Here is a 72,089-nt window from a genome sequence, read left to right as displayed (position 1 = left end):
AAAAAACTAACATTAAAAATCAGAACTGAACAAATGGAAATGAATGATTTCTTGAGACATTAAGAATCAGTCAAGCACAAACCCAAAGATACCAACATTAGGGATAAAAAGTCATTATTTGGAAAAAAACTGTTGGGAAAACTGGAAATTAGTATGGCAGAAATTAGATATGAATCCACACTTAACACCATATACCAAGATAAGATCAAAATGGGTCCATGATTTAGGCATAAAGAATGAGATAATAAATAGATTAGAGAAACAGAAAATAGTCTACCTCTCAGACCTGTGGAGGAGGAAGGAATTTATGACCAGAGGAGAACTAGAGATCATTATTGATCACAAAATAGAAGATTTTGATTATATCAAACTAAAAAGTTTCTGTATAAACAATACTAATGCAAACAAGATTAGAATGGAAGTAACAAATTGGGAAAATATTTTTAAAGTTAAAGGTTCTGACAAAGGTCTCATTTCCAAAATATATAGAGAACTGACCCTAATTTATAAGAAATCAAACCATTCTCCAATTGATAAATGGTCAAAGGATATGAACAGACAATTCTCAGATGATGAAATTGAAACTATATCCACTCATATGAAAAAGTGTTCCAAATCACTACTGATCAGAGAAATGCAAATTAAGACAACTCTGAGATACCAACACATGCCTGTCAGATTGGCTAAGATGACAGGAACAAATAATGATGAATGTTGGAGGGGATGCAGGAAAACTGGGTCACTGATGCATTGTTGGTGGAGTTGTGAGTGAATCCAATCATTCTGGAGAGCAATCTGGAATTATGCCCCAAAAGTTATCAAAATGTGCATACCCTTTGATCCAGCAATATTACTACTGGGCTTATATCCCAAAGAGATATTAAAGAAGGGAAAGGGACCTGTATGTGCCAAAATATTTGTGGCAGCCCTTTTTGTGGTGGCTAGAAACTGGAAAATGAATGGATACCCATCAATTGGAGAATGGTTGGGTAAATTGTGGTATATGAATATTATGGAATATTATTGTTCTGTAAAAAATGACCAGCAGGATGATTTCAGAAAGGCCTGGAGAGACTTACATAAACTGATGCTGAGTGAAATGAGCAGAACCAGGAGATCATTATACACTTCAACAATGATACTGTATAAAGATATATTCTGATGGATGTGGCTCTCTTCAACAATGAGAACTAAATAAGTTCTATTTGTTCAATAATGAAAAGAACCAGCTACACCCAGCAAAAGTACTGTGGGAAATGAGTATGAACCACAACATAGCATTTGCACTCCTTCTGTTTTTGTTCACTTGCATTTTTTGATTTCCTTCTCAGGTTATTTTTACCTTATTCCTAAGTCTGGTTTTTCTTGTGCAGCAAAATAACTGTATGGATACATATATATATCTATATCTATATCTATATCTATATCTATATCAATATATATATATATATATATCTATATCTATATCTATATCTATATCAATATATATATATATATATATATATATATATATATATATATATATATACTTTAACTTATTTAACATATATTTGTTTACCTGCCATCTAGGGGATGGAGTGGGGGAAGGAGGGAAAAAGTTGGAACAGAAGGTTTTGCAAGAGTCAGTTCTGAAAAATTGCCCATGCATATATCAGAATCTGTTCTGGTGGTATAGAGGGTAAGACAAAATTATGTTATCAGAAGTCCTTGGTCCCAGATTGACCATGGACAGGTCAGAGCTCTCTATCTCTGAGTCTAAAAGATGCAGATAAGGACAATGTAGATCTTGAGAAGACAAGAAAAAAGAGACTATTTGAGGACAGGCTGATGGAACTCAGAATGTTTACACAAGAAAAGTAGTTCAGATTCAATAGTTATGGAGTATCTGAAGAGCTCTCATTATTATAAAAGGGGCTATATTTATTCTGTCTGATCCTAGAAACCATACTTGGGAGCAGCTGAGGGCATAACTTTTGCTCAGAAACAACTCCCAACCATTAGAGTTGTCCAAAAGTGGACAAGATGCTGAGGAAAAATATTATATTATTTAGAAATTTTTATTAATTATCATATTATTTTAATTTAGCTTTATGTTAGTAGATTTTGTTTAAACTCAGGACCCCATGATCTCAGTGACCTCTGGGGAAGCAAAGATGGCAACAAGGAATGTTTTGGGTATACTTTCTCACATATATCTTGTTTAGGCTTCAGCAAAAATCTGTGTTTTGGGTTCCCCAATATTTTACCCAGATTTTAATGAATATTTATTCTCAAGCAATCTTACCTGGAAACTGCACTTTTCTGGAAAACACCATTTACTTGCTGGCCAAACAGCTACCTGTCCTTACACCCTTGTTTAAACTCTAATGCAAACATCACAGAGACATGGAAGGAGATCCAGCCTTTTTTTGAGTTGTCTTTCTGTTTTCCAATCACTTAAATTTTTTTTTTCTCAAACTGTTTTTCAGGTTTTGATGTTTGCTCTCAACCAGCAGTGACTTAGAAAGGAGTTTGTTCCTTATCACTGAAATGATGATTTAGATGAACACTTGTTGAGTGCTATAGACTCATAGAGTTTGAGCTGAAAAAGATCTTAGAGACCATTTCCCCTCTTTTTTATAGATAAGGAAATGAGGCAAAATGTAGCTAAATGATTTGCCCAGAATCACTAATGTGAAAATATTTGAAGCCAGGTTTTCCAAAGTCAGTGTCCTTTCCACTATACTATGTTACTGTACTGTGGGTTGATCATGTATTTTCCCATTCATATGTGTTCTTTCTCACCAGTGATAAGGGAATCTGTAGTAGTATAAAACCCCTTTAAGCATAGGAAAGAATTTTCCTTGTCATTTACTTTGCTATAATATGAAATGTCTTTTTCTATGAATTAATACATTTTCTGGTTAGCTTGGTAAAAGAAAAATCAGCAATGTTCATGAGCTTTGGATATAGAACCAAAGCAAAAGAGACCCATGATTGAACAATGGTGTATTAATAGTAGAAGGTATCTTATTGATTAGGTAATAACCGTAATTTTTCAAAACGGAGAAATCTGTTGTGTCAGAGAAAACATTAATTTATAAGAACCCTGCAAAGTATAGAGCTGGTAACATGAGTCTCCTTCAATTCAGATGCCTATGCTTAACGTGATATTGCCTAACACATTGTAAATGATTAATAACTGCTTTCTCATTACATTTCATTTTGTTGGATGGTAAAAATAGAGGATTAAGGATAACTATAGAACCCATGGTACTTTGCAAAGTCTCAAGAGATTTCCACATGGTAAATGCTGGTAAATGTTTAACAATCAGCCCCTACCCTCCTCCAAAAAAGGTATTCTTAACCCAATTTTAAGTTTAATCTTCATTATTAACATTTCCCATCATTTTCTTAAATATAAACAATCACCAAAAACTCAAGCACTGATCTGCAGCATTTTCTACTTTTCAAGGCATAAATGCTCCTGATGAAAATTTAACAGTTAGCTCTTACAGTATCTAGTTGGAGCTGTCTCCAGTACAATTCAGGCTTCTCCCATTTTGGGGGATTCCTCATTAATGCTGTCAGAGAGCTCCAAGGAAATTAATGATAACTTTTTTTGAAAATAACTAATTTTTTTTAACTTTTGCAACTTTAAGCATTCACATGATTGTAACAACATTCTCATTTTTGCATTGGCAACCAGGAAGATTTACAGCTATGAGCAATTTGCCTAACAAATAACAAATATTGTATGTTACAATAGATGTGTGATATATATCCACACTGTATACAACTGCTGCATTAGTTTTCTTATGAATTTACTCCACACAATTTACTCCACTACTCAATAATGCTCAATGGCTTAACTACTTTATATTTTGGACAAAAACAAAAGGGTTTGGCAGAGGGGTAGGAGTATAATACTAAAACTTTTTCATTTGAAATAACATAATAAACATGTAAGATGTGAAACAAACATAGATATGACAATAAATACTTAGATATGACAAATTAAATATTTATGACAGTTAAATTAATTCATTCTGAATATGTAAAGCAACACAGTTCCCCAAACCTCTGAGTCCCACTTTCTACTTGGAGAGAAAAAGTCTGTTGCTCACCTCATCAAGATTGGGGATTGATTGGGGCCCCCAACTTCCTGCCAGTCTCTCCACACTGAGTTTTGCAGTCCTGTCCTTCCTCTGATAGAAGGATAGCCTGATCCCCAATTAATAATTATTTATCCTTTCCACATCATCAGTTAGAGGAGAAGTTTCCCACAATCTGGAAAATTTATGTAACATTTTGACTCCCCCTTCATATCAGAGAAATCTGAATTATTGTGGTATTAAAAGATAAACTATATTGATATTATATAATACTGTATATATACTTTAACCATTTTTGAGTTCCTAAATTTTTTTTCTCTATTGTCTGTTAGCATTCACATGTTATCTGCAGCTTTCACAAAGCTCCCCAAAATTCCCATTTAATATTTTATGCTGATCCTCAATATAATGAAGCCACAATGGGGAAAGTCACAATGTGGAAAGGAGATATGTTTGTGTGTGTGTGTGTGTTATAAATTCCAGGTCAAAGACAAAAATATTTAGAAAAAGACCATGGAAATTCCCTATAACTGAAAAAGATTATTTCAATTTCCCCAGAGAAGGTCTTTAAATTGAGGGGTAGTTGTCAGAGAAAGAGAAAACTTCTAGGAATTTCTTATAATGCTGTATATAATCACAAAAACCAAAGACTGTGAATATTTTCTAATGAAAATCCCAAGCCAGGATATAGTTTTCTAAAGACTTTTAAAATATTGAACCTTTCTGAAAGTCCAATGTAACAGGAATGTATCTTCTGTGTACAGACACATATATATGTCCTCACATTGATGCTGGTAAATACATAAATAGGTGCTTATGGGTATATACATGGGTATATCCCACAATATTAATATGTATATGTGTGCATATATATTCATATATATAAAACCAGTGGCCATATGTATAAATGTGTATGTACCTATGTGTATATACATATAAAATGACACATATATAAATATTTACATGTAGGGTATGCCAAAAATGTTAATGATGTTTTGTTATTAAAACTTATATATGTATGTATACATATATATATGTAGATATATACATATGTATATGTGTATTTATATGGGTATACATATACATTTTGATCACATTGGTACTGGTATATGTGTTTATGGGTATATTTGTGTCTGAATCAAGATGTTTATGTATACATGGGTGTGGTATGCATATATACACACATACATATTAGTGTGTGTATATACATATATATTAATACATATTCATACATGTTTTACTTATACATCTGTGCATGAACATGCATTTATCTCTATATTATGTGTGTGCACTGCTAAGCATACATGTATTTCTGTGTATACACATATATACAGGATGTTTCAAAAATCTTAGTGAAGTTTTAAGCTAATTAAAGTATACATATATATGTATGTGTATATAGTTATACATATATAGACTGGCTTTATGCATGAGGCAGAGTAGGCAGATTTTAATAGGAGAAAAAAGTTAGAGAGTTAAGCTATATGTACTGTCTGAGAACCACACAGTTAGGAGAAGGGAACCTGGAAGTGAGCATCAAGGTATTGATCATACATGGGATTAATAAGGAAATAACTAATTAATAATGGAGTAGGATTAATAAGGAAAATAGAGAGGAGGTCAAGATCTTGGAACTTTTTCAAAAGGCAACCCTGTATTTCATCATTTGTCTCTTTGGTTGTTCATGTCTTGGCACTAGGACAGGTCCATTTTAAATGGACTAATCTTTTCTTTCATTTTATTCAAGTTTTTTCTCCAGATGTGGCTTCTGTGGTCTCTGAATATTTTCCCTTGTTAAAAGGCATGTAAAAGAGAGCATTGCTGTATCTTAATCATTTCAAGCACTTATAAGGCCTCTTCAGTTTTCAACCTTGAATAAATATTTGATATTCTTTACATACATAACCTGTTAAGTTCAATATGTTTTTTTTAAAAAAAAAAAACAACCTATTATTCTGTATTATCAGATCAATTGATCCATCCATTTTTCTTGCTCTGTTGTATGTCTAATCCAATAAGGTTTTGCTTATTTTAATCTCACCACCCTAAAATTATCACATTCAGAGTTGAGTCTTTCTGTAATGATTATACAACAAATTATTCATCAATTCAACAAATCTTTATTGGGGACCAATTTTGTGTATAAGGAACAGAGCTAATGGTTTTAAGGGATACACAGATTTATTTTTCATTCTACGTCCTTACAAAGCTATCTTCAAATTCCCAGAAACTATCAACTCTTCTCTAGGAACAGAGGATAAACATAAGTGGGGCTTCTGATATGATTCCAAATTTATATCAAAAGTGTTGGAAGTCTATACATTATGCCAAAGACAGTTCCTTCTCCCTGAAAGAATGTATATTAAGTTGAGCCAGATTTTCACATTGGACTTTTTTTTTTTTCTGGGAAGAGATTTCAAGATCCTAAACCAAAGGATCAGTTGAAAGAGAAATAAGGCTATCTTGGCATAAGATAAAGTCAATGGAGAGCCCTGTAAGTCAAGTTAGTATATATAATGTCTTTAAAGCACTGTGAAAGAAAAAAGAGGCCAAACACAACTTCAAAATAGAATTCTAGCTTTGTTCTTTTAATCTGGCTGTGTGGTCACCATCCAAAAACAATGCTCATTTAGAAACTTATATTATGACACATGGAAAAGTTCAAATACATGAAGCACATGGTGGAATGTCAAAGGAATTCTCCTCTTTCAGTCACTTGAAATTCCCATCTTAGATTGTCTCCTGTTAACAGGCTAGTTTAAAAAAATTTGGGGTGAGGGGAGAGGGAAGGGAAACACTTTACAAATATTATCTCATTTAATCCTTACAATGTTGAGAAGTAGGTGCTATTATTATCCCCATTTCACACTTCAGAGAACTGAATCAGGCAGTGGTTAAGTGATTTGCCCCAGGTGGCAGAGCTATAAAGTATTTTAGGCCGTATTTGAACTCAGGTCTTCCTCACTACAAGTTGTATGTTTTTTGTTGTTATTTTCAGCAAACTTTTTATTTTATTTTATTTCAGAAAAGTTTTTAATAAAATATCATGGCATTCTTTTTATCCTGTCCTAGCCCCATCTCACTTTCTTATTTATTTATTTTAATTAAATCTTTTTAATTTTCAAAACATGTGCATGGATAATTTTTCAACATTAACTCTTGTAAAACCTTGTGTTCCAATTTCTCCCCCTTGCCCCCACCTCATCCTCTAGGTGAGGTAATACAATATAGGTTAAACATGGTAAAATATATATGTTAAATCTAATATATGCATACATATTTATACAATTATTTTGCTATACAAGAAAAATCAAATCAAAAAGGAAAAAAAATGAGAAATAAAATAAAATGCAAGCAAACAACAACAAAAAAAGTGAAATGCTATGTTGAGATCCATACTCAGTTCCCACAGTCCTCTCTCTGGGTGTAGATGGCTCTCTTCACCACAAGATCATTGGAACTGTCATACTGTTGGGGGGCAGTAGCCCCTTGATATTCCTTGTTTGATCTCCAACTTCCTTTGGGACTTGGACCTTTGATACAAGATCTGGTCAAACTAGTTTGGGCTATCTGAGCTGGCTGGGGTTTTACAGCCCCCATTCTAATCTGCTCAAACAGACCAAATGGCATCAGGAAATTCCTTTTTGGGAAGAGACTTCTGTCTTTCTCCAAAAGATAACAAGAGAATCTTTATCTTATTTACAATCACTCTCCGGAATCTCCTTACATCACTGCATCTGAATGATTGTGCTCTTGTATAAAACAGAGTCCTCAAAAATCTATTCTTTGCAAAATTGGCCTTGTACCTTGCAGCCATTTTGCCCACCAGCTCTCCCGGTGTTTCCATTCTAATTAATAAAGACAATGTTTCCATGCAGCATTAAGTAGCAAATTCATTTGCTGCCAAACCTGCCCTTGGTTACTTTGGGGAAGGAAAGAGAGAGAGAAAAGGAACAGATCCATCTCGCTTTAGAACCTCAGTTTACTCCTCTTCAATATAATTTTGTTGTTGCCGTGTAAAATGATCTCCTGGTTCTGCTTATTTCACTTAGCATCAATCAGTTCATGTAAGTCTCTTCAGGCCTCTCTGAAATTATCCTGCTGATTGTTTCTTATAGAACAATAATATTCCATAGCATTTATATGCCATAACTTATTCAACCATTCTCCAATTGATGGGCATCCACTCAATTTCCAGTTTCAAGTTGTACACTCTATTGATTGTACCACCTAGATATACCCCTAAATTAAAGTAGATAAGTAACATTTAACATTAAGGAAAAACCACTGGTAGAATTTAAAATACTGTAAAATTTTTGAAAAGTGGTTTTACCACTGTCTCTTATCTTACTGCTTTCTATTTCTCAGTAGCTAGCAAAAAAAAAATTGTACACAATAAACAATGTGTTTGCTGAATAAATTAATTTATAAAATTGCAGCCTATAAATTATCAAAAATATGATTTTTTTTTCTGGAAAATGTGATACAATGAAAGTTTTAAATTTTCTTTTATGTCATGAACTCCTTTGGCCATCTGGTGAAGCTGATGAACCTCTTTTCAGAATAAAATTTTAAATTGCATATAATAAATATATATGTAATTGCAAAGGAAAACAATTATATTGAAAAATGGTTATGAAAAAATTTCTCTGAAAAACAAACTCATAGGACCCCAATTAACAACACCTGTTATATAAGAGGAAATCTTGATTATCTTTATAATCATCATGAGTTTGGTTTGGATAATAAGGACATTCTTCACCAAACTATTCAGAATATTTTGGAATAAAAAAGGTATTATAACTATTGTCCTGAATATTTAGCATGGAAGAACTGGATTCAAATCCTGACACTGGGAAGTACAAGCCATGTGACCTAGAGTGAATCACCTAAAAACTTTAAGTCCAAGTCTCCTTATTTATAAGATGGTAAGAATTATATGTTTATTATCCATCTTTCAGGGTTGTTGTCAGGCTCAAATTAAGGAATTTGAGCAATCCTCAAAACAATCTCTGTCAGTTACTGTTATACTTGTGAATAGAAAATCTAACACTTGACAGAATAAAAATTATTCAAAATATTCCATAGCACTTGAAACCTAAGAAGGTATTTCATAATGAAATCTACACAGCTCAATGTGAACTCAAATGCTCTAGAACATTTTCTGAATAGCTAAAGGATCCAGGCTAAGTTACTTGGTTATGAGAATATGTTGAAACCAATTCCCATCAGCTCATTTGTAATTTTCACTTCTTTCGTCAGCAGTTCGTTCCTCTTGGCAACCATTGGTGGTCAAACTGAGCAAATGGAGAAGAGACAACTCATCCACTGGAATGAATTTGGGGTTGCTATTTACATAGAAAAATGAATTGAACATCTAATACAAATGTCACATTGTTCCAAGTATGTTCCAAACCTGATGCCAAGATCTGGGCACCATTATAATTTCATGCATCATATTAATTTACATTTTATTAATTTTCTTAAGTAAAAATTTGAAAAAGTTATCCCAAAAGTATTGAAATCCCACATATTAGCTTAAAAGTGCTCCATAATTAGAGTAGCAACCACAATGATTTCATTTCTCCTTCAATTTGCTTTTGAGGTTAGGTCTCTATTCAAAGTTTTAATATTTTCTATTGTCCAGGGAAAAAATACCACTTTGTCATCTAATTAATTTGAATAAAAACAACTCTTATGACCTTGAAATGACAATTCTGTGACTTCTCTGTGAAATCTTGTTTTTTGTTTTTTTTAATATATTCTCCTGTAGCCACTATAAATCATTTATATGAAGACAGTTGTCAATACAGGTTCCTTTTAAACCTGAGTTATGGCCCAAAATAAGGACTCAAAACTAGCAGGCCATTTGTTCTTGCCAGACAGTTTCATTGTCTAGTCCATTTCCCATCCAATATGCCTTATTAGATATTAAGGAGAAAGTTGTCTAAAACTTTAAGTTTCATAACAGATGCCAATAAGCATTAATTTTTTTCATTCAGAGAGACTTCTTCATAATAATGAATTCATAATTCCAGTGTTTTTTAACACCTTCTATAAATATGAATAAAGTATTCTTGCATATACAAAAACACTCAGTATGATCCTTTATGATATATCTTCAGAGTATAAAAATCATTTCAAGTCTTCAGACTTTTCATTTTTACTACTGTGTACAAACTCATCTATTTCAAAGTCTGATTGTAATAGAGTTTTACACTATTTATTGAAATCTGTGCAAATAAGCACATAATCCCCAAGAGAAACATACAAGTGAAAAATAAAAACACACAACATTATAGAATAATAAAGAATTTTGAAGCCAACTTGTTTAATGTCTTTATTTCACAGCTTTTATTTTAGGAAGCTGAGATCCAAACAAGTGAAGTGACTAGTCCAAGCCAAGATCATATAATTAGGAAGTAATAGAGGTTGAACCTTTGTTATTTTATAACATATCATTCCCTTCCATGTGTTCCAAAGTAAAATAAGTCAAATAAGAGTTTGGGTTTTTTGTGCAAATTAAGACAACTCTGAGAAACCACTATACTCCTCTCAAATTGGCTAAGATGACAAGAAAAGATAATGAAGGTTGGAGGGGATGTGGGAAAACTGGGACACTGATGCATTGTTGGTGGAGTTATGAACTGATCCAATCATTCTGGAGAACAATTTGGAACTATGCCCAAAGGATTACGAAATTGGGCATACCTTTGATCCAGCAGTGCCTCTCTCCTGGGCCTGTATCCCAAAGAGATCACAAAAATGGGAAAAGGACCCACATGTGCAAAGATATTTATAGCAGGTTTTTGTTGTTGTTGTTGTTTTTTTTGGTTTTGTTTTGTTTGTTTGTTTTTTTTTTTTTTGTGGTGGCAAGAAACTGGAAACTGAGTGGATGCCCATTATTTGGAGAATGGCTGAATAAATTATGGTATATAAATGTTATGGAATATTATTGCTCTATAAGAAATGATTAGCAGGATGACTTCAGAGAGGACTGGAAAAACATATAAACTGATGCTAAGTGAAGTGAGTAGAATCATTAGATCATTGTACACAGCAACAACAAGATTATACAATGATCAATTCTTATGTTTCTGGCTCTTTTCAACAGTGAAGTGATTCAGGCCATTTCCAATGGTCTTGTGATGGAGACAGCCATCTGCAACCAGAGAAAGGACTGTGGGGACTTAGTGTGTATTACAACATAGTATTTTCACCATTTTTATTGTTGTTTGTTTGCATGTTGTTTATCTTTTTTTCCCTTTCTGATCTGATTTTTCTTGTGCAGCATAGCATGATAATTGTGGAAACATGTATAGAAGAATTGCACATGTTTAACATATTGAATTTCTTGCCATATAGGGGAGAGGGTGGGGGGAAGAGGAGGAAAAAAAAATTGGAACACCAGGTTTTGTAAGGGTGAATGCTGAAAATTACCTATGCAAAGGTTTTGAAAATAAAAAGCTTAAAAGAAAAAAAGATTTTGTTTCTTATGCATGAAACTCCTTTTTTTTTTTTTTTTAATCTCCATTCTTTGCATTGACAGTTACCCATGCATGGAATATATTGTCTTCCTCTCAGAATATCTAGTTTCCTTTAAGACTCAGCTCAAGGACTTCCTTATATAAGCCTTTCTGCCTCTGTTAATACTTCTTTCTTCCTTCCCCCTTCAATTTATATTGACTTTCTCTCTCTCTCTTTGTCTTTCTCTGTCTCTCTCTCTCTATCTATCTCTATGTATATGTATATATTTATTATCCTCCCCTGATGAAGCAAGCTCTTTGAAGGAAGCAATTGTTTAATCTTTTTATTCATAGTATGTGACATAGTATTTATTCAGCTGTTCAGTCATTTTCAGTCATGTCTGATTATTTGTGATCACATTTGGTGTTTTCTTGGCAAAAAGACTGGCGTGGTTTGCCATTTCCTTCTCCTGTTAATTTTACAGATAAGAAAACTGAGGTAAATAGGGTTAAGTTACTTGCCAAGTGTCACCTAGGTAGTAAGAGTATGAGTCCAATTTTGAACTCAAGATGTTTTACTTACTTTAGGCCCATTATTGTGCCACCTAGCTATCCCAACTTGGCACATAGTAGGTATTTAATAAATACTTATTGATCAATTATCTCAAATCTACCTCTTCTGACTCACACACCAGAACTGTTTCCACTATAGCCTGTTAATTCTCATCTTAAAAGCTTATTTCTGTCTCTTTTGAACCCATGACAGAGATTTCAATACTTGTCTTTTAATATTACTTTAAAAAAAGAGAGACAGTGTTGGGACAAGTGGATGTTGGGGAATAACCTCTGGATGCTTTGTTAGGCTAATGTTTATTTGGTTAAGTTTTTGACATCAACAGTCTGGGTTCCTGAGAAGATTCATTATAAACAATAAGAGGACTTGGCTTTCACTCCAAGATGTCCAGAGAATCACAGAGTTATAAGACTTTTTTTTTTTTTTAAGTTAGAAGACCTTAAAGACTGAGGGCAGGCAAATACAGGCTATTTCAAGGAATGCTGTCTGGGCAAGGCCTTCCAAAATGTTAAATGGTGGTATTGTCTTCAGAATGACACTATTGGGAGCTATATAATTAAAATTTTATATGTGGCATGTCTTTTTTATTGATGTCTCCTGAGAGTTTTGAAGGGCTTAGTAACTCATTGGTTCTTCTTCTAGATAATGACAGGAGGTTTGGAATCTCTGACATGTGTGACTGAACTGGTTGTAGTCATTGTGCCAAGTTTCAAAGTAGCATGTCCTAGAAATTGGATAGACAATCTTCCAAATATGGAAGAATTATTTGACTTAGGGGTGAGGGAGAAGGAATCCATATCCATCAATATGATGAAATTTTCACTAGTGAAATTATGCATTTATCTCTCATTTGATTTCAGGTTATTATTTTTTCTAGTACTATTGAATATATCAGAATGGCTATCTAAGTGATTTTTCTCTACTGGTAGGCATTCAGTGAAAGGAAACATTTTAATAAGTTCAGTAAAAGTTAATTAAAGGCTTTTGATGTGAAAACCTTTGGAAGAAAACACAACAGAATAATTCCCAACCTCAATAAGCTGTCTCTAGCTTAGACAAGTATACATGTGTATAAGAATTGGAATGATGGGCCCATAAGATAAGTTCTTTAGGAACTTTAGAAAGAGGTAACAATAATTTTAACTTAAAGAGATCAGAGAAGGATATGAAGAGATGATAATAATGGTCCACAGCTGGCTCATAATAAATGCTTAATAAATGTTTATTGAATTAAATTAATTCATTGGTGCAGATTATTATAACAATAATCACTAACATTTTATATATAGCCTTTTAGGGTTTTCAAGGAAAACTGTCTTGTTTGATTTTCACAATAACTTTATAAAGTTATTACTACTAATACCCCATTTGACAGATGAAGAAACAAAACAATTTTAAAATGTTAAATGATTTGCCTAGAATTGCACAGCTATTTAATATGTGAGGTAATATTAGAAAACAAGTAATTCTGACTCTAAACCCATTTTTCTATCTATGACATCATGCTGAGCTAAACCTTAAAAGAAAGTAAATATTTTGAAAGGATGAAATGAAAAGAAAGCAAATTACAGGAATGGGGGATGGCCTGTGCAATTGTACACAGATGCTATAATAATGGTAATTTATATTTATATAGTGCTATGAGTTTTGCAAAGTTCTCTGTAGATATTATCTTATTCAATGTTCCCAGCAATGGCATGTTAAGTTTAAGGAACTAGTAATCCAGTTTGCCTGGAACAAACCATGCATATTTGATTTAATGTGGCTACTTCTTCCTCCAGTGATATGTACAAACTTTCTAAACTTTCTCAGTCTGTGCTATTTATCTCCATATTTTTCTATAAATCTGATAAATGCATGGAAGCCCTTCCTCTGGTTGTTTCTATGTTTTGTGAGTACAATAGCTACACCTGACCTGTCCAGCTGTTAATCTTCCACTCTTGCCATATGACCTCCCTTATTTTCAAGGTAAACATGGGCTTTTGAACTTGACATTTACATGTTTTTTCACAGAAACTATTATTAGTAACATGTTCCTTATACCCACCATTCATTTTTCCATCACTTTTTGGGTTAGCTACAATTTTGGTTGTTTGAGATATCACAGTTGTATGCCATCACGGGAAGAAGATTGTTGAAATGATGAGTTTTTTTGCTGAAGCAGAAGAATTGGGATCATTGAAAGTAATACACAATTCCCAAGTGCAATTCAGTCTGATTATCTTCTCATTTACAGTTGAGCCCACATCACTGTCCAACTGCAAGGTCTGTCTGTAAGATGTATACATTCACAGATAGATTACACTTAATGGGCAGTTCATTAAACCACATGGTGTAATTTGAATAATTTTAATTTTCTATATAAAAAGAGACAAATTTAAGAATAATAATTCAATAAGACAAGTAAAGAAAGATAGAAAAGAGAAGAAAAGGGGGAAAGTTATGCAAAACATTTCCATAAGTCATGTTGTAAAAGAAAACATAGACAAAAAAAGCAACAAAAAACAACTCAAGAAAAATAAAGCAAGTGAAAAAGGATGCTTCATGCTGTATTCAGACATCATCAATCCTTTCTCTGAGGATGGATAGCATTTTTCATTACAAGTCCTTCAGAGTTTTCTTGGATCATTGTATTGCTGACAATAGGTAAATTTTGCTATTGACAATAGTAAAAAAAATGTTGTTGACAACAGTTGATCATCTTACAATATTGTTGCTACTATGTCCATAATATACATTTCACTTTGCGTCAACTCAAGGAAGTCCTTGAACATTTCCCTTCCCCTGCACTCCCCCAAGCACCCTGCTCATCATTTCTTAAAGAACAATAGTATTCTATCATAATCACACATCACAATTTATTCAGATAATTAATATGCATCCCCTCAATTTCCAATTCTTTGTCCCCAGGGAAGAACTGCTATAAATATTTTCTACATATAAGTCCTTTTACTTTTTTTGTTAAATTTCTTTTTGTGATATAGACCCAGTATTGCTAGGTCAAAGGATGTATGTAGTTTTATAGCCTTTCCACAGAATAGTTGAATTAGTTCACAATTCCAACCAACAGTGAATTAATGAGACATTAATTCCCCACATGCCTTCGATCATTTGTCATTTTCCTTTTCTGTCCTATGAGCCAATCTAATAGGTATAAAATAGTACCTCAGAATTATTTTAATTTGCATTTCTCTAATAAGTAATGAGTTAGATAAAAAATTTTATGACTTGGGCTAACTGATTACTTTATCTGAAAATTCTTCATATCTTTTGATCATTTATCAAATAGAGAAGGTTGATTCAATTATATATTTGAGAAATTTAACTTTTTCAAATAAATTTGTTTCAATTTTTTTTTTTGACAGTTACTATGGCTAAATAGATTTCCCTATATCTTATTCCTCCCACTGTTTGTTCTGTTCTCTCATTTCTTTCACCCTATTCCTCAAAAGTGTTTTGCTTATGATTACCCCCCACAATCAACTCTTTCTTCTATCAGTCCTCCCTTTCTCTTTTCCTCTTCCCCTCTTACTTTCTTATAAGGTATGTCTGATATTTTATTTTTTATCTACTTGATGTGTATGTTATTTCCTATTTGAGTCAATTATGACAAGAATAAGGTTTCACTCATTCCATTTTTCTTCCTTCCTCTTTCCTTCCACCGTAAATTTTTAAAAATCTTTTTGTGAGATAATTTACCCCATTTTGCCTCTCCCTATCCATTTCTTTCAAGCTATTCCTCTATCACCCCTTAATTTTATTTTTTAGATATCCTTTCAAATTCAACAAACACCTGTTCCCTGTCTATATATACATGGAATGTCTATTTTTCCCTTGAAAAATTATTCTGTTATGTATATGTCATTCTTGGTTATAATCCTAGCTCTGGAAATCCTAGCCCTTTGGAAAAACATATTCCAAGCTCTTTGATTCTTTTGTGCAGAAGCTGCTAAATCTTTTTATCCTGACTGTGATTCTACAATACTTGAATTGTTTCTTTCTATCTGCTTGCAATGTTTTCCTCTTGACCTGGGAGTTCTGGAATTAGGATATAATATTCTTGGGAGTTTTCATTTGGGAATCTCTTTCAGGACATGATCAGTGGATTTTTTTCAATTTCTATTTTGCCATCTGGTTGCAGATTATCAGAGGATTTTTCCTTGATAATTTCTTGAAAGATGTTGTATAGACTCTTCCTTTTTTTTTAATGTGATGTATGTATTTCTTCCCTCTTTATCCCATTCTCATTAATCTATAGACTATATCTCACTCCTGTTAATCTAAATACCCACCTTATCCTTTGCTACTCTTCCCCTCCTCATCCCAGGTATTCTTATGTTTTCTTTTATTTATATTTTCTTCCTGGCTGCTTGCAATATTTTTTCCTTGGAATGATAATTCTGAAATTTAGCCACAACATTCTTTGGAGTTTTAATTTTGGGGTCTCTTTCAGGAAGTGATCAGTGAATTCTTCCAATGGCTATTTTACCTTCTGATTCATTAGGGCAGTTTTCTTTTAGGATTTCCTGTAAGATCAATGTCTAAGTTCTTTTTCTTTTATCATGGCTTTCAGGAAATCTAATAATACTTAGATTGTCTCTCTTTTTTTTTATTAATTTTATAATTATAACATTTTTTTTACAACATTATCCCTTGTATTCCCTTCTGTTTTAAAGTTTCCGCCACTTCCCTCCACCCCCTTCCCTAGATGGCAGGCATTCCCATACATATTAAATATGTTATAGTATATCCTAGGTACAATATATATGTGCAGAACCTATTTTTTTGTTGTTGTTGTTGCAAAGGAAGAATTGGATTCGGAAGGTAAAAATAACCTGGGGAGAAAAACAAATAGTGCTAACAGTTTACACTCATTTCCCAGTGTTTCTTTTCTGGGTACAGCTGATTCTGTCCATCATTGACCAATTGGAATTGGATTAGATCTTCTTTATGTTGAAGATATCCACTTCCATCAGAATACATCCTCACACAGTATTGTTGTTGAAGTGTATAATGATCTCCTGATTCTGCTCATTTCACTCAGCATCAGTTGATGTAAGTCTCTCCAAGCCTCTCTGTATTCATCCTGCTGGTCATTTCTTACAGAACAATAATATTCCATAACATTCATATACCATAATTTAACCAACCATTCATTTTCCAGTTTCTAGCCACTACAAAAAGGGCTGCCACAAATATTTTGGCACATACAAGTCCCTTTCCCTTCTTTAGTATTTCTTTGGGATATAAGCCCAATAACAGCAATGCTGGGTCAAAGGGTAGGCACATTTTGATAACTTTTGGGGCATAATTCCAGATTGCTCTCCAGAATGGTTGGATTCTTTCACAACTCCACCAACAATGCATCAGTGTCCCAGTTTTCCCCCAGCCCCTCCAACATTCATCATTATTTGTTCCTGTCATCTTAGCCAATCTGACAGGTGTGTAGTGGTATCTCAGAGTTGTCTTAGTTTGCATTTCTCTGATCAATAGTGATTTGGAACACTCATATGAGTGGAAATAGTTTCAATTTCATCATCTGAAAATTGTCTGTTCATATCCTTTGACCATTTATCAATTGGAGAATGGCTTGATTTCTTGTAAATTAAAGTCAATTCTCTGTATATTTTGGAGATGAGGCCTTTATCAGAACCTTTAACTGTAAAAATGTTTTCCCAATTTGTTACTTCCCTTCTAATCTTGTTTGCATTAGTTTTGTTTGTGCAAATCCTTTTTAATTTGATGTAATCAAAATTTTCTATTTTGTGATCAATAATGATCTCTAGTTCTCCTTTGGACACAAATTCCTTCCTCCTCCACAAGTCTGAGAGGCAAACTATCCTATGTTCCTCTAATTTATTTATGATCTCGTTCTTTATGCCTAAATCTTGGACCCATTTTGATCTTATCTTAGTGTACAGTGTTAAGTGTGGGTCCATGCCTAATTTCCAGTTTTCCCAGCAGTTTTTGTCAAATAATGAATTCTTATCCCAAAAGTTGGGATCTTTGGGTTTGTCAAACACTGGATTGCTATAGTTATTGACTATTTTGTCCTGTGAACCTAACCTATTCCACTGAACAACTAGTCTATTTCTTAGCCAATACCAAATGGTTTTGGTGACTGTTGCTTTATGATATAGTTCTAGATCAGGTACAGCTAGACCACCTTCATTTAATTTTTTTTTTCATTACTTCCCTTGAAATTCTCGACCTTTTGTTGTTCCATATGAATTCTGTTGTTATTTTTTCTAGGTCATTAAAATAGTTTCTTGGGAGTCTGATTGGTATAGCACTAAATAAATAGATTAGTTTAGGGAGTATTGTCATCTTAATTATATTCGCTCGGCCTATCCAAGAGCACTGAATGTCTTTCCAATTATTTAAATCTGACTTTATTTTTGTGGCAAGTGTTTTGTAATTTTGCTCATATAATTCCTGACTTTCCTTTGGTAGATTTATTCCCAAATATTTTATACTATCGACAGTTATTTTGAATGGAATTTCTCTTTGTATCTCTTGCTCTTGGATTTTGTTGGTAATGTATAAAAATGCTGAGGATTTATGTGGATTTATTTTGTATCCTGCAACTTTCCTAAAGTTCTGAATTATTTCTAATAGCTTTTTAGCAGAGTTTTTGGGGTTTTCTAAGTATACCATCATATCATCTGCAAAGAGTGATAATGTGAGTTCCTCATTTCCTACTCTAATTCCTTGAATCTCTTTCTCGGCTTTTATTGCCAAGGCTAGCATTTCTAGTACTATATTGAATAGTAATGGTGATAGTGGACAACCTTGTTTCACTCCTGATCTTACAGGAAAAGGTTCCAGTTTATCGCCATTACATATGTTTACTGATGGTTTTAAATATATGTTCCTTATTATTTTAAGGAATAGTCCATTTATTCCTATACTCTCAAGCGTTGTTAGTAGGAATGGATGTTGGATTTTATCAAATGCTTTTTCTGCGTCTATTGGATGATCATATGGTTTTTATTAATTTGATTATTAATATGGTCAATTATACTAATAGTTTTTCTAATATTAAATCAGCCCTGCACTCTTGGTATAAATTCTACTTGATCATAGTGTATTATCCTGGGGATGATTTCCTGAAGTCTTTTTGCTAATATCTTATTTAAGATTTTAGCATCATTATTCATTAAAGTAACTCCATCCAGCCCCAGCCCCCCCCCCAAAAAAAACATTCCAATTGTTTCTCTTGTCAATTTGTTTTCTTTGAGTCCTGCTCTGCCAAAATGAACAAAAAATTCAAAAGGGCTCTACCCATCTACAGCTTCTGTATGGAGAGAGAGCAGACTTCAAATACTAAGGGCACTAAAAGCAGATTGTCTCCAGAGGAATCCCCTAAGGGGGATATGAGCTGCTCCTCAATACAAAAGAATCTCATAGAGGAAATCAAAAAAGGTTCTCACAAGAGAGCTAGAAGAGAAATGGGAAAAGGAAAGGGAAGCTTGGCAAAAGAGTCTGGAGAAGTCATTCCACACATTTAAAGACAGAGTGGATAAAGAAAACAAATCATTGAGAAATAAAATTAGTGAATTAGAAAAGGTAAACAACTCCAAGGAAAACAGGATTAGTGAGCTGGAAAAAGAAAACAGCTCTCTAAAAAATAAAATGGATGAAATGGAAAAAAATTCCATAGAAGAAAAATATTCACTTAAAAACTCAATTGGACAATTACAAAAAGATATAAAAAAAGTGAGTGAAGAAAATACATCATTGAAAATTAGACTTGAACAAGTAGAAATGAATGACTCAAGGAGAAACCAAGAAGTAGTCAAGCAAAACCAGAAAAATGAAACAATTGAAAAGAATGTCAAATACCTTATTGGAAAGACAACAGACCTGGAAAACAGATCCAGGAGAGACAATTTGAGAATAATCGGACTCCCTGAAAAATGTGAGGAAAAAAAGAGCCTGGACACTATTTTTCAGGAAATTATCAAAGAGAACTGCCCAGGAATTGTTTTGTTCATTGCATTGTTTCCCCTATTTCACAAATTTAGTTTTTCAGCAAATTGGTATATTTTTCATATCTATTTTGTAAGGAGCCTTTTCCATTTCATCAAATCTATTTGGTAGGGAATTTGCTTTTCCCATCCCTTTTTCTTCTAACTTTCTTTAAAGATTCTTTATGCAATCTTCCAAAAGAATCTTGTGAAATGGAGACCAGCTCATATATCCCTTTGAGGCTTCATCTGGAATTGATTTGCTTTTAGGAATCTCAGGATTTGAGGTCCGTTCTCTCCATAAAAGCTGTCTATGGTGAGAGTTCTTTTGGGGTTTTTGCTCATTTCTTTAAGGTTTGAAGTCTGTTCTTAACTAAAAGGAGCAACAGCTGCTTTAGTTTGCCCTGGGGCAGTTCTGCTGATTGACTTCTGGTGCTGGGTAATGGGAGGTGTTCTTCCAGGCCTCAGTGGTGTACAATTTGTCTTTTGTAGTAAATCTGCCAATCCAACTGCTTGCAACTAGGATAGAGTAGTGTAAAAGGCTCACAGAAGATTCCAGGTACTTGGAAGTTGCAATCTTCTGAGTCTCCCACCCCAGCTTCTTGCCCCAGTCTCCCTATGCTGTGAGGTCTGGGCTCAGCAGATTGTTCCCCTGCCCATTTGAAACAGACCTGTTCTGAAGATCTTCCAAGATCTTCTTCTGGAAATGTGTTGTCCTCCAAATATTTATGGGCTCTTTGACTCAAAACCAGTTTAGAGACTAAATCTACTATCGGTTTGTGAGAATGTCAGAGGATGCCACAGAAAGTCATGTCTGCTCTCTGCCATCTTAGCTCTTTCCTTGTTGATCTTTTCTTCAAATTTGTTTTTTTTCTTCTAAGATATTTCACATTTTGTTCTATTTTTCATTCTATTTTTTTTTTTTTTATTTCTTGGTATCTTATAGCTTTACTGGCTTTCCTTTGCCAAGTCTAATTTTCTAGGAATTATTTTCTTCAAGATATCTCTTTTTCTAGTTAGTTAACTTTTTTTTTTCATAATCTTGTTTTTCATTGGTTTTTAATTTTTAGGGATTTTTTTTTTTAGTTTTTCTTCAATCTCTCTTATTTTTGAAGGTTTGTTTGTTTTTTATTCTTCTGTAAACTCTTTCTGGGCAGGAAGCTATTTAATGTTACTCTTTGAGACAGAAAAAAAAAAAAAAACAACTTTTTTTTAAAATTTCACTTTCCTTCTCTGAAGATAAACCCTGATCATCTCTATTCCTATAGTAAGTTTCAATGGTTGAGTTCTTTCTTCTTTGCCTGTTCATTTTTAAAGGAGAATTATTATTTTAAGTCCCTCTAATCCTGTGGTGAGTGAAGGGATGATACCTTTAGTTTCATCCCTTTGACCTGGAAATCCAAACTCTAAGCTTCATCCTCCTACAAATGTCTGCAGCCAGCAGCCTGCCCCACTGCTTCTGCCTCACCTGTGTACTGGTTCCTTCTCACCAAGGACAGCACCCACTATGAGCTGGATCTGTTGTTCCTAATCAGCAGAGATTCAGACCTCCCTCATGTTGTCTGAGAGGTGAAAGTTCCTATGGTTTGGGCTGAGGCACCCACAAATCCAGGTAGTCCCAAGGCTCCCTGCTTGCTGTTTCTGTGAAGGTAGCCTGGAGATGTTTACACTTCACATCTGTTAAACCCCCATACTGGGGTCTTTCTTTGGGTCTTTGATTGTTTCAAGAGGATCCCTGTTCTGTCCCAAGCCTTCTTTGTTTTCCACTGGTCTATGTTTGCCCTGAGGCACAAATTTGTTCTGTTTGTAGGGAAAATCTGGAGAGCTTAAAATTTTCATCTTCCCAGAATCCTCCCCCTAGAAGTTTCAAAGAGGTAAATTTGAACTTGATGTGAAGAAAATTTTCCTAACATTAGAGATATTCAAAAGTTAAATGGACTGACTCAGGAAGAAGTAGGTTCCTGCCCTATTACTCTGAAGAGCTCATCTTATCAATAGTAGACTTAAAGCAGAAACCTAATCAGCTTTAACCCCACTTCAGGTTCAAACTCCTGAGCTCAAGCAATTCACCAGCTTCATGTTTCCCCAGTAACAAGGATTATAGGCATATGCCATCATTACCAGTCAGGTAATATAACACTCATTAAGGAGATTAGAAAACTACTGACATTCCGGAAAAAAAAAAGGGGGAGGGGGAAGATGGAATAGAGGAAATGTAAAGATAATTCTCTCGCTATGGAAGGATCATCAAAGACAATCAATTCTTCAAATGTTTGTTGACAAATCAATTCAATTAAAAAGCAAGAATTTATCAAGTATCTAGTAATCACAAGGCATCATAGATACAAAAAATTAAAAGCAATCTTTTCTCTGAGAGATTTTATATTCTAATGGACATTTATTGAATACCTACTGAATATTATGTTCTTCCAAGGCAAGGAAAATTTTTTTACAAAGATAGAAGCACACAATTATTCCCTGCTTTTCCTGTATATTTCTTTCAGCCTTATGATAAATTTGTCCTAATTCATAATTGAACAAGAATTCCTCTATAATTTACATAAAAAACCTTCACTTGAAGACCTCTAATGATAAGACCCACCTTCTTCCAAGGCCACCCTTTCTATTTTTGGATAGCTCTAATTATTAGAACCTTTTTCCTTTCACAAAATTTGAATTTATCTCTTTATAACTTCTAGTCATTATTTTTGTTCTACTTATTGAGTCAAAGCAAAACAAGTCCAAACCCTCTTTTATACAACAGCCCTTCAATTTAATTATTGTCCTTCATCTTCCCTAACTCTTGATTTCTCTAGGCCATACACCACAATTCCTGCAAATGTTAGATGACTTGTCATCTTATCCTCTCACCACCCTTGTCAACCTCTCCTGAACAAACTTTAATGTGCCAAAAATGTGTTACCCAGGACTAATGATGTCTGACCATGTGTTGTCACTTCTATAACCTGAATATCTGCCTATTTTAATCCATCCTAAGATACATTAGTTTTATAGGCTTCTTTGTTGATTGTTTATCAAATGAAATCATTGTATTAGAGTCAAGTTACAGTGTGTCCAACTGTGGCTGATCAGACCAATATGAGCTCAGAATGCTTTGTCATGAAATGCTCAGGCACAAATAGTCTATATAAATGTTTGGAATGGATTCTCTAATTTTGTGCACCTCACATTACTTTTAAGCTACTTAAAGTCCATTCTGCTTTGCTCATAAAGCACAGCACTTTTCAAATAAGAGCACACCATGAAAGTGTTTCCCATGTCATTCAATCAATTCTAAAGTTCTTCAGAGACCTTAAAAATGTACTTGTATCACTTTTTGTGACCACCACATGAGTGCTTGCTGGTGTGAATTCTCCATTAAATAGTCTTTTTGGCAAGCATACATTTGGCATTCAAACAATGTGGCCTTGCCCAACAGAGTCACTATTTTGAGGAGATTTTCTGAGAAAAAAGGAGGGGGAAAAAGATTCTATTTGTAGAAAAATATTTGAAGTAGCTTTTTTTTTTTTTTTTTTTTTGTAATGGCAAAGAATTGGAAATTGAGGGGATGACCATCAATTGGGGAATGGCTGAACAAATTGTGCTATATGATTATAATGGAATACTATAAAAAAAAGTAGAAACAGGCTAATTTCATAAAAATCTGCAAAGACACAATTTGATGCAAAGTGAAGTGAGTAGAAGCAGAAAATCATTGTAACCAGTAATAGTAATATCATAAGATAATTAACTATAAATGGCTGCTATTCTCAGCAATACAATGATCCAAGACAAATCCAAAACACTCATGATGACAAATACTATTCACCTCCAGAGAAATAACTGATGAAATCTGAACATTATTTAATAATACTATGTTAGCATACTGTTTTTACTTTTTCTTTATGTTTTCCATGGCTTTTTTTTTTCCTGTTTGTGTCTTCTTTCACAACATGACCAATGTGGACATTTTAAGTTTGAAAATATGTACAATATTCCACTTCTATTAACTTCTCACCTTTATAGAGAAGTGGGAGGAGAATTTTTTTAATAGCTCTTTTTTTAAACCAGGCATGTTTTTTGGTAATTTCACAACATTAATTTTCTTTTTAAAAACAAAGTTCTTGAAGTTTTTTGTTTTTACATTGTCTACATTTCCCCTTCTCCCTATTTCTCTCTCCTTCCAAAGAGCTACCCCATATTATCAAAAATATTTTTAAAGAAAAAAGAGAAAGAAAATAAATCATTAAAATTAATCAAAACCTAAAAATATATGTAATGTTCTACATCTATAGACCTCTCATTTCCATAAAGAAGTGGAGGAGGAAGTAGGTATTTTCTTATACAATATTTTTGTGCCATGTTTTTTTTTTAATTATACAAATTCAATTTTAATTTTTATGGTTATTTTTCTCTTTTTTATTTATAGTTTTTGTAGTCAGAGTATGTTGTTTTCTTGGCACTATTAATTTCATTCTGTATTAATTTGTTTAAGCTTTTTTTATGCTACTCAATATTCATTATCAAATCTTTCATTTCTTATATCATTGTAATACTCCATTATTTTCATGTGCCATAATTTTTTAAGCCATTTCTCTATCAATAGGCTTCCACTTTCTTTCCCCAATTCCTTGCTACCATAAAAAAGGCTATTATAAATATTTCAGTTTACATGGGGATTGTGCAAAAATTTTTTGCATTAGAAGCAATCCTCTTATTAATGACCTCTTTATGACAAAGCCTATTGAAGGGGAATTTTTTTTTTTAAATATATGGCACTTAATTACTTTATTAGCATTATTCCTCATAAAGGTTTTTAAACCAGATGACAACTCCAACCACACATTAATTCATCTATCATCTTATAACTTCTCTAAAATTTACTATTTACATCTTTTATCTTCTTTAACAATTTTGTGGGGAGTAAAATGAAAGTGCAGGTGTTTGATTTTTTTTCATTTCTTTTATAAGCAACTTAGTGCATTTGTCCCTATGATTATTAATAGTTTGTAACTACTGTGAGAATTTTTCTATTTATATCTTTTGATCACTTATCTCTTGGTACAGATTTGTTAGTTGCCTTTATAAATGATATACAAAGGCTAATCTAAGAATTTCATTTTTAAAATTCCCATTCTACTACTTTACTTCTTATGTAGAAGTTTTTCAATTTCATATAATCAAAATTAGCTATTTTGTCTGCTGTAATTGCCTGCATCCATGGATAGATTAAAAGTGCATTTCCTACCTATAGTCATGAAAAATATATGACCTGTTTTTCTTCTACTTTTTTTCTTTTTATAATATAATTATAACTAGGCCATGCATCCATTTTGAACTGATTGTAAAATGCAGCAAAAGATATTGATATAAGCCTATTTTCTCTTAAGATGGTTTTCAGTTCTCAAAAAAAAAAAAATAATCAAATTAAGAATTATTTCCTTAATGTTTTTAGGCTTCTAAAATTCTGGGTTATTAAGTTCTATTATCTCTGATTTTTGCTTTATCTTATCCATTTCATTGATTTAGCCCCAAATATTTCATGAATATTTAAGTTATCCCGTTTTATTGCATCTCTTGATTTTTTTCTATTATTATACAGAAAGGTTGCTTTCTCTGTGTTAATTTTGTAAGCTGCAACATTGACAAAGCAATTAATTTTCTCATTCAATAACTGTTGATTCTTTGGGATTTTCTAAATCACAATTAATTAAGTTTTATCTCCCCTTGTTGAGTAATGTCTTTTTGTGACTAGTATGGCTTTCCACTTTCTTTTCAGATGAAGAAACTGAGTCAAATATGGTTAAGTGACTCATTCAGGGTCACACAGCTATTGAGGATCTGAGTCCAGATTTGAACTCTGGAAAATGTGTCTTCCTGACTCCAGACTTGGAACTCTATCCACTGTGTCCCCTGACTACCCTATCTCCATGCCTATTTTTAAATCTTTAATTTCTATTTCTTGTCTCAGTTATATTTTAGCATTTCTAAAAGTGTTTCAAATAAAATCCAGGAACCTGAGTCTACTCACTTTATTCATTCATTTATTGGAAATGATTCTGGTGTATCTGCATTGCATATGATGCTATAATCCTCATTTCTTATGGTTTTAGATAATCTTTAAGATATTTTTTAAAAGTCCCTCTATGGACATACTTCTCAAAAGTTGTTTTTTTTTAAAGCATAAATAAATGCACTTTTCAAAACTTTTTCAAGACTTTTTAAAAGTGTCAATTGAAATAATGTGTGTGATTTGAAATGCTTTATTATTTTTAATGTGATTAATTATGTTCTTTCTAGTCTTTATGTTGATCCTCACTTGTTTTCCTAGCATACATCTGACATGGTAATGATGAATGATTTGTTAAATAAATTGCTACAATCTATTTGATAATATTTTACTTCTTATTTTTGAATTAATATTTATGATGTTAGGCTTTAGTCTTCCTTTGTTTTATTCTTCCCTGGTTTTATTTTTAAGACTATCTCAAAATGCAAGTAAGGAAACTTTCTCTGTTTTTCATGGGGAGAAAATATGCAGGATTTATGTAAATTGTTCTTTAAACATTGATAAAATTATCCTCTAAATCTATTGGAATCAAGGGTTATTTTTTCTCTTTTAGTAGTTTCTTTAAGGCTGATCCTAATTCCATTTGTAGGATTGCATTACTTGAGATCTCTGTTTATCCTTCTGTTAGTTTGGATATTTAATTTCTTTTTAAAGGCAATCATCTATTTCTATTTTGTTCTCACTTTTGTTAACATATAAATTGTGGATTATAGACTTTAAAATTTCTTTTTTTTTCTCCTGGTTTTGTCATGATTTTACTTTGCTAGCTTATTGATTTGATTTCCTACCCTCTTATTTTAAATCAAATTGGCTAAAGGTTTACCAATTTTCTTAGTCTTTAAAGAATTTATTTTAGTTTAGTTACTTATCATTTCTATTGACATTTGATTTCCAATTTCTCTAATTTTATTACCTACCTTTTTGTTCTCATTATTGTCTTTATGTATTTGTCAGTATTTCATATATGTGTGTGTGTGTGTGTGTGTGTGTGTGTGTGTGTATAAAATACTTTCTATTTTATTCATGAGTGTTTTTAGGACTATACTTTTCCCTTCAGGATAACTTTATCTTGCCTACTAGAAATGTTAGTATGTTGTCCCATTGTCATTATCTTTTATATGTGTTAATTATTTCTATAATTTTTTTTTACCTGCTCAATATGCATATTATCATTATATGTTTAGAACTGTCTTTTGTTTTTGTTCTTGGAATGATTTTTTATTTTTATCTTTATTGCAATATAGGTCTGTGAAGAATATATTTAATTTCTACCTTTTATATTTATTTGCAATATACATGTGCTCAAATGATCAGTTTTAAATAAAAGTTTCATGTTGAGCTGCAAAATATGTATATTCATTGATAGTCTTATTAAGAAAACACTATAAATCTTTTGTATCTAATTTCTGCAACAATCTTTTCTATGCTATATTTTCTTTTTTGTTTTTCTTTCTGTTATATTTCTCCAAATATGAGAAATGAACATTAAAGGCTTCTTCTACTATTGGGTCACCTTCTATGTTTTCTTGTAGTATAATTTTCTTTTATGAACTTTAGTATTATTACATTTGGAACATATAATATTAATATTAGATTTTTGTTGTTTATGGTTCCTTTGTTATAATTTGAAAAATCTAAAATTTTGCTATTATTCATATAATGCAAGAAACTCATTCCAAAGATTTTTGCATAGTTTACCCTTCTAATCTCAGCAACACTGATTTTGTTGAAACAAAACTACTTCAATTTTTACACATAATTGCCCATTTAATTTCTTACCTTCTATATATCTTTTTAATCAATAACTCCTCTCTCCATCATTATGGGAGTTATCCCTTTTCCTCTAATTTGTTTAGAATGAGATCTTTCACATCATGAATATGTATATAATTGAAGTTTATTATGGTATATGGTGTAAAATGTTGCTCTGAACATAACTTATGTAGGACAGTTCTTCTTTTTTTACTTCTATTTTCCCAGATGTTTTTGTGAGTTCTTTACCACAGTATTTGGAATCTTTGGTTCATCAAACATTATTACCAAATTTCCCACTAAATCTTGTGTTCCTACCCTATTCCATTGATATTCTCTCCCTACCCATTTTTAACAGGTATTAAATAGTTTTGATGATTACTCTTTTATGGAGCATTTTGAAACCTGGTACTATTAGACCAACTTATATCCCAATCTTTTATTATTTCCTCCAAGATTCTTTATTTTTTGCTATTTCACACAAATTTTAAATTTGTTTTTTTTTTTTTCCTACCTCTACAAAATAATCCTTTCAATCTTTGATTGGTATGGCAATGGGAAAGCAAATCAAATAATATAGTAATGTCATTTTATTGTATTGGAACAGCCTAACTATTAAGAATTAATATCTCTACAATTGAGATCCATCCTCATTAGTGAAGAGTATTTCACATTGTATTCGTACAATTCATGAACTCCCAAATGCTTTATACATTATGCAGTTATTTGGAATGGAATTTATCATTCTATTTTTCCCGAGTGGTTTTGTTGATAATTTTTGAAAAATTGATGACTTATCATTTGGAAAAATTGATAGGCTTATTTTATATTATATTACTTTCCTAAAGTTATTTCAATTGATTTTTTAGTTGACTAAGAATTTTTTAACTAGACTGCCTTATCAAATGTGAAAATTAAAATGTGTTTCTCCTTTGCCAATGCATATTCCATCAATTTTTTTTCTATATAAAATAAGGGTTATAATAAATAACTCTTATTTTATCCTCTTGTTATTGGAAAAGACTAGCATTTTTTCATTACAGATGCTCTTAATTTTAAATAGATACCATATTCCATATTTGGGAAGGATATATTTGTATCTATGTTTTTAAATATTTTAAAATGATTTTTTGCATTTTATTAAAAAGCTTCCCCCCTGAATCCATTGAACTTTGCTATTTTTTTCTCTGACTTTTCCTATCTTGACTTAGCTATAGAGAATATGCTTTAAATTATGAAAATAAGTTGATAGGATTCTTTTTTCTATTTTTGTAAACTATTTACATAGTATTGGAAACCATTGGCTTTAATGAAATGAAATTCATTTTAAAAATTATCTGGTCGTTGGTTTTTTCCCCTTACAGAATTAATTTATGGCTACTTGAATTTTTTTCAATTGAGATTGAATTATATAAGTTCTCTTTTTTAATTCCTGAATTTATCTGAGGAATTTATATATATTTAATTATTTCCATTTTGCATCCTCATCCTTTAGTATAATGTTGTTGTTGAACAAATGATTCAGATCCTGCTTCTCCTTTGTGCTATTTCTTGTGACATTGGGAAAATCATTACTTTCCCGAGTTTCGGGTTCGTTATTGATCTACAAAGTGAAATCTGGGCTCTTTTTGGTTCAAAGTCTGTGATTTTATTATCCTATGTTTGGCAAGTCTCCCCATATTTCTTTGTCTTAGGTAAGCCTTTCTAAAGGTGGCTTATAATATCTAATACTAAGAACTGGAAACAGGAATGGTAAACATAACCTTACATATGAGATTCTCTTATTTTCTATTCCTGACACCATACTATAGTAGTGTATAGCTAGTTTGATTACTATCAACACTGTGCCTTTCCCTCTCAACAATAGAAATTGTATGATAACAGTAATACAAGCTCACTTCTTAGAGCTGCTTTCAAGACTTTCCTGATGGTCAAGGTTAAAAGGATTGTATATAAGCTAAAGTTTTCCTTATGTATCTGAAGGAAGGATTTCTTTTTCTCCATCCTAAGGAAAACACCCTAGACTAAATGAACTATAATCATGTGGCCTTGAAAATAGAAGAAAAAAAAATTTCTTTGTCGATTCATTTCCATTGGTTTGGCTCCAGTTGAGTTTAGGAAGTGATTCGCTAACAGAAAACTTTGGAAGCCAGCCTGCTGAATATTGCTTATCTGACTGGAGCCTTTGACACACTTCATTAAATGGTTACCTGGTGTCCAATCCCTTGGAGGAATTTTCTGGGGCAAATAACTTGAAAACCAATTTTTAAAGCTGTCTTCTGAGTGAACAGCATGACTTTGAATAACATGAAATTAAAACCTCTGTTTTCTACATTTGCAGTTCCTTTCACAAATCTCTATTATTTTCTCCTTGCAAAACCAGCTAGAAATAGGACATTCTTTAGTACCTACGGTGATAACGAAGAACTGTGCCTCTATTTTATTCCCTTTAGAAAGAAGTCCTTTCTAATATATGCTGGAACTTTGTACAGAAATATATAGAATCATATGACTCAGGAGATAATGCAGCATATAGATTTATGGATAGAATTGTCTTTAGATTCAGTAGTCCTTAATTCATATTAGGTGTGGGACCCTGGGCAAGTCAATTAACTTCTCAGATCCCTACTTCTCCCCCACCATTTAACTCCAGACATTTCTAAGAATATAATTTGCAGAACATTTGTATATATTTTTTTGCATAATAAGTTTCTTATGCTAAATGAAATCCTAGGTCTGGTGGAAAAAATCACAGAACAATTGCTGATTACTTTGAATAAATATAGTACTCTATAGAAATTAAATCATAAGGCTGAGATAAAAACCCGGAGATCATTTGTTTCAATCTCCTTCCCCCCAGGCAGATTCTGCAAACTCTGAACTCTCCCATATAAATGCACATCTGTCTTATTCTAAGCAGTCCAAAAACTACCTACCAAGAGAACCTCAGGTTAAGATCAGAAGAAATAACACATATGAGAGTGTTTCATAACTGGATAGCATCATGTAAATTAATTATTAAAATATTTACTTTCAAATACCATTTGCAGATTGGTTCTTCCATAACAATAATCGCCTTCTAATGTCAAGGATCACAGAATGAGATCTGAAAAGAATCTCAAAAATCCATCTCTTCCAACCTTTTTGTTTTAAATATAAAGAGATGAAAAGCCTAAAATGGTTTAATGACTTATTTGTCCACTATCAGATCACATGGACACTAAATGTCAGAGATGGGATGTATAAACAGACCTTCTGATTCCAGAGCCAATGTTCTTTCCGGCAAAACATGTTTCTTCCTTAGGAATTGATCAATTGCCAGCTCACAGAAGAAATGTAGAGCAAAGCTAAAGAGAGTCCTAGGTTTATAACCAGAGGACCAAGGTTCAAAAATTTTTTTTTACCATTTACTACCTGTGTGACTGTGGATGCTCACCTGCTTTCCTTCTTTCTTTGTAAAATGAGAATTCTATTCTAAATCTATGATTTGAAGATCATGTGAATGTCCACAAGTACAAATCTATTATGAGAAAACTTAGATGGCAAGTCCAGTTTGCCAAACTGAAACATGATTCAATTTTTCAGTTCAATCTTAATACATTAACATTATGTCATTTCAGCTAAAGTTACCTTTATAAATAGTTTTTCATGATTATTAGAGGGTTCTAAGGTTTACAAAGTTTTTTAATTCATAAAGTTGGGACTCAGAGAAATTGTTACTTGTCTTTTGTTACACTTCTAGTATAAGAACTGGGATTCTGTCCTAGATCTCTTGATCTTGGTCCAAAGCTCTTTTCATTATATCATACTACCTTTAAAACAATCAAGTCCCCCACTTCCTTTACGTTCTTTTCTTCTTGGTTTTTATTTCTTTAGAGGATATCTCAAAAAAAAAAAAAAAAAAAGCATCTTGTCTTGAGAGGGAATCCCTTAAGGGTTTGATTCCATCTTAATGCAGAATATCCTCAGACAGGAAGGATTTGTTTGCCTTTGGAACATTTCAGAGACAGAAAAGAAGGAGGCTTGGCAAAAGTGAATAACAAAAGGTATGTGATCAATGATTTCCTCTGAGAATTGCAAAGTTTCTTAAGGACTGGGAAAAACTCTACAATGATAGATTGTAATGTTGCTCTTATCCACCAACCTCTAAAGACAAGTTGGACTCCCATGTCAGGAAATTGATAAGTAGATTACATAAGCAATAAGTATTAAAAATATGAAACTTCATTTAGACAATGATTTCATGAGGCTAGTATTTCAACTATTGTGCCATCTCACAAACATTATCAGTCCCAAATTTCTATCACATATTCCTGGCTGAGTTTAGAATCTAATTTCTCATGATCTGCCCCTCTGAAACATACAATCCTAAAATTTAATTTAAGACAGTATTACTTTATTATTATTATTACTTAATACAATAATATATAATATACTATGTTGTAGAATGCATGCACTTTCCCCTTTACTCCTTTAAGATCTCTTTGGGATATAAGCCTATTAGAAACACTGCTGAATCAAAGGATATGCCCAGTTTGATAACTTTTTGAGCACAGTTCCAAATTGTTCTCCAGAATGATGGATTCGTTCACAACTCCACCAACAATGCATCAGTGTCCCAGTTTTCTCACAGCCCCTCCAACATTCATCATTATCTTTTCCTGTCATCTTAGCCAATATATGAAGTATATAGTGGTATCTCAGAGTTGTCTTAATTTGCATTTCTCTGATCAATAGTGATTTGGAACACTTTTTCATATTACTAGAAATGGTTTCAATTTCTTCACCTGAAAATTGTTTATATTCTTTATATGGTCCACTTTCTTGCTGAAGAAGCTTCACTGGCTTCCTATTGCCTCTAGAATAACATAAATTATTCTAATATTTCAAGCCCTTCACAATTAGGCTACAACACATCTGGTTTATTACTTAGTAATCTAAATTAAGGTGAAACTGGACTATTTGCTGTTCTGCAAACTTACTGTTGCACTTTAAATTTCTATGACATTGAAGAATCTTCTTTCTGCCTATGCTATATCTATAAAACTTGGCCTTCTAGAAGCATTCTTCAAGGCTTCCTCCAAGTAACACCTTCTTTAACAGACCTATCCAGATGATTTTTAATGATTTCTCCCAAAATCTTTTGTATTTATGTAAATTGGTTTTTGCTTCTCTATATATGTGCTTCTTCCTACCTTCTTCCATACATACTCTTGATAAAAAATAAACTCTTTGAGGGTCACAATTGTTTCTTTTTGTCCATGTATTCCCAGAGCTTTCCACAGTATCTGGCACATAATAGGTACTTAGTAAATGACTGTTGGATTGAATATTATAAAACCTTATCCCCATCACTCACATTTTAATATAATTTATGGTGCAGAGTACTTTAAATATAATCTTCACAATAATCTTGTGAGGTATGTTTTGCAAATATTACTATTCCTGTTATGTAGATGAGTCAATTAAGGTAAATTGGGTTGCCCTCAAGTTACATGGCTAAATCTTCCACAGCTAACATTTATATAGTGTTTTAAGATTTGAAAAAGCTTCATATGCATTTAGGTATATTTATATTATATTTAGGTAGTTAAATAGCAGAGCTGGCCCTAAAAGGTTCCAAATGGTTTATTCTTTGCTCCATATAATACTGTTCTAAAATATTGCATTTACCACCTTTTCATTTCCTTCTTTAGTTGTGATTCTTTATTTTAATCCCTTCACTTTAGGAGCAAATAAGACTATTTGGTAAAAGAATAGCAAGTGGGAATGAATATATATTCTGTGCAGGACAGAACATCATCACTACTTCTGATTTACAAATAAATGACCTCAGCCAACACAGATGTTTCTTCATGCTGGCATTTTTGGAAGCCCAAATCAATTCAGATGGCCAGGAAAGCTTGCAGTACAACACATTTTTCCTTAAAAAGCAATTCAGTTACTTGGTACTGCAGACAAGTGCCAACTGAATAGGACTGAGAGCTGAAATCACCTAGTTATTCATGGAACAGTGGCACACATGTCTCTCCCTGCCTGCTTGCTTTGCTGATGTGTTTCTGTCCTCAGTGAATGAGTCAGGAATTTCTGAAACCATTTAATCTGGAATCCCTTAGGGGAGACAGCCATTAGTCCTTTTATGCATAAAAATGTTTTGATACTACTACCTTGTTTTCTTTCTTAATTTTTAAAAAAATTTTCTCTAGTTAAATGTAAAAGCATTTCTTTTGGGGGGTTATACATGTACATTTATTTGTTTTACATTTTTTTCTTATGAATCTATTGGAAGAGAAAAATTAGGACAAAAGGGAAAAACCACAAGAGAAAATAAACAAAAGAAAAAGAAAAAAAAAGTGAACATATCATGTATTGGTTTATCTTCAGTCTCCATAATGCAGATGGTATTTTCCATCCAAATTTTACTGGCATCACTTTGGATTACTGAATAGCTAAGAAGAACCAAGTCTGTCATAGTTGATCATCACACAATTTTGCTGTTGCTGTGTACAATGTTTTCTTGATTTTGCTTGGTGCACTCAGCATCAGTTCATGTAAATCTTTCCAGACCTTTCTAAAATCAGACTGGATTCAAAAGATATGCACAGTTTAAAACTCTTTAGGCTTAATTCCAAATTGCTCTTCCAAACTCCATCAACAATGCAGGTATTTTCAGATAGAGAGGGTTTGTCTTTTGAACATTTCAGAGACAGAAATATAGCAGGCATGGCAAAAGTGAAAAAACAAATGTGATCAATTGTTTCCGTTAATAATTGCAAAGTTTCTTAAAGCCTGGGAAAAGACTCCACAGTGGTAGGTTGTGATATTGCTCTCTTTCCTCCTACCTCTAAAGATAACTTGGACTCCTGTTAGGATTACTAAGTGAGAACTGAGGTTGTCTGGATAGTTACAAGGTGAGAACTCAGGTTGACTTGATAGAAGGAGCAAGCCCATTGGCTGAAGTGGTTCTTCCCAGAAGCCCTTGCATTATCCCACGCCCATTCTCTGGGAGGATAAAGAGGACAGCACTCCAGGAAGAGAAGACTCTCTGCATTACATCAGGCTGGACGGGGCTCTCTGCAGGAAGGGAAGTCACTTCTTTGGACAAGAGTTAATAGCAACTGCCTGGAGACAACGGTTCACTACAGGAAGAAGAATCTGTCTTAAAGATTTGAGTAGACACAGCAGATCTCTTCCCAGAGAGCGATCCAGCAGCTTCTGGAGACAACAGCTCACTACAATTGGCGCCCAACGTGGGGCAAGGACTTTTGCTTATCCTGACAAGAGGAGCTAGACCAGACCTTTGCAATTTGGCGCCCGAACAGGGACAGACACGGTCCTGATTCCAGTGGAAAAGCCTCCCATCCAGATCTCAGTCTCTCTGACCCAGAACCGTGAGTAAAGAGGAAACTTTGTTAAAGATTAAGTGAGTGTGCTAATAGATAAATAAGGAACTTGTTAAGGACTAAACCAGGAATCTCTTATAGTGAAATGGGGCAAACACCTTCTGTTCAAGGAAAATGTTTAGAGAGCATCATCAAGGTTATGAAAAGCCAAGGCTTGATTATAATTTTAGAGGAGATTACTGAACTTTTAAGAACTGTGAAGGTCATATGTCCTTCTTTTTCTCTGGAAGAAGAATTGGATCCAGATGAATGGGAATTAGTAGGAAAGCAATTAGGTGAACACTACAATTCCAGGCCAAACTCAATTTCCAAAGATACAATTCATACCTACAATTTAATCCAAATGGCTTTAAAAAATGTTATTCTAAAGGAAGAGATGAAGGAGCAAAATGGGGAGGTGTCAACTAAACTAGGTGAAAAGGATGAATCAGATAACAATGAAGTTAAGTACAATTCTGAGCAACAGCAACAGGAGCACCTTCCATCTCCTCCCTCAATTAACCCTTCATGGGTGGAGCAAGAAGGAGGAGAGGAAGAGGCAGAAACACAAACAGAATTGCCTGTGAAGAAGCCTAAGCCTATGACAAGATTAGAAAAAGCATTGGTTAAAGCTAAGAGAGAAGGACAGGATATAAGTGATTTTATACATGCATATCCTGTGATTGAAAATACTGACTCTGTAGGTAAAAAAAGGAGAAGATATGCACCTTTAGATTTGAATAAAATTAAGGATTTGAAAAAAGGTTGTACCCTTTATGGGGCTACATCAGCTTATGTCAAAATGTTACTAGATGGTTTGTCTTATGAAGTCCTAACCCCGAATGATTGGAAATCCATAGCAAGGACATGTCTGGAACCTGGAGAAAATTTATTATGGCTTGCGGAATTTCATGAATTATGTAAAATTCAAGTCAGATGCAATTTGGAAATAGGAGTTAACACACAATTCACTTTTGAGCACTTAGCTGGTGAAGGTCAGTATGGAGAGAATTCGGAACAGATTAATTATACCATGACAATATATGAACAAATTGCTAAGGCTGCAATAAAAGCTTGGGGTGTCCTTCCTGGACAGAAAGATCGTGGAGAGGCTTTCACTAAAATACAGCAAGGTCCCAATGAACCTTTTGCAGATTTTGTGGGACGTTTGCAAACTGCTGTCAAAAGAACTATTGGAGAAAATTCAGCTACAGAAATAATGACCAGACATCTGGCTAAGGAAAATGCCAATGAGATTTGCAAAAGAATTATATGGGGATTAGACAAAGATGCTCCTTTAGAGGAGATCATAAGACGCTGTGCTACAGTGGGAACAAATGCTTTTTACACCCGGACAATGATGAATGTGGAAAGACAGGGTCCCTCATGGCAAGGGCCTTCTAGAGAAACTCGGCGATGTTTTCAATGTGGAAAAATTGGACATCTAAGAGCTCAGTGTAGGTATGGAGATACAGTGAGAAGACAGGGTGAGAGAAGACCTAAAACCCCATGTCCAAAATGCAACAGAGGACTCCATTGGGCATCAGAGTGTAAACTAATTCAGGGAAATGGGATGAGGAGCCCAGGTCCAGGGCCCCAGGCAAAAAAGACTTGGGGCATGATGGCAGCTGATGTTACATTCAAAGAACCTTTAGAAGGCCAGGACTCTGATTTAATCAACCAGCAGAAAAGCAATCACATGGCAGAAAGGGATTACCTGATAAGTCAGCCAAAAGGCAATCAGATTGCAAAAATGGATTACACTTGGGGAGAATACAGGCCTTTTAAACCAACAGGGCTGTGTCCAGTGCAAACAATTCCAATGTAATTGCCAGATGATGAGAAGAGATTTAGAAAGTGGTAAATAGAAGGTAATTAGATAGGTTAACTGCCTGGGAGAGAGGGTTTGCTTGTATTTCTTCAGCAGGAGAAGGAATCAGATGGGTGCCAACGAGTCATATTCGCCTTGTCCACCAGAGAGAGACAGAAAAAGAGAAAGACCTCAAAATAAAGGAGAAGATCTAAGAAACATCTGACACTGAAAGATCATGGATAATAAGAAGACTGTTAAAGAACTTTAAAAACCAGCAGGAATCATTGGACTTCCTCACACAAGATGAGACTAATGGACAATGGACTTATGGACATTTATAAATTTTCAATTTATGATTATTTGATTATGATTATGTTATATACTTCTAGCATGTGTTATGTTACTATGTTACTATGTGCTTATGTAATTTATGTAATTATCTGTAATACTTCCCATATTGATGGATTTATGTTTCAAGGTCATGACTGTCCTATGTTCTAAATCAAAAGAAAGGGGGAGATGTTAGGATTACTAAGTGAGAACTGAGGTTGTCTGGATAGTTACAAGGTGAGAACTCAGGTTGACTTGATAGAAGGAGCAAGCCCATTGGCTGAAGTGGTTCTTCCCAGAAGCCCTTGCATTATCCCACGCCCATTCTCTGGGAGGATAAAGAGGACAGCACTCCAGGAAGAGAAGACTCTCTGCATTACATCAGGCTGGACGGGGCTCTCTGCAGGAAGGGAAGTCACTTCTTTGGACAAGAGTTAATAGCAACTGCCTGGAGACAACGGTTCACTACAGGAAGAAGAATCTGTCTTAAAGATTTGAGTAGACACAGCAGATCTCTTCCCAGAGAGCGATCCAGCAGCTTCTGGAGACAACAGCTCACTACAGACTCCCATGTCAGGAAATTGATAAGTACATTTCATAAACAATATGTATTAAAATATAAAATTCTTTGAGACTTTATTGAGATTATGATTTTATGAGACTAGTTATTCTCTTAACTGTTGTTCCATCTCACAAACATCAATCCCAAATTTCTGCCAAATATCTCTAGATAAGATTAGGATCCAGTTTCTCATGATCTGTCCCACTGAAACATACAATCCTAAAATGTAATTTAAGAAAATATTAATTACTACTTAATACAATAATATATAATATACTATTTTGTAGAATGCATGCATTCCTAAATCATAGGCCTGAGCAGAATCACTCAGAATGATACTGAGAGGAAGCATGCTATAATAGAGTACAGAACTAGAGACAGGAAGGCCCAGTTTTTCCACATTTATTATTTTCTTTTCCTGTCATCTTAGCCAATCTATTAGGTGTGGGGTGGTGTTGGGGCCAAATGTTGGGACCTGGGATCTTTTAGAATCAACAGGAGTCAGGATAAGCAAAAGTCTTTATTCTTGGTCTTTTGCAGCATTATCAAGGGATTAGATCTAGCAATCTCCACACCTCCTTCCTCTCTCTCCACCGCCAAGAGAATGAATCAAACTCCTCCTCCTACTCCACCTACTCATGTCACTTCCCCTTCTTTGTCCACACACACTGATCAAGCCAGTACAGAATAGTTGGGGAGGGTCATCCTCCAAACATGTGGTAATAGAGAATTGCCCAATTGGTAATTAGCCTCATGTGCCAGGTTACCTTGCATCTGCTCATTTGTAGCCCTTGACATAGTGGCCCCTCAGATTTATTTTAATTTGCATTTCTCTAATTAATAACAGTTTAGAGCATTTTTTCATATGACTAAAAATGATTTAATTTCTTCATCTGAAAATTGCCTGTGTCTTTTTGCCATTTATTAGTTGGGGGATGACTAATATTCTTATAAATTTGACTCCATTCTTTATATATTTTAGAAATGAACTAGCTGTAAATTATTTTTCCCCAGCTTTCAGCTTCCCTCCTAAGTTTGGCTGTGTTGGTTTTGTTTATGCAAAACCTCTTTAATTTAATGTAATTAAAGTTATCCATTTTGCATTTCATAATATTCTCTAGTTCTTCTTTGGCCATAAATTCCTCCCTTCTCCAAAGATCTGATAGTTAAACTACTCCTTGCTTTCCTAATTTGCTGATAGAATCATCCTTTACCCTAAATTATGTATCCTTTTTGACTTTATTTTGGTATGGGATGAGGTCTATGCCAAGTTTCTGACATTATTTTCCAGTTTCCCCAGCAATTTTTGTGCAATAGGGAATTCTTATCCCAGAAGCTGGAGTTTGGGGGTTAATCAAACAGTAGTCATTGATTATTGGTCATGTGTCTAACCTATTCCTCTGATCCACCATTCTGTTTGTTAGCCAGTACCAGATAGTTTTGATGATGTGCTTTATAACAGAGTTTTGTATCTGGTACTTCTAGGCTACCATCCTTTGTATTTTTTCCCATTAATTCCCTTAATATTCTTGACTTTTTTTTTGTTCTTCCAGATGAATTTTATTATTTTTTCTAGCTCTATAAAATATTTTTTGGCAATTTGATTGGTATGACACCGGACAAGTAGACTAATTTAGGTAGAATTGTCATTTTTATTATATTAGCTCAGCCTACCCATGAGCAATTGATATTTTTACAATTGTTTAGATCTGACTTTATTTGTATGAAAAATGCTTTGCAATTGTATTCATATTGTTTCTGGGTTTGTCTTGGCAGGTAGACATCCAGAAATTTTATTTTGCTACAGTTATTTTAAATAGAATTTTTGTATCTTGCTGCAATATATAAAACTACTGATGATTTATGTGGATTTATTTTATATTCTCCAACTTTGCTAAAGCTGTTAATTGTTTCAAGTAGATTTTTGAATGAGTCTCTAGGATTCTCTATATATGCCATCATGCCATATGCAAAGAATAATAATTTTATCTATTCATTGCCTACTCTGATTTCTTTAATTTCTTCTTTTCTTATTCTAAAACTGAAATTTCTAGTACAATATTAAATAATAGTGGTGATAATAGGCATCCCTGTTTCACCCCCTTTTTTATTTTTTTAAGGACATAGAAACCCTAGGGTCTTTTACCCTGGTTTGCTTTGACTGACTGATGTGGATAGTGATGGAGAGTAGGCAGGAGGATGGAGAGTGCAATATTTATATTCATCTTATAAATAATAACATAAGTAATAAAAATAATTTTATAAGTAATCATCTCATAAGTAATAATATCTGTGGAAGCCCACAGTATCACCCAATAATTCAACATCAACTTATGAAGCACCTTTTATATGCAGAAAACTGAGGTGTTAGAAAAGATAAAGTTTAGTTGATAATGTGCTTATTTTCAGGGAAATTGCAGCACAAGAGAGGGGAATGAAAACACTATGTATAATGATGTTATGAAATATTGTTATATATAATACATACGTGTATTATCACACATATATGATAAATGCATCAGAAAAAGACAAAATAAAAAAAGTTTTGCGAGTTTAAAAAGAAGCTTAGTTCCTATTGAAAGCACCAAGGTGAGCCTTCTTGTATATGAAAGTTCTTTAAATATTTAAAGGTATCCCCACTAGTTTTTTTTCTCTTTCACAATGAATATTCCAATTTCCTTTAATCAATCTAATTATTGCATGATTTTGAGGCCCTTTACCTCTAGCGTCTCGCTAGCTTATCAAGGTGTCCATATAGAACATACTACTAGAAATGCTGTCTTCCCAGAGTAATGAACACCTCACCTATACTTTCACTGACCCTATATACTAGCTCTCTCTCTCTCAATATCTCTCTCTCTCTCTCTCTATCTATCTATCTATCTATCTATCTATCTCTCTCTCTTTTTGACAATCATGGTCAATATTATTCTATTGGCTCAGCTTGCATCTTGAAGCTACTAAAATTGTTACATCATTTTTTTTTCTTTTGATCTAGCTATACTTCCCCATCTTATACTAATAAAGCTGTTTTTTTTTTTTACTGCAAAGACAAGATTTTATATTTGTTCATATGAATTCCATTTTACTAGACTTAGTCCATTATTTTATCCTTTCAAGATCTCTTTGCATCCTTACTCTATTATCCAATAAACTAGCCTTGTGTCATCTGTAAATTCAAAAGGAAAAAAAAAGTGGGTTTTTTTTCAAGGCATGATAAAAATATTAAACCACCCAGGATCAAGAACCAACTGGTGCTTTCCTTTCAAGATGACAACAAACCATTAATGACAGCTCTCTGTCTTTAAACCATACTACTAGTTCAAAAGATACCTAACTGCCATATTTTCTACTTCAAATCTATTCATGTTATCCATAACAATAGTGTATTTGACATTGTCAAACAGAACAATTCCAATTTAGTCTGCTGTGGATAAATAATTAATTGTAGACCTTTTTTTAAGAACTCATTGAGTAGTGTGTTAGATTATGTACATATAGCCTTTATCCTGGTCAAACTGGTAGAATAAAAAAAGAATTTCTCTTTATGCTTAAGTAAACTAAACATATCATGAGAAATTAATCATATATGACCAACAAAATATATTAGAATTCTGTAAGAGGGAAAATATCAGTGTTGATAAATAAAAAAAATAGATGTAAAAGGTTTGAAAGTTTCCAAATCCTTTATTAAAAATATGTTTCAAAAATTACATTATTTTAAATTGTGTTGGGATAGAGAGTTGGTCAAGAAGAGGGAACTGATAAATAAGGATAAATAAGCACTTCTATAGATGAAGAAATAAAATCAAGGGAGTTCCCTGAAAACTGGTATTCCACTTGGAATTGATACCTTCATATATGGCCTAATTCATAGACTTATTCTAACCTGAATGTGACCCTGGGTATTTAAAAGCTATGTAATCAGAGCGACAGATCTGTTTATTTCTCCTCAGGTTGAAAAGCTTCAAGTTCAAGCTATGATGAAATAAATAACTGAGATCTATAAATCAGCCTCTACAGAGTTGAAGAAAATCATTACAATGTTGGCTATCAGATGATTTTTATTGTTTGGCCTCAGCAACTCATCTGTTATGTTGCAAAGAAATGTGATTTGTGTCCATGAACAGTCTGAGTCAGAGGACAATAAAATTTAAGTTTTGTGAGAGTAGAAATTGTTTTAAACCCAACACCTAGAACAGAATCTGATAGTAGTAGGTATATAATAAATGTTTGTTGGATGATTGATTGATTAAAGGGAATATCCACACTGATGAAATTATGATTCTTTAAAGTACTGAAGCATACAAAATCTAGAGAGACTGAAATATGAAATCTGCATATTTTCCATTGTAATTAAAATCTACAAAGTAGTGAAAGATAATTGAAATAAAAATACTATATAAGGCCATACAAGTGAAAAAAATATTATGGGATTCAAGGAGAAGAGTAATACTCTAAAGGAATCCACCTATACAAAGAATATAAAAGAAAATCTAAAGCTCAATTTCAATCTGCAAAAAAAACACAGGGGATTGGTCCTGGAAAACATTATCGATAACACATTAAGGATAATATGCAAATGTTCTACTGAAATTAAAAAGGCTGAAAGAATGTTGATTATTAAAACAGAAAATATTGTCTTAGTCTTGCACAAAAAAAATTGATGCATTTTCTCATGTTAGTCTTGTTATCCCTCAAGAAAACGTGAATGAATCTGAAGATATGGAATGATAGATAAGGAACTCCCAGGGTTACTGTGAGGATCAAATTAAATAATACTTGTAAAGCATTTAACTTAGTGACTGGAATATAATAGTAGCTTAATAAGGGATTCTTTCATTTGTTCATTTGTTCCTCCCTCTTTCCTTCCCTCCCTCCTTCTTTCCTCCTTCCCTTTTTCCATCTTTTCTCTCTTCCCCCTTCCTTCTCTCTTTCCTTCCCTCCCTCCCTCCTTCCCTCCAAAGCTTATAATGTCTTTTTCCGATCCAAGGATCTAAGGTCTAAGGCTAAGCCCTTTCCCCTTCTCTAACTGCCTCCAAGTTTCCTCAACCAATCCAAATATACGTCCTATGCAGCATCACTCTGGCTCACCCAATAGCTTTCAAAATCATCTAAAATGATAAGGAACATTTTCCTCATTTAGTCTAAGACATATAATTGTTTGATTCAGTAGATAAGTGTGCCCATCATATTAAAATATCAAGGCATTAACATCTTGATGCTTTAAGAAGAATAGAGTAACTGATTAACATAATCTTGCCCTTATAATTGTTTCATCTACAACTGTGTTTTTTCAGCAATCCTGATGTTCTACTAATAGTAACCATACAGTATCTTGGGATAAATTTGCATGTGTGTGTGTGTGTGTGTGTGTGTGTGTGTGTGTGTGTGTGTCCTGATTTCATTACTGTAGAAAAACTTCATCATAAACTAATAATTCATCTGTAATTCCTATTCTTGTTCATCTGAATTTATATGTTTAAATTACCTGGGTCCCCTGAGAGATTTAGCAATTTACCCATGACCATTCATATAGTTTGTTTAAAAAATAAATTTTGATTCCAAGTTTTCCTGACTATATATAATCAGTATTTTATCCAAACAAGAACTTTGGAAAAATAAGGTGAACTTTTGCAAAAGCAATTGATTGGGATTGTTGAAAGTGCTTCATAACTTCCTCAAATCAATGCAGCTTAACTCCGTCCTATTGAATTCTGATTCTAGTTCTTATCTATAGGGCAGAACTTTGGAAAAGCATACTTGAAACAAGTATATTTGAAACAAGGTGTTAACTCAGTGTAATTGATGAGATGATTGTTCTCTTCACATATATACTTAGTACTTAGTAAGGTAATGTAATGGTTCTTTAAGTTCATACATAATCAGTATGCTATAATGATGTAATTACAATAAGGTATAAAAGGGCTAAGAAGGACTGGAAGATAGAATGTCTATCTTTGACCATCCTTGTGGTGGCTCTCCTGCCTCCTGCACTGAAACGAGACTAGCAGACTGGCAGACTGCTGGAAGAGGCTGGGTCTGACTATGACAAAGTTAGCCCAAATATTACACTCATATCTATCTATATCTATCCAAGGTACAATTTGCACAAATTAAGTTACACAACTTTTGAAACAGAAATACAGCCACATCTATCTCTAATCAGGCAGGCTGAAAGGAGACCAGTCTGATTTGAGAAAGGACAAGAGTTGGAGGAGATTCAGAGCTCCCAAGAAACCTGCGCACAGAAGGATTATAATTGAGCAGACTACCAGACCCTCACAATTCAAGAACATTACACACTAGCACCTTTATAATGTTGTCTGTATAGCAGCAACAATGATCTTAATAAGTCTATGGCTACTTAGGGAAAGACTGGCCTGGTTTCTAAATCTCTTAAAAATCCCTGATTGGCCATGATTTCCTTCATCCAGTTTGATGGTTCCAAAAAAGGTGACATCATGAAAAATACAGTGACTTTTCAGTCAGAACCTTTGATTTCAAGTCTTAGCTCTGATACTTCCCAGCTTTATAACTGTGAACAATGTAATTTAGGTGACATAGTGGATAAAGTGCTGGGCCTGAGTCAGGAATTCTTGAGTCCAGATCCATTCTAAGACATTCACCAGCTGTGGAATGCTGCATAAGATAATCAAGCTCTATCTGATTTAATAATAAAAAATTAGGAATAATAGTACCTACTTCTCAGAGTTGTGAGGATCAAAGAAGATAATATTCGAAAAGTGCTTAGTACAGTGCCTGGTAGTAGGATCTTAATGAATCATTGTTCCATTCCACATCTCTTTCTACGCCTTAATTTTCTCATCTGTAAAAGTAGAATATTAATAACTGTACTATTTAAAGTTTTAGATTATTGTGAGGAAAACATTTTGAAAACTCTATAGAAAATTCAATTTGATAAGCATTTTATTAATCACTCATTATGTGCCAAATGTTGACTATAGGAAGACCAAAAAACCTTAGTCTCTGCCTTCAATGATCTTACATTCTACCAGGGGAACAAAATAGACACATTTAAATGCATAGGTATATACATACATATGCAAATTCACACATACATAATAGATTAAAGATAGACAAAAAAGAGATGATGGATAACAAATAGCTAAATGTTATTGCTATTTTGTTGTTTTCCTTCCTTCTTGAAGAGGATCAAAATGACATTATTATGTTGGAGTCAAGGTACATTGTGTCTTACTGCGACTGATCATAAGCCTCTATCACAGGTCAGGCACAAATAATCCATATGAACATTTGGAGTGGTGATATCTTACATTTGGACATCTCATATTTCTTTTGAGCTACTGCAATTCTGCTTCACTTATAGGGCAAAGTCCCTTCTTTGATGCAGACATACCATGTTAGCTAGTCCTTTGACAGCATCTCTCATGTCAAGTAATCATTTCCAAAGTTCTTCAGAGAGACCTTAAAAATGTCCTTGTATCACTTTTTCTGACCACAATGGGAGTAGTTGCATTACATGAGTTCTTCATAAAAGTCTTTTGGGCAAATTTGCATTTGCCTTTTGAATAATGTGGCTAATCAATCTTAGCTATGTTTTCTGAAGTAGAGTTGAATGCTTGGCAATTTAATTCAAGAAAAGAACTCAATTTGTAGTACTTCATCTTGGCAGGTAATCTTTAGAATCTTCCTAAGACAATTCAAATGTAAATAATTCAGTTCCTTGGCATTGCACTGGTGTCCTGTTCAGGTGCCATAATGAAACAACAATGAGGTAAAAAAAAAAAAAAAACAAACAAACAATGGTTTTGTAGACTTTCAGTTTGATAGGATACATATCTTCCTTCAGAACCTCCTAACCACTGAATTAGCTCTGGCAATGCATGTGTGTGTGTCAACCTCATCATTTATGTTGACACCATTGGAAAGCATATTGGCAAGATACATTATCTTATTCACAGTATTCAGAACTTCTCCATTTGTTGTTTATATAAACATACATAATAAATAAATAGACAGAAAATAGAAAGGATAAATGGTTGATAAGTGGTTGATTAAATGAATGACTATATACAAATCCAATACCAAATAATTTCAGAAAGTGGAAGAATATTAAGGACATCATCAAAAAAAGTATTGAGTAAGAGGTAGCATTTGAACTGAGTCATAACAAATCTAAGGATTCCAAAAGGCTGACATGATGGAGAGTATTCCAGGAGTAAATGGCAGCCTGTGCAAAGTCACAGAGACAGGAGAAATGCAATGTCATATATAGGAAACACTCTCTGATAGAGACAGAAGGTGCATGAATAGTGTGAAATCAGACTGCAAAGATATTCTGGAGACAGATTATTAAAGATGTTTAATGTCTAACAAAGTGGTTTTTATTTGATCCTAGAGCATGGGATGATGGAGTTGGATCTATGAATTAAGAATATTTTAGCTGCTTTGTGCAAAAATCTTTGTTTATAGAGAGAAGGAAATTGAATCATGTAGCTGTTTTGTACCCTGGGTCTTAGTAAAATATCCTGTTAACTGTAGGTGTTCAATATTTGTTTTGTTAATGATGATGAGTATGGTAATGAGTAATTGGCAAGGCAATTGTTTTCATTATTAAGAGGGACAGAATGAACAGTGATAGCTGAGTGAAAGGAACAGTTGTCTATTTCTTCCATCATTATGTCTGTTCAGGAATGGCATTTAGAAGAAAGTTGGATTTTTATTTTTCTTTTTTAAGAAGAGGATCTTTTTAAGAATTAACCACATGAAAAAACTGGGACACTGATACATTGTTGGTGGAGTTGTGAAAGAATCCAGCCATTCTGGAGAGCAATTTGGAACTATGCCCAAAAAGTTGTCAAACTGTGCATACCCTTTGACCCAGCATTGCTGTTATTGGGATTATATCCCAAAGAAATACTAAAGAGTGGAAAGGGACCTGTATGTGCCAAAATGTTTGTGGCAGCTCTTTTTGTTGTAGCTAGAAACTGGAAGTTGAATGGATGTCCATCAATTGGAGAATGGTTGGGTAAATTGTGGTATATGAAGGTTATGGAATATTATTGCTCTGTAAGAAATGACCAGCAGGAGGAATACAGAGAGGCTTGGAGAGACTTAAATCAACTGTTGCTGAGTGAAATGAGCAGAACCAGAAGATCACTATACACTTCAACAACAACACTGTATGAGGACGTATTCTGATGGAAGTGGAAATCTTCAACATAAAGAAGATCCAACTCACTTCCAGTTGATCAATGATGGACAGAAATAACTATACCCAGAGAAGGAACACTGGGAAGCGAATGTAAATTGTTAGCACTACTGTCTATCTACCCAGGTTACTTATACCTTCGGAATCTAATACTTAATGTGCAACAAGAAAATGGTATTTACACACATATATTGTAACACATGTAAAATGTATGGGATTACCTGCCATCGGGGAGAGGGAGTGGAGGGAGGGAGGGGATAATTTGGAAAAATGAATAAAAAAAAAAAAAAAAAAAAGAATTAACCACATGAGTTCACCTATATCTATGAATAACTAGGAACACCAAAACCAGGAAAAAGTATTTGTGAACCCAAGACAGGGTGCTCTAAGCTGTCGGTGATATCTTGTGTACCTCTAGTTCCAGGCTTGACTGAGACATACCCTTTTTTGATTCCAATGGATAATTAACAATTTATTTCAGTGAAAAGAGCTCCAAGCAATGATTTATGGGAAAAATGATTCAGCTTTCTCACAGTTAACTCACGAGATATCCTCTTCATCAAGGTATTTATGATGATATTTCTTTCTGTCCTCTAGAAATAAGAGAACATGTTTTCTGGGTACTTTCCTGCCCTTAGCTAGTGCTGTCCTTTCTTGGGTCCTGGAAACCAAGCCAGCAGCAGAGACTAACAGGTTGAAGACCTTTGCTGCTTTTCTTGCAAGTTCTCAAAAAGTCACTAAATCAAACGACTGGAAAATATAGGGCCTCTGGGCAGCCCTGTACTTTAATCATCCCAGGAAACTGGTTTTCTATCCTTTTCTCAAGAACAGCCCGATAAGGAGACTTCACTGGCTCTGCTGGAAATGCATTCCAGGTTCCCTTAACCCCAACAGTCAGGAATGTGTTTTGATTTTCTTTTTCGTTTCACCAAATGGTATTGCTAAAATTAGAAAGGATCATTAACATTAACATAGGAATTCAAGATAGCAATCTGGACTTTCTTCTCAAATTAAAAGGAAATGACAGAGACACATGGTTTAAGAGCTCACAGATAGAAGCAGGGCCCCCTTTGGGGAAGCTGGAAGTTGGCATTTCAATGACAGGAGAAATGAAGCTGGATGTGGTGAAATATATATGTCTCCACAGGTGGAAGTCTCATTGAGGCTGGATTACACAGTTAAAGGAGGTTTGAGAATTTCAGAATGACCTCTTAAAACTATTTGTGGGAGCCCTTATGTTAAATTCATCTCATGTAATGAGAATAAGGCAATATAAATGATTCCCAAAGTTTGTTGGATGTATCAGGATGGACACCATTTAAAAGCATAAGCCAAATTTTACACTTTTTTATTAAAATGCTTTTTTAAAGTGTTAACTTTTGTCACACATCCATAATGGCTAAAACTCATATGTTGTGAATTTGAGAATCTTTATCCTATTTTGGCTGCTTAGAAAATTTTAAGAGGGTCCATTCAAGAAAAATACATTGAATATTCATTTATGCCTAACTTGGCTTATAATTCCTTTTTCCAAGTAAATTGGAAGGCACCTAATAGAGTCAACACTAGGCCAGAGTCAGGAGACCCAGGCATTTATCCCAGCTCTGACACTGTGTACAATTTGGAGAAGTTACATTTCATGTCTGCACTTTAATTTCTTCAGCTATAAAATGAGAGAGTAAGACCAAATAGTCTTAAAATCCTTCTTTAATGGTTGAAATTGTATAGTTATTGAGCTGACCTTAATTGAATGTTGAATACTTCTCTGTTGATATCCTCTTCTACTCTTAATCCCCATCCAATTATCAGATAAGTTTAATTAACCCTACCACATTGATAATTCTCATATCTGTCATTCATACCTGATTCCACAACCCTTAAAAAACTCCACATGTTTCTGCCTTTTGCAATTAGGAGAGGAGTGTCAACACCAAAATCCTAGGGTGAAGAAAGTACAAAGGAGTGCTCTATAGTGTCAAAGGTTGCAAAGACGAAGAGGACTGATAAAAAAAAGTAATAAAGTAATTAGATTTGACATTTAAGAGATCATTGGTAAATACAGAGAAAAATAGCTTCAGCTGAATGATGAGGCAGAAAGTAAAGTAGCAAAAGGAATGGAAGTAAAGGTACTATTTTAGTCAGTCATTTAGTGAAAAGACAATTATTAAGTACCTACTGTGTCCCAAGTCCTGTGGTAAGCACTAGGGATTCAAAGAAAGACAAAAAATAATCCTTGACATCAGGGAGCTTATTGTCACAACTATAGACAACCTTTTCAAAGAGTGTAACCACATAGGACAATGGAAAAGCATAATTTATTCTTCTGAATTTTAAGAAAGAGAAGATAGTTACATGTAAAAAGTGTAAGCTTTGACTTATAACAATTAGTTTGACTTCATATAATACTAAAATTCAGTGGTCAGGTGGGAAAGAAAATACCACGAGTAAAGGGAAACTTTATAAGAATATTCTATAAAGGAGCAATGAACAGTAAGCCAATATGACTATTTCAAGAATAGACCTTGTCAGACTAAATTTAATTAAATTTTCAAAAAAACTAGATAAGTCCTGTGAATGGTGTAAACACACTTAGATTTCAACAAAACATTTGACATTTCTCATATCATCCACCTGGTGAAAATAAAAAGATCTATTCTAAGTCATATACAGAGAGATGAGCTGGTTGTAACCAGTTGAATGACTGACCTTAAAGCTTAGTCACTAATGAGTTGATATAAACTAGTCTTGAGATCACTTACTAGAGTGGTCTAGAGATCTTTCTTTAACTCTGTTCAGCAATTTTATCAATAATTTAAATGAAGGAATTCTTCCTCAAGTTGTCATTAAGGTTGGAGAGACAGGCAACATTCTGGATGACATGACCCCGTTTTGTTTTGGTTTTTTGATGAGATAGAAAAATAACCCAAATAAAATGAGATGAAATTCAATAGGAATTAAAATTTAGTAAAACTTACATACAAGTAAAAAATTACATACATGAGGATCTTTTTGTATTTTTAATCAATTTTACAGATACAAATGGGGTTAAGCAATCATTTCTGTGAAATGACATATGGGTTTTAGTGGGTTAGCAGAACACTATAGTTTAATAGTGTGACATGGAATCCCCACCCCCAAAAAAGCTGTCATCCTAATTTTCATTAAGAGACTTATAGTATCCAAAACAGCAATTTAATAGTTTTTATTGTAATCTGATGGTCAGGTTTTGCTACTATATTTTAGAAATAAATTATTAATAATAAGTTATGGAGTAAAAAGAAGGTAAGCATTATTTTAAGAAGACCAAAGGATTTGCAATGTAGGAATTAACTGAAGGAACTGGGGATGTTTAGCCCGAAGAAGAAGACTCCTCTTGAAAAGGATATTTTAGCAGCATTCAAGTATCTGAGAGTTATTATATGGAAAAAGTATTAACTTGCTTTGCTGGACACCAGAGAATAGAAGTATAGCAAATGGGCAAAAGTTGCAGAGAATAAGGTCTATAATTAATATAAAAATGTATATTAATGAGAACTCTCCAGAATGGAATGGACTGCTTTGCAAATAGTGAAGTCCTTCCCTTCAAGCAGAAGATGAATGATTCCTTATTGGGAGTATTAGAGGAGGAATTGCCTGGTTAACAATAAGCTGAACTAGATTGCTTCTGTGGTCTCCTTTTACTTTTTAATTCTGTAATTCTTTCACTGAATTCAAAAAGCACTTTTCTATTGTTAACAGGGTTTGACTTTTTTGGTTCAAAACATAACTTTTCCTTTAGAAATAGTAACACCTCCTATGACCATCAGATACGTTATTAAATATGGAAATGAAGAAGTTACAGTTTTGACCCCATAGTGAGTCAGAGAGATTTCACAAAGAGTAGACTCAGGTGAAACCAGTAAGAGGAATATAAGAGTTGTAACATTTTAAAATTTGAGAAATATAGTTTCCTGATAATTAGCTATTTCATTAATAATGCTAGCATATTATTAATGAAAGGAACAATCATTTGGCCACCTCTCTTGGATCAAAGGTGATTCATGGCAGTGGATTCACAATTTATACACCCTTAGAAGAGTGAGTATTCCTGAGGGTGGCAATCAAATTTGATTAGCTACAATTAATGAAATAATTCATATTATAATGAAAAGTGAGCTTATTCCAATAGGGGTGATGCTGAGCACCAAGTCTTGGTCAAAGAGATTTATCAATATTCATATTCATTATCAAATATTCACCTATCTGACAAAAGAGGGAATCCACATTTTCCCAAGAGAATTCACCCATTTGCCTAAATACCTAAACTTAGAATTTATTTCTATTTAAATCTTAGCCTTTCTAGCAGGATGTCTTGTCCAAAATTTCTCACATTTGTTGATTTCTGGATGAGGAAGTAGAAAATGAAGGGGTTGGGGGGAATCAATAACTAGTCATTAAATACAAAAGAGAAATAATTATTTCTCTTAGGACATAATCTGTTGTTCAGTTCTTAAAGTCTTCTCTGACTCCATTTGGATTTTCTTAACAAAGATACTGGAGGGTTTTGCCATTTTCTTTTCCAGCTCATTTTCACAGATGAAGAAACTGAAGCAAACAGGATTAGGTGACTTGCCTGGGGCATACAGTTAATAAGTGTCTGAGACCACATTTGAATTCAGGAAAATGAGTCTTCCCAACTTCAAGCCCAGTAGTTAACTGTGAATGGATTCAACCATTCTGGAGAGCAATCTGGAACTATGCTCAAAAAGTTATCAAACTATGAATACCCTTTGACCTAGCAGTGTTTCTACTAGGCCTATATCCCAAAGAGAACTTAAAGGAGGGAAAGGGACACACATATGCAAAAATGTTTGTGGGAGCCCTTTTTGTCGTGGCAAGAAACTGGAAACTGAATGGATGCCCATCAATTGGAGAATGGCTGAATAAGTTATGGCATATGAATGTTATGGAATATTATTGTTCTATAAGAAACGACCAGCAGGATAATTTCAAAGAGACCTGGAGAGACTTACATGAACTGATGCTAAGTGAAATGAGCAGAACCGGGAGATCATTATATGTTACAACAACAAGACTATACAATGATCAATTCTGATAGACGCAGTTCTCTTCAACAATCAGATGATTCAAACCAATTCCAACTGTTCATTAATGAAGAGAGTCATCTACTCCCAAAGAGAGGACCATGGGAGCAGAATGTGGACCACAACATAACATTCTCACTCTTTCTATTGTTGTTTGCTTACATTTTGTTTTCTTTCCCAGGTTTTTTTTTTTTTTGATCCAATTTTTCTTGTGCAGCAAGATAACTGTATAATATATATATGCATATATATATATACACACACATAGATATATATGTACATATATTGGATTTAACATATATTTTAACACATTTAACATGTGTTGGACTACCTGTCATCTAAAGGAAAGGGTGGAGGGAAAGAGAGGATTATTTGGGACAGAAGGCTTTGCAAGGATCAGTGTTGTAAAAAATACCCATGCATATGTTTTGTAAATAAAAAAGCTTTAATTAAAAAAAAAAAAAGAAGAAGTAAAGAAAAGAAAATAGAAGTCTCATTCTTTCTGAATTCTTCTCCTGTCCAGGCTAAAGGTTTTCTAGTTATTTCATTGAAAAATGAAATGTTTTAGTCTGAGAGGAACAATTTTTGATGAAGCATTTTAAAGTTTTGCTCTAATTTTCTGATACATTCCATTCCAATATAACAAATCCAATAATCCATTCCAATACAACATACATTTATCAAGTACGTTTTAATCGCGAGGCCCTGGTTTTACAAAAATAAAAATAAAAAAGTAGTTTCAATCTTCCTCTTTATGTTCCTGAAGATTTGGGAAGGTCACACTTACATAGGTAATTATTACATAAAGTAATTTGAAGACATTTATAGCTAATTAAAATAGCTAGAATCAATCAGGACAATCTTCATGAGAGAAATGTCACATGATCTGAGGCAAGAAACAAAATATGAAATATAAAAGGAGATTAGAAAGTAATTCTAGGAGTATGGAAAAAATCATGTCATGTTCAGGGATCCAGATTAGTAGTGTAGTTTAGCTATAACATATAGCTATAAATTAGTTATAGCTATGTAGTGTATAAAAAAGATTTTGTGAATATATGTTGGAATCTCATGGCAAAGTATCTTAAATATCAAGTTAAGGATTTTTTTTTATTCTAAAGAAATGAGTTATATCTATCTCTCCCTCATTCACTCCCACATCTCTTGCCATACAATATGTTTTCTTATATTCCAACATACGCCTATATATAGCTATACACACATATATAGTATAGTATATATAGCTGGTGTAGTGGATATCTCTATAACTAGACATGGCTATATAAATCAATATATAGAAATATGGATATAGATAAAGATAGATACAGCTATAGGGGTATACAAATAGTTGGAATAAATGAAAAGAGATAGAGACAAAGACAGGGAAGAAAAAAGGAAGGAAAGAAAGAGGAATGGAAAAAGGAAAAGAGAGCAATATATGTATAGATATATATAGCTGGTGTAGTGAATATATATATATATAATTAGATATAGCTAGATAGCTAGATAGATAAATGTAGTAGAGATAAAGATAGATAGATTTTTCTTCTATTTGTTGGCCATATCAGTGAAGAAGTTTTACTCCTACTTTCTGATACATAATTCATTCCAATATAACAAATATTTATTAAGTACTTTCTATGTGTAAGGCTCCAGTTTATATAATACAGAGAGATATAAAGGTATGTAAATAGTGCCTTTGCTTAGATGTATTCACATGTTATTGAGAACTTTTTTGTCAGTGATTAGGATGAAAGTATAGATGAACTGCCTATCAAATTTGAAGATTATATAAAGCTGAGAATCATAGTTAATATCCACAAAGAATCTATAAAGATCTCAGCAGGATGGAATAAGGGCCAAATCAAATAAGTAGAAATTTAAGACAGTAGTAGTTTTATAGAGTACTATACTTATGTTAAGAAAAATAAACTGCTCAAGAACAGGATAGTAGTAGCATGGGTACATAAAAGTGAATTGAATATGAAAAAAGATCTAGAAGCTTTAGTGGATTATAAGAGGTTAGATAAAAAAAGTTTATGCAATCTTAGGTTATATTGTGAAAAAGCCAGATTTTTGCCCTGGTCTGAACTCATGTGGAGTCTCACATTTAATTTTGGGCATTGGATTTAATAAAGAAGATTGACAGCCTGGAATACATTTACAGGAGAATAACTAAGAAAGTTAAAAGACTAATGGCCTTGCCAGAAATACATGGTTAATGGAACTGGAGATCTTTTTGGTGTTGCTCAGTCATTTCATCTTGTCTCTTCATGACCCCATTTGGAGTTTTCTTGGCAAAAATACAAGAGTGGTTTCCCATTTTCTTCTCCAACTCATTTTACATTTGCCTTAGGAAACTGAGTCTATCAGGGTTAAGTGAGTTGCCCAGAATCACACAGCTAGTATCTGAAGTCATATTTGAACTCAGGAAGATAAATCTCTCTAATTCCAGACTGAGGATTCCATCTCCTGTGCCACCTTGTTCCCTGGGGTTTTTAGTCAGGGGACTGAGTTATAACAAATAAGCTTGGACACAGTGAGGTTAACTATGAGGATTACCCAGCTCAGCAGCACTAAAGGCAAATTTTGTACCTGTATCTTCCTGACAAATCTACATACTGAAAATATAATGCAATCATCAATATAGAAACAACTCACACATGTAAGGGAGAGGAAGGAAAGAAACATTTATTAGATATTATCTCATTTGATCTTCACAATAACCCTGTCAGGTAAGTAGTTATTATTATATTCATTTTACAGCTGAGGAAACTGAGGCATTTCTATATTACTTTGAAGTTTCCAAAATCATATATCAATATATTTGTACAGTAGGCATTCCAAATATTACTCTCCACATTTTATAGATTAGGAAATTTGGGCTCAAAAAGGTCAGGTGCCCTGAGTAGTCACTGTCAGAAATGGGATATGAACCCAATTCTTTCTGATCCTATGCAATGTACCACTCTACATTCTAAAATGTCACAATAAAGCCCATTAAGCAGAAGAAATTCTTGATTTAAATTGTATGAGTGAGAGCTGGGCAATCAAATCAATACAAAAAGAAATCCAAAAGAGCAAAGAAAGACAAAATTGGTCTCTCAGTGATATTTAAATACTAATTAATATGATTCAAATAAGAACGAATCTGTGATTTCATGCTTTGCGAATTATACCTTGCAAAATCTATACAATGGAACTAGTTTTCAAAATTGTATTCACTGTATCACATAATATAACATGACTCGATACATTTAATCTACTATATAACTTATAATTTATAGTGTGCACAATTAGACTATGGCACACAGTAATCTAGCTAGAATATGGGAATCTTTTACCTCTTAATTAAACATTTGTATATGTAGTACTTACAATATGTACATAAATATAGTATTTCCATCCCAGAGTTTGATTTAGTGTCTGTCACATAGTTAAGTCACACATAAGTCTATAAGTTAATAAATGCTTCACTGCCTGCCTACTAAGAAGGAAAAGGGAAGCAGTTGCTAGAAGCTAACATCTTTGCTCTGATTCTAGCTGGATAGTTAATTTTCAGTCATTTGATACCTATTATAAATTTAGCTAGTGAATATATGTGCATTTATATGAATGATTTAATGTCTAATTGTTTTGGTCAACAGATATTTATTATGTACCAGGCACTGTTAGGTGTTCATGGTCGTTTTGGAGGGATCAGGGAAGAAGGGTTGAGGAGTAGAGAAGGTAAGTAAGATTCAGGCCTTTAATTCAACAGCATGGGGACTTGGGGTAAAGAAAGTCCTTCCATCAATGCAGGTAGGCATTTTGTCTATAGCTTATGAGCATAGAAATTGTCCCTGAGGTACTAAGATGTTAAGCAACCTTTCCGTGAGTGTACAGCTTATCCGATCAGCTCTTTATCTACTACTAGGCTCTCTGGTACTAGTGATACAATGATGAAAGCTAACATAGCTCATATAACTTTAGAAAGTTGCAATCTAAAAGGAGGGGAGAGAACTTTTGTTGTTCAGTCGTGCCCAATTCTTTATGACCCCATTTGGAATTTTCTTGGCAAAATTACTGAAATGGTTTGCTATTTTCTTCTCTAGTTCATTTTATAGATGAGGAAACTGAGTCAAACAGGATTAAGTGATTTGCCGAGGATTATAGTTAGTAAGTGTCTGAGGCCAGATTTGAATTCAGAAAAATGAGACTTTCTGATTCCGGGCTCAGCACTTTATCCATTGCTATCTGCTCTAGGGATGGAACTACATCATATCTAAGAATACTTTCAGCCCTAATATACTTGGATTCTATGAGTGAAATATATTATTGTTGGTACTAAACAGACAAAGATAATAAGAACCAAGAAAATTAAAATTCCATACTACCTATGTGGGAATATGATGAACAGACAAGCAAAGAGAACTATAACTATAGGACATGTTTATACCTTAAATCATGTTTATATAAAACTCTGAGTGTGGCCTATGATTGCAGTATGAAGTAAGGATTTTTTTCCCCCAGAGATTTCACTTTGGAGATGCAGCCTACATCTCATAATCTTCCTATATTTGGACCAATGCAATATGTATAAGAATCTTAATATGGGGCAGTGCAATTATTTAATAATTGAAACAAGTATTATAGGAACTCAGCTCATCAAATTCACAGGTAATACATTGGGTGACAGAGGCAGGATCCAGAAGTATATTGACAGTGTAGAGCACTGGGCTGAATATATTAATATAAAATTCAATATAGATAAAAGTAAAGTCTTGCACTTAAGTATGCATACACAAATATCAATTTCACAAGTTCAAAATGAGAAAGGCATGGTAAAAAAAAAAAGTGGTTGTTCTGAGAATAATCTGGCAAGTTTTGAGGCATGAAAGCTCAGTATGAGGTAGAAGTATGAAATAGAAGTTAAAAAAAAAAGCTAGTATAATCTTGGTTTGCTTTGGCATGAGCATAGCTTTGAGGAGTAGGGAAGTAATATTCCCAATTGTACTCTGTCTTTATCAGATCTTATCTGGAGTATTGAATTCAGTTCTTGGAAATATTATTTAAAAAGGGCATTGATAAAATGGAGAATGGCCAGAGGAAGGCAATCAGAATGAGTGAAGAGACTTCAGCCATGACATTATTTGATTGAAGGAACTGGATAGGTTTAGCTTAGAAAAGAAGCTAGGAGGGAGTGAGCAGCCTGCACAGTTGCCATATCTATTCCAGTAACTCCCTCTTTCAAGTTGAAAACCTTTTTAGGAGAGCATCCACACTGCTTAAGAAAAAATATTCAATTCCTGGATAGGCCCTGCCATTAAAATACTACATCAATTACAGTAAACTGAGATAGAGAAGCATGAGGAGGAGGTGTTAATGGAAATCCTCAAGGAACTTGAATTTGATTTCATACACATACTAAAGTGATAATGCTTATAAAGACTAAAAGGACAATATGGCAACTGAAAGAAGGAATAAAGAGCCTATGTCCAGTTCCTTCACATCTACCAGCTTGAAGAAGAAAGCACTTTGAAAATGCATGTGGAAAGGAGCAGTAATAATTAAAGGAGCAGTAAAGATGGAAGAAATTAGTAGTATCAGATTATCTCAAGAGGGTCACAAGTTGCTAGAGAAGAGAACTAAGTGGAACAAACTGGCTAGAGTTGAGGAATATAGAGAGCAGACTGGATACAGAAAATTGGTACAGAAAGTGAAGTTTTTCAAGCAGAGGTTGAAAGATTAAGAAAGGGACTGGAAGTAGAGCAAACAGACTTTTAACTGGTTCCAAAATTTCTTTTTACACATAAGTTATGGAAGCAAGGAAAGGAGCCACCATTGATCACACAGATTGAAAGGCAGGAGGAGTTAGGGGAAAATCTTATGGGCTAAACCACTTTATTCAGAAATACAAGTGCTTCTCTTATCTCTACACCAGTACTTCAAGTTGAAATTTAATATGACCCATATACTTCACAGAGGCTCTATAGAAATGGCATTAATTGGCAGCTGAACTGAAGTTCAGCATTTTTAGCTGAATCAAAATGTTTATGAGTCTTCTCTTATGTCCCTCCAACATCTTCTCAAGATGATAAAACCATCTGGGCACCTTCATTTGATGTCCTCAAATCCACTCCTTCTGAGGGAAAATGAGGTTGGAGGGACAATGGTAGGTGACTTTCTCCTGAAACTCAGTCTTTTCTAGTAGTTTCCCTTTCTGCATATGTCCCTGCTTCTGTCCAAAAGTGATTCCTTACCTATCTGACTTTTCTGTTGCTTAACTTGGACAGAAAGAAATAAGGTTTCAGTCAACTGTTAGCCTTCCATGGGCATGTAACAGAGGTTCTCTGTTTTAATAGAACTGTTGTTCTTTGTGGTGTTTTTCTTTTGGAAATTGGATATTGGGTCTTCTCTCCATCCATTCGTGTTCCATCTGTTTTACAGACTTTTTTGAGAGGTGACACTGTGACCATCAGAGTACTGTGCATTCATACTCATGCCTCAAGACTGCCCATGAGGTTGGCAAACAAGGTGGCCAAATTATGAAAGAGAACAGATGAAATGACACAGAGCTTTTTATAAGCTAGATGAAGAGCTGAGTGATGGGCAACATTTCTGCCTAAGAAACTCAAGGGGAAAAACATTTGCACAAGGATGGAAAAATAACCTGACAGTAGCAAAGAAAATCTTGAAGTTGGTTCAGACTCCTTTACTATGTGCCCACATGATGGAAAACAACTGGGTTGAGAAGGGTGAATGTGTAAATCCTTTGTTCTTAAGGTTCATAGGACTAATGAGTATAAACAACTTCCAAACAAATAGAATGAGGGTGGGAAATTGTCCATTTGAAAAGTAAATGCTATGTACCATAGTTGTGTAATTCATAGTTTGAAATATTTATATTTATATATATATATATATGTAACACTAATTGGCATTTATATAGTGCTTTAAGGTATTTTATATGCATTTTTTTTTTCATTCAAGCCTTCAAACCTCATCACAACTAAGTAAAGTAGGTACCATGGATGTTATCCTCATTTTAAAGATGAGGAGAATTCAGTTTGGAGAAGTTAAGCAAATTATTTCATGGAGTCTGAATTGTTTGTGATAAAGATGAGATTTGGACTCTTCAATTCACTTTATCCTGGGAAAATCTTGTCCTTCATGAAATCATCCACAAAGAGTCACCAACCTATAATACTAGGGACTTTCCAAATCTCTTGACATAATTTGGATACCAATTCAGATAATTTGGAGTACATGAACTTTCTGTCTATCTGTCATCTCTCTCTCCCTCTCCCAACATCTTTTTCTTTTTCTCTATCATCATTTACTTTGTTTAGTTTATTGGTTTTTTTTAATTATTGAAGTAATATTTTTTATTAATCTGCCCTTCCAAGTGCCATCCTCTCTCACTAAATAAATTTAAAAATAAATAAACCTGAAAAAAACTTTAATACCCATCTAGTAAATATATAGACTATCTACCAAAAATAGTTTCCATATTAGCCATTCTTTCTACCTCTTTGACAGATAATGAGTGGTATATTTCATGTTAAATTTTTAGATTTACTGTTTATAATATTGATCAAGGAGTGATAAAGTGTTTCAATGTTATTTTTCTCTTATAATGCTGTAATTGCTAAAAACTTGTTTTTCATCAGTTCATAAAAGTCTTGCCCATTTTCTCTGAAATTATTCATTGAATTTCTTCTTTTGAAATTCTTCTATTCTATGTATGTCCAACATTCTGTTTAGATTTTCCCTAAGAGAACATTGCCTTACTTGTCAATCTGCAATATGAAAAGAACTGCAATAAGTAACAAATGGTATACTTATAGTTTCTAAGATTTCTGAGTATAGTTTCAAATTGTTTTCCTGAATGGCTGGATCAATTCATAGCTCCACCAACAGTGTATTAGTGTGCTTGTTTTCTCACAGTCCCTGCAGTATTTATTTTCTTTGACAGTGCAATGTGTATGAAGTAGAACCTCCAAGTTACTTTAATTTGTGCTCCAATCATTTGTGATTTAGAGACCAGCTTCTTAAACTGATTTACAACCATATATAGCATCTTATACCTGAATGTAAGGATCATGAAATTATTTGTTATCAGAAAATTTTGATTTGTATGCCTCTTTTATATACTCATATACTCAGAGTCATGTAAAAATTATTCAGGCAAAAAGAAGTCACAAGTGGAAAAAGCTCAAGAAGTCCTGATTTACTGAACTTTTTCATATGATTGTCAATGTCATATATTTTTTAAGCTTCCTGTTCATATCCTTTGATCATTATCTATTAGGAATGACACTCATATATTTGGATCATTTCCTTATGTATTTTTAAAATGAGAATTTTATTAGAAAAAAATTATTGTAAAGACTTTCCCCCAAATTCCTTGTTTATATTTTAATTTTTGCATCTCAGATCTATTTGTGCAAAACCTTTTTAATTTTATATAATCCAAATGGTCTGTTTTATTTTATGTGACCCTATTATTTCATGAGTCATAATCTCTTCCCCTAGTCATAGATCAAAAAAAAATGTCTTCCTTGCTCGTCTAATTTTTTATGATGTGACCTCTGTATCCAGGTTATCTATCCATTTGGAACTTATCTTGGTATAATATATGAAGTGTTGTATAAAATTTCATTTCTGCCAGATTGATGTCCAGTTTTTCCTACCAAGTTTTGATAAATAATGACTCCTTTCCCCAATAATTAGGGTGTTTGGATTTATCAATCAACTGACAGAGTATGGATATTAATGAAGTATGTAATCATCTCTCACTCTTTCTACATGACCAGAACAACTCTATTCACTATGCTATACCATAGAAACTATACTATGATCAATAAAATATATTAGGATAATTTTTGAATAACATCCTATATTCAATAAGACACATTTTAAAATGATGGGAAAAAGACAAAAGAAATGCTAACTTTTAAATTTCTTCATGATTTGAAATTTATTAAATATCTATTAGGTGCTAGTTATATGCTCAAGAAACTTCTAAAATAATAGAAGATAAAACACATTTATAAGGAAACTGGCTAGAGAAGAGAATTTAGTTCAAGTAGTCACCGAGCTTATGAGTGGATCCTAAATTCAGGAAATGATCTCATCCTCCTTTCCAGTAGCTTAAGTAATACTGATTAGATTACTCTTCCCAAAACAAAAGCAAAAAGTAGAAAGTGAGGGGAAGGGAAAGATGGAAGAGTGATATGAGTAAACAGCAGATGACATACTACAGTGCCAAACAAATCCTAGTGTCCTAGTAGATGACTGGATGGGAATTTGCTTAGGAGCTAGATATAGAATTTCAGATGAGCTTTTGCTTACTCATTCACCCATGAGGACAACTCAGCCCCAGGGTAGAGTACCCAAATGAATGGATCAACTTCACCTGCAGCCCTCTTGGGAAAGGTATACAGCTGTTCAACCTGTCTCCCAAATGTTATAGCTAGAAGGGAGATTGCATAATGAGGTGATATCAGGGTCAACTCAAAGGAAAAAAATCGGTCTATTTAAGGCCAACTGGGATTGTATCTTCCTCCTCTGAAAGACATGAACTAGGACGGATCTGCTCTTTAAATTTTTGTAGGAAAGATCGATTCACCTAAGCTCATCTAAGACCAAACTAGTTAAATTAAATAAGGAGGTATGCAATGGTACACAAAGAGAGTATTGCTTCCACTTAATGAAGTATCTTGGGCAATGGTACTAATTTTGTCAGTTTCTAAAGTGAAAATGCTCTTGCTGAAAATTTAACAATTGATTCTTCTGAATCAGTTTGAGTTGGCTCCTGCACACTTCAAGTCTTAAGTTTGGTCCATTTTATTGAGGAAACTTTACAAATCCCCTTAATGCTAGTGTCTTCTTTTTGTTGAATATCCTCAGTTTATCTTGAATATAGCTTTTGTGTGCATAGTTATTTGCATGTTGTCTCTTTCATTAGACTGTGATCTCTTAGAGAGAAGAAACTGTTTTACTTGCAGTAGCTTTTTAATAAATGTTTATTGACTGACTGAAATCTAAATCTTCCCAAAGCTAAATTATCTATATGGTGGCCTTTAAAATAATTAGCTTCCTCTAGGATCTGTTAAATTTGCTTTTTTGGTCAATATTTAGGAAACAAATGCTTGGTCATTCAGCCAATTATCTTTTTAGGTTTATACATCACAAAGCAAAATGGAAATTTGACCATCCTTTAAACAAGTCTGTACACGGTTAGCAAAATGTTTCATAAAACTTCTTGGTTTCCCTTTGTGGATCTTCATTTAAATGGAGTCAATTCTAGAGGGTCAGTTTGACCACCTGCAAAAAGTGTAAGTGAGCTCCGCACAGATAATCAGTAGTCATCATTGCATTGGTTTCATGAATTTATATATCATTTCTGCTTGCTAACTTCCTGTCTTATACTCAGCTTTATTAAATTCACTACATCCACAAGTCAGTGAGCCCCAACTGTGTAGACACTGAGATCAGTCATTTTTACACTATTTAATTCACTTTTGCCTTTTTTTTTTTTTGTGCCCAAAGCAGAGGGAAGGAACATTGAAATTATAATAATCTTTTTCATGGAATCACTCCTAAATTGGAAACCTAAAATTTAAATGCATGATATGGCATAGTAATAGTTATGTTGGTTTTTGTTGTTGTTGTTGTTGTTTGTTTATTTGTTTGTTTATTTTTTTAATAAATTGCCCTTGAATCATTGTAAATGATTATTTTCTTTTTAAAATCTGATTTGGTTTTCAGAAAAATTGAAAATCCAAAAACACATTAGAGGTCATATAGTATAATTCTTTCATTTCACAGACAGTCTGACTTAGACCAGAGGCAAAAAGTGATTGTGTCAGATTACACAGCAAGTGGGAGAGTTCAGAATATTGATTCCCAGATGCTTCTTCCCATGGCACTATATTGATTCCCTAAATTTGAAGTCTGACTCTTACTCACTGATGGAAGGTAGCCCTGTGATTTCTCCTTTAGATATCTCCAGGAGAAGGAGCTAAACCATGCCTTTTGAAATTATTAGCATAATAGCTAGAGGGAGCAAGCAGATTTTGGGACAAGAGAACGGTATATCACTATCATTATTGATGCAGGGGGTACATTTAACTAGGATGACTAAGGCAGAAAGATCACAGAAGTAAAGCTGAAAGGCACTTCAAAGGACATGTAGTTAGTCAATCAATAAACATTTATTAAATACCTATTATGCACCAGATGCAGTGCTAAATGCTGGGGATACAAATATGCAAAAATAAATAAATAGGTAAAAAGATTAAGACCCATAGATGATATATAGCTTAGATCAAATAGATAATGTCTCAGTGTGGAAAATTAAGCCTTTAACAACAGAACCTGGGAATATTCTGCTGCTGATAAACTATTACACTGACTATCACCTAATTGCCTTTGTACAGATTTAGCAAACTTTCAGAGCAAAAAGACAACTTTTAGGAAGCAGATTGAGTTCAGAAGGCTGATCTACCTGACCATTAATTTTGCAATTGCCACCTCTATCTATATTCTGCCTTCCTGAAGATTCCCTCAGTGCAACAAATTCATCTCAATCCTGAGATATCAAGGCCCCAGAGTCTCTCTAATAATGTATTGGCTAGCCTTTGGATTGTGTCTTTTTCTCATGCTTTTCAGCCTCATATTCCTCTTCCACCACAGAAAGGTCACTCTTATGTCTAGAGATTTTCCTAATTGCTGGCACATACAACTATTGCTTCTGGCAATTTGTGAAATTTTAAATGTTAGAGCTATGTTTGGTGCTTCCCCAGTGAAAAGAGTCAATATGTCAAGAAAGATAAATCTGTGGATAATAAAATGATATGTATATATATATTCATATATATGTATATGTACATATATATATATATATATATACACATATACATGTATATCTATATCTAGATAGATAAGTTGATAGATTTATCCCAGTCTACATAATATGATTGTCCAGGATTCTTTCCCCATTTAATTTAGGGTAAAATATAGGAACCTCTAGTCATAGAATTGTATATTTAAAATGAGAAAGAAGCTTCATCTAGTTCACTGAAGCCCAGAGAAGTTAAATAACTTATCAAAATTCAAGCAGTTAGGTAAACAGCAATGCTGGGATTTGATTGAGTGGACTTTCCTACAGTATAACTAAAAGACAATCCAGCTCCTCATCCACAACATTCTATCTATTTTATATCTTTGCATTGGCTCTCTCCCATTCCTGGAATGCTTCATCCCACTTCACCTCTGCCTTTTATCTTGCAGAAGGCCTCTCCTGTCTTCTTTAGTTGTTAGTGTATTGCCTTCTAAAAATACCTTCCATCTATTCTGCACATATTTTACATGTATTTCTGTGTTGCCTACCACATTAGAAATATGAGCACCTTGAGGGCAGGGACTTGGTGTTTGCATTTCTTTATATATCCTTTGCTTAACACGGTACATAGTAAGCATTTAATCAGTGCTTGTTGACTGACTGTGAAAGGGGGTGGAATGATGATCATTGTACTTCCTTCCCACTTTTACATATGTTGTGGCATAAACAATGGGCCCTCTTAGAAGTGAAAGGGAAAAAAGCCTGCCAGTCATGACCTGACATTGTGTTAAGAGGTGTTTCACATCTCAGGAATAGGATGGGAGGTCGACAACAAAAATTCACTTTCATATTTCTAATTCTGTTAGAAGTGCCAGTCATAGAAGTCACAAACACAGAATACTCTCACAGTAAACTTTCTGACTCAGCAACTACCTCAAGCTATACTCCATTCTGGATTTTCAGAATGCTTTTAAAGGAGCTTCAAGAATCACCTCAATCTCTTGTGTTATGTTGTTGTTATTGCTGCTTTCCATTTAATTTGTCTCTGACCCAGACTTTGATTTAATTGGTATCTTGTAATTGTTGGATCATGTTGGACTCTTTGTGACCTCTCTTCATGATTATACTATCCACAGGGCTGTCTTGGCAAAGATGCTTTGGTGAATTGCCATTTCTTTCTCCAATGGATTAAGACAAATGGAGTTTAAGTGACTTGCCCAGGGTCCCTTAGCAAGTAAGTATCAGAGGCCAAATTTGAACCCAGGTCTCCCTGACTTCAGGCTCAGCACTCTATTCATGGAGCCACCTAGATACCACTTCACTGGTAGAGTGAATCCCTAATAAGGAAAGACATTCTGCTGATGCATATTGGCATATGCTTTTTATTTGTAATCTCTTATTATATTTAAGAGCTACCTGGACACAGAGAAGTTATGGGAGCTTCCTACGGTCACACAACTAGTAGGTTTTAGAGTTTTGACTTTAACCTTTTTCCCTAAGAGAGACCATTTCTGTATCCACTATACCAGTCTGCTTTTCCGTTTTATTTATTTATTACTGTTTTGCTGAATTAGTATTTAGCAAGCACCTATTATGTGTCAGGCATATCCTCAAAAAGTCTAAGCATTTTAGCCTGTTTTTTTTTTTTTCCTCTTTTCTGGCAGTCTTACAGAAACAAATGCCCCTATTCTTTTCTGCCAATGCCCTTGACTCTTTTCCATCCTATTTCCTCCAGGGCCTCCTCCTGGAATTTTTGAAGATCATGAAGTCCAAGAGAATAATGAGGTGGGAAATGATAACATGAATACCCTAGGAGCCCTCTTTAAAGAATGGAAAATCTGAAAGAAGCTTCCCAACATCCATACTCTACCCTTTCCAACAAGAGGAGGGAAGAGTCCCAGGGATATAGGATGCTAAGGGGATGTGAGTATCAGAATATATTTGATCTTGCCATACATTGAGTGTCTGGAGATCATGAAGTCCAGGAGAGCAGCTAGTTAAAAAATGAAATCTCAGAAGAAGGCATCTTGAAGATTGAAGGAAGCCTAAGTAAGGAAGAAGAGCATTCCAGAAAAGAACAGCCACAGCAAAGGCACTAGGACCAGAGATGAAGTATAATGTGAGAGAAATATGTCATAGGCCAGCAGAATTGCATTATTGAGTTTCTGAATGGAAGTAAAGTGTAAAAACAATAGAAAAGTAATAAGGGGGCAGGATATGGAGAGCTTTAAATGCTTCATAGAAGAGTTTATATTTGATTTTAGTAATCCTGGGGAAATACTAAAGTTTACTGAGGAGTTGGGTTATATGGCCCACATATAACTTTAGGAAAATTATTTTGGCAGATGAATGGAAGACAAGGAGTTCAAAGGAAGATGAGGTGAGGAAACCAATTAGGAGGCTATTGAAATACTCCAGGTGATGTGATTAGGAACTGAATTAGGTGGTTGTGTAAGAGAACAGAAGGATACATACATGAGAGATATAACAATAGAAATGGAAGGATTGGGCAGTGGATTGGATATATGGGGTGAGAGAAAGCAGTTAAATATAATGACAGGTAGCAAGCCTGGGTGTCTATGAGTTTGGCAGTACATTCGACAATAATAAAAACGTTCAGAAGATGAGAGTGATTGGAAGTTCTCTTTAAGACATGTTGAATTTGAGATGTCTCTAGAATATTTAGTTTTGAGATATTCAAAAGATAAGTTGGTTTCCAGGAAAGTAGAGGGGATATAAAAAATTGGAAATCATCTGCTTGGAAATGATCATTGAACCCTTGGGAGCTGATGAGATTATCTAGTTAGATGGTAAGGAAGGAAAAGAGAAGACCCTGAATGGGCGGTGGAGGATCTGCATAGTTAGTGGTGTGACAGGGATAAAGAATAAACAATAGAGACTGACTGGTAGAAGAAGAATCAGGTGAGAGCAGTATCATAAAAACTTAGAAAAGAGAAACTGGGAGATAGTGATTGATGATATGAGATGCTACAGAAAGGTCATAAAGTATGAAGACTTAGAAAAGGAAAATGGATGCTTATGAAGCAACACAATTCTATGGAAAAATCAGTAGGATAAGGAAGAGGAAGAAGAGGATGGTGATGAGGATGACGGTGGTAATAGTACTTTTCATCCACAAAGTATTAGAAATTTATAAATTATAATGAGATGTTGAGAAATCCCATATCTTTTAACAACATAGGTGACTTAGAGGAGGTAGTATGTCATATTAGGTTTATGCATGCTATTAAATAAAATGCCAAATCTTTGTCACAGAAAGTTAAATCAGAGTTATCTCCTCTATATTTCTAATATTTTGCTTCATCCTCAGGCCCTGGCATATTCAGCATCAGTTTGCTTTCATTCCTGGATCCTTCTCACCTACTTGGATATTGGTCTTCTATAGACATGCAAGTTCCCAGCTCAATGAGACTGTTAGTTTATACTTATTTGGCTCTTTGTTAGAAGTTCTATCTCAGCTCTAATGATCATTATTTGTTAAGGACCATGCCTAAGTGAAGGGGAGGGTCAATTCTCCAAGAGCCTCTGCAGCTGTGAATCATAACACTTAAAGGAGCTGCAAAGCAGCCTTCACAGATGTTCCTTGTTGTAATGCTCTCTTCTCTAAATTATAATGTTCTCTGTGAGCAGGTTTCTTGGGAAGCTTCTGCAGGCAAGCCTTAATTTCAGCTTAAAGTAATAATCACCTCAAATTCAGCCAGGAGTTAAAGTCCTGATCCTTTATTCTTCTTCAAAATAGCCCAATTAGCTTTCTTAGAGGTCTATCTCTCTCCTTGGTTCCGAGAGCTCTTGCCGCTAGTCCTTTGTCTCTTCCAGTTTCAGCTCCCTCTGAATCCAAAGCCTCCAGCCAGCACAAAGGTGGAAAACGGGATAAATCTAACTCCACCTCCAAGAGTGGGCTTGTGGGCTTCTGACTTGTGAATCTCCTGAAGTCTCCATCCTAGTTGAGGCTCCTAGATTATATAAGCTCTCTAAAGGTGTGAACTCTAATGTGTGAACTAAGTACATAAGCATTAGCACCTTGTTTCAAGTTCTGGCCCATAACACCTAGTGGATTGGGAATGAAATAAATTGGAGGCAAGAGGGAAGAGTAGAGAGGTCAAACAATGCAAGGGCCTCTCAGTAGAGAGGTCAGAGAGTGCAACTTCCTCTCAGTCTCCTTGTATCATCATTATCCTCTCATATGAAGAGAACCATTCTACAGGTCTGAGTTAGGCTTCCAGCAGCCACTGGCAGGTGGCTCCTGTATCACAACAACTATGGAAAAGCAACATGGCATAATGTGTAAAGAAGTAGAGTTGGAGATAGAAAGACTAAGTAAAAGTCCTACTTTTAATACTTCTAAATTCTGTAATCATAAGCAAGAAATTTAACCTTTATGTATATCATTTTCCTCATCTACAAAATTAAGAATTTATATATCATCTCTAAGGTCTCCTCCAGTTCTAAATAAATGTACCTATGATATCTATTAACAAGTTTTTCACTTACTCTGTGTAAGAAATAACAACAAAACAACCCTTTAAGTTAGGTAACATAAAGATTATTACACCCATTTTACAAATAAGGAGACTAAAACTAAGGGAGATGAAGTGAATCATCCACACTAACATGGCCAGCAATTGATCAAGTTATTGGCATGAATACCATTTGAACATATCCAAAGATTTAGAAGTTCTAGTCCATCAGCCCCTGGTACATTGGATCATTTCCCTGGGGTATTTGTCATATGGATGCTTTGACATTCTGACAGACTCTTGCCACTTGTGTTCTGTCATGCTGTGATGAAGCACATTTCCATTTCATCCCATCATATTTCACTTCAGTGACATACTGTGAATTAGATCCTGGCTGCAGTCAAATCTGTCCAAGATCCTCCCCAGGCCAAGAATCAATGTAGAGCCAGCCTGGGCTGATACAGCCAGGGGCTTGTGCTGGGGCCTTCCACTCAATTTGAAGAGTGGATGATTTGATTTGCTTTTGTACTGGAGAGTGAACCAGATCATTTGCATTGTAAATAAAACTTCTCAGCTTGATTTCCATCACTTTTGATTGCTTTTGGCTGCTTTGCCCTGGTAATTTAATCATAGACCATATGAAAGTGGGGAGGACATAATTTTAAATGAGTTAGAAGAGAAATCAAGGAAAATCTATGGCAATAATCATCAACTAAAACATTTCCCTTTTCAGATCCTATAAATGCTATAGGGTATTAATAGTTATGTTACCTATCTATGGAAGTCATATGGTACTAGAATAGTTCACTTTAAGTACTCATTATATTTTCCCCTCTAAGGCATGCATAATAACTTTGGTTCTAAACTAAACAGCTATTAAATTAGCCTCTTGAAATCATTTCATGTGCATCTCATCCTATTGAAATACTCCATTTACTTTAAGGTCCAGCTCAGATATCACCTCCTTCCTGAAGCTTTCCAAGATCTGCACTCCCTCTCAGCTAATTAATCTTATCCACTTCAAGATAGCATTGTGAGTCTCCCCTAGTTCTCCTACTTTAACCTAGTATTGAATACATGAGTAGAGCTCCTTGAGAGTAGGAGGATTGTGTCATCTATATTTGTGTATTCCTAAAGTTTAACAGAGGGCATCTTATCCAGCAACTCCTTCAACACCTATGAAGTTGAAGTCATTACATTAATGGACAGTTGCTCTAATAGGCAGTGCAAGGCCAGGGTCTCAAGTTCTCAGATATTACTCTCCTGAAAAGCAAACTGTTTGTGGAATTTGTTCTATTACAGAATATTTTTATTTTGTTTCTAACTTAGACAGAACTTCATTATAAGTATCTAATTTGTCTCATTTAAATTAAGATTTAGATATTTAAAACTAAACTACTAAATAGGAGATAAAATAAATTCAATTCAACAAGCACATTAAAATTTACCATGTTCCAGGCACTGTATTAGGTATTGAACATATACAGAAAAAATAAAATAAAAGCAGGTCCTGCCCATGACTGGTTCAGCCATAATCCATCCATAACTCAGCCATGATTGGAATCCCTTTAGTTTCCAGTTTTTTGCCATCACCAAAAAAAAAAAAAAAAAAAAAAAAAAAAAGTTGCTTTTTAAATCGGTTTTCAAAGGAATATGTCTAGAAGTGGTATAGCTGGGTCAGACAGCATGCATTGTATAGTAATTTACTGAATAGAATTTCAAATTGCTATCCAGAATGACTAAATCTATTTACAATTGCATCAATAGCACATCAGTATTTCTGTTTTTCTATGGCTATTCAAACATTTATCATTTTTTTTCTTTGGTCATCTTTGCCATTGTGATTTTAGGAATCTTAAAATTGCTTTAATTTGCATATTTCTATTTAGTAGTGATTTGTAGCATTTTAAAGTGTTATCCTTGAAGATTACCAATTCATATCCTTAAACCATTTATCACATGACGAATGGCTCTTATTCTTATATATTTGAATCTCCCCACCTCATACACTTGATCTTGCCATCACCTATAAACATACCACTTTATGTTCATGATATCCCCTCATATGACCACAATTTGTTGTTATTCTGCCTTTCCTTCTGTTTGCAACCCTAAACATTGTTCTTCATCCTGACACTGTCCTCATCTCTCAACTTTTTACATCCTTCTCAAACCATCACTGTTGCTGTTATTTATCCTTCATTCTCAAAGAGAACCATGACATCAGGGAGGTGTTACCACGACATCCAATGAATTGAATTTAAGTGAGGATGGGCTGTGCAAGGTCACCTGCCTCACTTTCCCCTCCAGAGCCATCTGGATCCAGTGACAAGATATAGATCTAGATGACTGGAGGTGTCCCTGAATACACTGGGAGCCTTGGCCTTTTTTAAGCTAAGGTCTATTACAGCTCGTAATTTGACTGACATTAAACCCATTCAGTAATTAAGGCTAAGTAGCAATTGAGGCAAAGAATCTCCTCTTTCATCTAGTCCAAAAAAAAATCTAAATAAATGAATGAATCTGGGAGGGAAAGACCTTCAGGTTGCTAGCCAAAGCAGAAATGACTGCTATTTACATTCAATCTAAGTTAATCAGGATCCAAATAATAATTAAATGAGGTTTGGCCAATTTATTGGTGGCCATTTGGTATTGGCTAAGAAATAGACCGATCGATCAGTGGAACATATTAGATACAAAGGACAAAAAAGGGTACATCTATAGCAATCTAGTCTTTGACAAACCCAAAGATACCAACATTAGGGATAAAAATTCATTATTTGGAAAAAACTGTTGGGAAAACTGGAAATTAGTATGGCAGAAATTAGATATGGACCCACGCTTAACATCATATACTAAGATAAGATCAAAATGGGTCCATGACTTTAGGCATAAAGAATGAGATCATAAATAGATTAGAGGAACAGAGAATAGTCTACCTCTCAAACCTGTGGAGGAGGAAGGAATTTATGACCAGAGGAGAACTAGAGATCATTATTGATCACAAAATAGAAGATTTTGATTACATCAAACTAAAAAGTTTCTGTACAAACAATACTAATGCAAACAAGATTAGAAGGGAAGTAACAAGTTGGGAAAATATTTTTAAAGCTAAAGGTTCTGATAAAGGTCTCATTTCCAAAATAGATAAAGAATTGATCCTAATTTATAAGAAATCAAACCATTCTCCAATTGATAAATGGTCAAAGGATATGAACAGACAATTCTCAGATGATGAAATTGAAATTATATCCACTCATATGAAAGTGTTCCAAATCACTACTGATCAGAGAAATACAAATTAAGACAACTCTGAGATACCACTACACACCTGTCAGATTGGCTAAGATGACAGGAACAAATAATGATGAATGTTGGAGGGGATGTGGGAAAAATGGGACATTAATACATTGTTGGTGGAGTTGTGAAAGAATCCAGCCATTCTGGAGAGCAATTTGGAACTATGCCCAAAAAGTTATCAAACTCTA

The sequence above is a fragment of the Sminthopsis crassicaudata genome, chromosome 4 (assembly GCF_048593235.1).
Source record: "Sminthopsis crassicaudata isolate SCR6 chromosome 4, ASM4859323v1, whole genome shotgun sequence".
Taxonomy (NCBI): domain Eukaryota; kingdom Metazoa; phylum Chordata; class Mammalia; order Dasyuromorphia; family Dasyuridae; genus Sminthopsis; species Sminthopsis crassicaudata.
The sequence above is the reverse complement of the archived record's forward strand: the minus strand, read 5'-3'. Positions refer to the sequence as shown.